This window comes from Ranitomeya variabilis, chromosome 2, assembly GCF_051348905.1.
Source record: "Ranitomeya variabilis isolate aRanVar5 chromosome 2, aRanVar5.hap1, whole genome shotgun sequence".
NCBI lineage: Eukaryota > Metazoa > Chordata > Amphibia > Anura > Dendrobatidae > Ranitomeya > Ranitomeya variabilis.
In genome coordinates this window covers 388760199-388828629 of record NC_135233.1, presented here as the reverse complement: position 1 = coordinate 388828629, position 68431 = coordinate 388760199, and the positions used below count along the sequence as shown (strand labels likewise).

Below are 68431 nucleotides of genomic sequence, written 5' to 3'. Positions count from 1 at the left end.
GGAATATCAGTATTGGGAGATGGAACCTCTTCATCCGGAACCAGTGTTTCCATGCCATAGTTCACCGGAAACAGCGACAGCCTCAGAGGAGGCCGTGCTGGATGAAAAGGCCAAGCCGGAACTTCGACATCGGGAGCCAGAGTTCACAGTTGCGTCCATGGAGGGATCCACCAATCATGGGACGGGTGTGACCAGGATGTCAGAGCAGGAGCTGGTGAGTGCACTTCGGCCCCTCACCCCAGAAGCCCTGCTGGTCCCTCAGTCTCCCATCCCGGGAGTGAGCCCCTGCGCAGTAGGCCTGTGCTTGGCAGCATTTCAACACTCAGTCAGTCTCGTCCCCATCTGCAGTCAGAGGGCCTCTACCCTTCCCCTGGGCAGGCCGCCTGCATTGAGGAGGATGGCCCTCACGGATATTGTGCTGTGGCCATAAGTCTGCGGTCAGAAAACGATTTAGAGCTGTGTGTGGGCCGAGAACAGGCGCAATCAGCCCCCTGATCCCCGGTCAATGAAAGTCCAAGTTATGCCCCTCTCCTGTCATTGTGGCGGCTGGAGGACACGACACCAGCGCCTGAAGGGTCATTGTAATAATTATAGGGGATAACTCAGGAGACTCTTTGCGTGGAACAAGACAACTACAGGACACAGTCTTATAAGTGGTAAAGTCTATATTATCACACGGTGATTCAAACAGGTGCAGAGAGAAACTCAAGTCCACAACACTTGGTGTAAATAATAAACGCAGCTTAACAGTCTATAGGGAACTTCAGAGGAAAATGCAATCACGCAGAAAGCCTATGAAGCACAATTATTCTTGAGGATACTTGACACGAATAAGTCCTTGTCTAGTCCAAACACAGATAGATATCCTTATAAGGCAGTTCAAGCAATGTCTTATCTCAACCAGGAAGGCCTGGGTAATAGTCTCAGGTTTTTGCAGAGCAGCAACAGCTTACATGTCCAGCAAATGCAGATGGAAGTAAACCCGAGCAGCAGATGAAGGAGGATTACTGGAAACCGGTGTATGCAGCAGGAACTCAGAGCAGGATCACCACACAGGTTCACAAGAGCAGGTATATAGCCAGGGAGGACACAGGTCAGGAGCTGGATGCAAGGCAGAATACTCTAGCACAGACTGAAGGCTGGGGTGGAGTTTTATAGCAGGAAGACACAGTGCACATGAGACCAAAGATGCCATCTTGGAAAAGGGCAGTAATGCACAAAAGGTAATAAAAATGTTCAGAGTCCTGACATTACTCCCTCCTTAGAAGCGGCCTCAGGATGATCCTTGACCTGGTTTCTCAGGGAATCTCTGATGAAAACAAGAAATCTTCTGTTGGGCATTGATGTTTTCCACAGGTTCCCAAGAGTCTTCCTCAGGGGGATATCCCTGCCATCTTATCAGATATTGGAGCCGATTCCTGCGAATCCTGGAATCAATAATTTCCTTCACCACAAATTGTTCTTGCCCATCAATCACCACAGGCTGCGGAGGTGGCACAACACGTCCCTGGAAGGTATTAAGAGATACAGGCTTTAGTAAAGATACATGAAAAACTGGGTGTACCTTCATAGCCCTAGGCAGCTTCAGCCGGCAGGCCACAGAGCTCACAATACCCTTGATCTTGAAAGGGCCAATGAATTTCTGTCCAAGTTTTTGTGAAGGAACATTTAACTTCAGATTCTTAGTTGCTAACCACACGGAATCACCTACCTTGAACATGGGTGCAGGTTTACGGAATCTATCAGCCGATCTCTTATAACGTTCTTGAGCTGTGGTCAGGGATTCCTCCAGATTTTGCCTCATCGCAGTCAGCCTTTCCTCCACTGCCGGAACCGGAGAATTAATTGATTAATTGGAGACCTAGGTAAGATACACGGATGATAACCCAGATTGGCAAAGAAAGGTGTAAATTGAGTGGAGGCGCTCTGAGAATTGTTATATGAAAATTCGGCTAACGGCAGCAACTCCAACCAATCATCCTGGAGATGGCTGACATAGCATCTTAGATATTGTTCCAGCGTCTGGTAGGTCCGCTCAGTCTGACCATTTGTCTGGGGATGGTAAGCAGAAGAGAGACAGACATTAATATTGAGTGCAGAGCAAAACCCCTTCCAGAATCTTGAAGTGAACTGTACTCCACGGTCAGAGATGATCTCATCCGGGACCCCATGCAAGCGAAAGACATTCTGTATAACCAAGTTCACTGTATCTTTAGCTGAAGGGAGGCCGGTGCATGGAACAAAATGAGCAGCTTTAGTCAGGCGATCAACTACCACCATGATTGTATTCATGCCCCCCGATGTAGGCAGCTCCACAATAATGTCCATTGATATAGACCCCCAAGGGCGGGAAGGAACAGGTAATGGCTGTAGAAGACCCGTAGGTGCCACATGAGGAGTCTTGTAACAAGCACATACCTCGCAAGAGAGAACATAGTCCTTGGTATCCTTCAGGCAAGTTGGCCACCAGAAGAATTGGCTCAGGAACTCTTGTGTCTTCTGTACCCCCCTGTGACCAGCCAACTTCGAGTTATGTACCAACTTGAGGATCTGCAGACGGACGACCTCAGGGACGTAGATACGTCGATCTCTGAACCACATGCCACCCTTAAAGACAAGATTAATATCCACAGGTGGGTTGGCCAGAAATACATCACCGTCATAAGCCTCCCTGCAATTCTTCCACAAGTCCTGATCGTTGATAACTTCGATGAAATTGGCATCAGATAGAATGGTCTTGGACGGGGCTCCAGGTACGGAATCCGCAGCATGGATTTGGGATAAAGCATCAGCCTTCCCATTACGAGAACCTGGATGGTACGAGATAACAAAGTTAAATTGATTTAAAAATAAGTTCCAACGAGCCTGATGAGGAGAAAGACATCTAGCAGATCTAAGGAACTCTAAATTGCGATGGTCAGTTAGCACTATGATCTGCTGTGCAGCTCCTTGCAGATGATGCCTCCATTCTTTGAAAGCCGCAATAATAGCCATCAATTCCTTGTCTCCCACGTTGTAATTCTTCTCTGCTGAGGTTAGTCTATGGGAAAAGAAAGCACAAGGATGTAGCAGACCCTTCTCTCCAGATCTTTGGGAGAGAATAGCCCCCAAAGCATTATCAGAAGCGTCCACCTCCACAATGAAAGAAAGTGTTGGATCTGGGTGTATCAACAGCGGTGCTGAGGTGAAAGCATTAAGCTACTCACCGGTAGCAGCGTTTTTCGGAGGCCCATGACGGCACCACGAGAGAGGGGATCCGCCCATTAGGAACAGGAAACCTACAGATACAAAAGGGCGGCACCTCTCACACGTATCAGTTGTTTTACGGAGCCTGAGAGGACTACCGCAGTTAATGACAAGCATACCAAAAATATTATATACAATCAAGTATCTCCCCTTAGTGACGGAGCCAAATTTTTGAAATCTGACCAGTGTCACTTTATGTGGTAATAACTCTGCAATGCTTCAACAAATCCCAGTGATTTTGAGATTGTTTTTTCGTGACACATTATACTTTATGATAATGGTAAATTTAGGTCAATATGTTTTGTGTTTATTTATCAAAAATATCAAAAATTTGAGAAAAATGTTAAAAATTAGCAATTTTCAAAATTTGAATGATTATCCCTTTAATCCAGATGGTAAAACCACAGCAAACCATTAATAAATAACATTTCCCACATGTCTGCTTTACATCAGCACCATTTGTAAAATGTTATTTTATTTTGTTAGCATTTTAGGAGGTTTGAAAATGTAGCAGCAATTTTTCATTTTTTCAAGGAAATTTACAAAATTTATTTTTTATGGACTTATCCATGTTTGAAGTTACTTTAGGGGTCTCATATATTGGGAAACCGCCAAGCGTGATACTATTTTAAAAACAGCACCCCCTGACATATCGAAAACTGCTGTCAGGTAGTTTATTAACCCTTCAGGTGCTTTACAGGAATTAATGCAAAGTGACATGACAGAAATGAAAATGTGTATTTTTACCACTTAAATGCCTCTAACTTCTGAACAGATAACTACAGCTGTCTGACTCTAAGGCCACTATTTGGTCATGAATTGCCACGGCAAACATCAGGACCACAAAATCAAGATCTGAGGGCACCAATTGGGATAAAGAGGAAGCCCCCACACTCTGTTAACCATATATAATGATGTAGTCACTATTTACAGCAGCATCTAAGGGGTTAAACAGATTTGGACGGTGCAAACACTGATCATGGCTGATGCAGAAAGTTGTCAGCTATAGTGCACAACCGACAGATGCTGGATTGTTACCCCTATGGGGAGGCTATTCTCTTATATGTCAGGTCAGTTAAAAGACGTATTGGCTGTCATTAAGGGGTTAAAAAGTAATAATCCCTATATCACCCGTGGAAAACCTTTTTTTTTTTTTTTTTTAAAGGACGTGCAACCCCCACGTGAAAAGGGAGGGAACTAAGGGTGCCATCATGGGGCTCTGAAAAACGCCGCTACCGGTGAGTAGCTTAATGCTTTATTCGGACTCCCATGACGGCACCACGAGAGATTTACAGAGACGTAATCAACCTTAGGGAGGGACTATAGACTGAAGCACCCTTAACCCAAAGGTGAGATCAGAAGAGAACCCCAAGCCCAACTGGTAATGCTTAAAAAAGGTGGAAGGGGATGACCATGTGGCCGCCTTACATATTTGTTCCACTGACACTCCAGATCTTTCTGCCCAAGATGACGCCATGGCCCGGGTGGAATGTGCCTTCAGATTCTGCGGAGCCGGCCCCCCACCTGCTGTGTAAGCCAGAGAGATAGCCTCCCTAATCCATTTAGCTAGTGTATATTTCGATACTCTACACCCTTTCCTCGGACCTTGGAAGGAAAGAAGCAGTGCATTATCTTTCTTCCAATTATTGGTGACTGAGATATACTGTAGAAGACATCTAAAGGTACCTTCACACGAAACGACGCTGCAGCGATAGCGACAACGATGCCGATCGCTGCAGCGTCGCTGTTTGATCGCTGGAGAGCTGTCACACAGACAGCTCTCCAGCGACCAACGATGCCGAGGTCCCCGGGTAACCAGGGTAAACATCGGGTTGCTAAGCGCAGGGCCGCGCTTAGTAACCCGATGTTTACCCTGGTTACCAGCGTAAAATGTAAAAAAAACAAACACTACATACTCACCTGCGCGTCCCCCGGCGTCCGCTTCCTGCACTGACTGACTGACTGAGCGCCGGCAGTAGCAGGGCACAGCGGTGACGTCACCGCTGTGCTGTGCTTTCACTTTCACTTTGCGGCGCTCAGTCAGTGTGGGAAGCAGACGGCGGGGGATGCGAATGTAAGTATGTACTGTTTGTTTTTTTTACATTTTACACTGGTAACCAGGGTAAACATCGGGTTACTAAGCGCGGCCCTGCGCTTAGTAACCCGATGTTTACCCTGGTTACCAGTGTAAAATATCGCTGGTATCGTTGCTTTTGCTGTCAAACACAACGATACACGGCGATCGGACGACCAAATAAAGTTCTGAACTTTATTCAGCGACCAGCGACATCACAGCAGGATCCTGATCGCTGCTGCGTGTCAAACTAAACGATATCGCTAGCCAGGACGCTGCAACGTCACGGATCGCTAGCGATATCGTTACAAAGTCGTTTCGTGTGAAGGTACCTTAACATCTAACGTATGAAGCTCTTGCTCTTTAGGATTAGAAGGATTAGGAATAAAGGATGGTAAGACTATCTCCTGTGATCTATGAAATCGTGTCGCTACCTTCGGTAGGTATGCTGGGTCTGGCCTAAGGACTACTCTGTCTGATAAGAATTCCATGTATGGGGGAAGTCTAGAAAGCGCCTGGATATCCCCTATCCTGCGAGCTGAGGTTATGGCAACCAGAAAGGCTGTCTTAAGGGTCAACATTTTGATTGAGGCATCCTGTAGAGGTTCAAAGGGGGGTTTTGTTAGAGATGACAGAACTAAATTTAGATCCCATGGAACCGTTCTGTCTTTATGTACTGGTCTAGTTCTACTAACTGCTTCAATAAATATCGCTACCCAATAGTTGTTAGCTATATTGCAGGAAAACAGGGCACCCAGGGCTGAGACCTGCACTCTTAGGGTACTAGTAGAGAGATTTAATTCAAACCCCTTCTGCAGAAACTCTAAAATCTGATGTATCGGTACCCCTTCTTGGATATTAAATTTTGAACAGGTCAAGAACTTCCTCCAGGTCCTAGAGTAGATTCTCGTAGTTATCTGCTTTCTACTCTTTAGGAGTGTTTCTACCAAGTTTGGAGAGAAGTCTCTATCTACTAACAATGACCGCTCAAACTCCAAGCCGTTAAATGGTGCGCTGCCACCTGTGGATGGCAGATCGGTCCCTGAGAAAGTAAGTTCGGGATCTCTGGTAGTACCCAGGGAACCGATACTGACATTGTCCTGAGCCATGCAAACCAGGTTCTTCTGGGCCAAAAGGGGGCGATAAGGATAACTTTTGCTCGATCTTCCCTGATTTTCCTCAGAACTAGAGGTAACAGGTTCAACGGTGGGAAAGCATAGGCCAGCGGAAAATCCCATTTTATTAGGAATGCGTCCACCTCCAGGGGATTCTCCCTGGGATTTAGAGAGCAAAAATTTTTAACTTTTTTGTTGCTTCTGGTGGCAAACAGATCCACCACTGGCTGACCCCATCTGTGGACGATATGATTGAAAACGTCCTTGTTGAGAGACAATTCTCCTTGCTTTAATATATTTCGGCTGAGGAAATCTATCACATTCTCTTTTCCTTTGATGTGAAGAGCCGTCAAAGATCGAAAATTTGACTCTGCCATCTGGAACAAGCGATCCGTGATCTGCATTGATGTCTCGGAACGTGTTCCCCCTTGACGGTTTATATAAGCGACTGCAACTCTGTTGTCCGATAGGATTCTGACGTGCTGGCCCTGCAGATATATGAGGAATTTTTTAACAGCCAATTCAACCACCAACAACTCCCTTTGATTGGATGAGGATGTTGTGAAGGGTTCCCATTGCCCCTGGACCACCATCACCATGTCTCCCATATAGGCTCCCCACCCCGAAGAGCTGGCATCTGTGGTTATCACCCGGGTAATATCTACTATCCAGGGAACCCCCGCTGATAAATTTCGTTTATCTAGCCACCACTTAAGGGATTCCAATGTTATTGACCCCAACGTTAATTTTTTATTTAAAGCGCCTCCTAAAGCTCTGTCATGGAACAAGACTTCTTTTTGTAGGGATCTGCATGAAACTGAGACCATTTAACCGCTGGAATGCATGATGTGAGGGAACCTAGTAGAGACATAGCTTGTCGAAACGTCATGGAGGGTGTATTAATTGCTTTCAACACTTGATTCTGAATCTGTTCTAATTTCTTTATAGGGAGAAGACACTGTTGCGTTTTTGAATTTAATATTAACCCCAGGAATTTTTGAATATTTAGGGGCAGTAACCTAGATTTTTCGTAGTTTATGACCCAACCTAGGTGTTCTAATTTAGTTTTAGTAATCTCCAATTGTGACAGGCAGTGATCTACCGAATTTCCCACAATGAGGAAATCATCTAAATAGGAGATTATAAGGATATTTTATTCTCTTAAATGTGCCATGACTTCAGCGATTATTTTTGTGAATACTCTAGGGGCAGAAGTTATCCCAAAGGGAAGTGCTCTGAACTGAAAATGTCGAATCGTTCCCCCTATTAACACCGCTACCTCAGGTATTGTTGGAAATCCACATGAATGGGTACATGATAGTAGGCGTCTTTTAAGTCTACTACCACCATAAAACAGTTGTTAAAAAGCATTTTTATTGTTGAATTGATGGATTCCATTTTGAAAGTATGTTTGACCAAAACTTTATTGAGACCTTTAAGATTTATAATAGTCCTATAAGTCTTGTCAGGTTTCTGAATCAGGAATAGGGGAGAGTAAAAACCTTTTCCTCTCTGAGAATGCGGAACTTCTATCAGGATGTTTTTAGAACAAAGAGTCGTCACTTCCTCTTCTAAAGCAGATTGTTCAGTGGGAGATGAACGTAAGAGGGTTAACTTAAATTTATCCCGTGGAGTATGAATAAACTCGAGTTTGAGTCCTTGGGATATAGTGTCTTGTATCCAAACACTATTTGTGATTCTCGACCATTCTGCAGAGAAATGTAACAATCTCCCCCCCACCGGGATTGCTAGTCATTGGTTCTGTTTTTTCCTTTCTCTCGAGGAACGGCGAAACATGAATCCTGTACCTCGTTTCCGCTTATCATCCCATCTGGATCGATCTCTAATGGGTGAAAAGGTGCGCTTCCTTCCCCGATTGAACCTCCTTTTGTTGAAGGGACGACGATATGAACCGAATAAATTGGGAAATTTCTTCTTGTCATCTCCCGCTTTCTCTAGGAGTTCGTCCAAGGTGGGTCCAAATAAATATTCTCCTTTACAAGGGATAGCACAGAACTTTGCTTTTGCTTGCATATCCCCCAGCCAGCATTTTAACCATAGGGCTCTTCTAGCAGCATTGGAGAGTCCTGCTGCTCTAGCTGCCAACTTAACGGAATCAATGGAAGCGTCTGACAAGAAGGCAGCCCCCTCCTGAATTACTGGTAATGCTGCGAGTATAGAGTCTCTAGAGGCCCCCTGTTTTAACTGAGTCTCTAATTGGTCCAGCCAAACCATCATTGACCTTGCCGTACAGGTTGACGCCACCGCAGATCTTAAGGAGCCGACCGCCATTTCCCAAGTACCTTTTAGGAAGGTGTCCACCTTTCTATCCAGGGGGTCTCTGAGAGTTCCCATATCCTCAAATGGGAGAGAGGATCGCTTTGCCACCTTGGCAATTGCCGCATCCAATTTAGGGGCTTTTTCCCAATTGTTGACTGCTGGGTCATCAAAAGGATACCTACGCTTCTGTGCTGGCGGTAAGGAACCTTTTTTCTCAGGTTTTTTTCCACTCCCTGTTAATAAGTTCCTGTATTTTTTCATTCAGAGGGAAAACTATGCCTCTTTTGCTCTAGTCCACTGAACATCATTTCTTCTTTAGATAGTTGAGGCTTGGGTTCTGTTATACCCATTGTGCCTCTGACCGCCTTTATTAATTTATCTATCCTCTCTAGGAGTAAGCAAAAACGAGCAACGTCTTCATCCGAAGAGGAGGATGAAGCCGCTGAATCGTCTGAGATTTCGCTCTTGTCCTTATCCGCAGACAAATCGGATGTCCACTGAGCCTTTTGCTTAGAGCCTCCTGCTTGTGAAAGGTTCCTAATGGACTGTTTAACTTCCATTCTAACCATTTCCTTCAGACTGGCCGCAATAGAAGAGGATTCTTCCTCTACCTGAGGGGGCAAGTAAGGCAGACTAGTCTATAAGATCTAATGCCATATCCCCTCCCCCTTTCCAAGACCTCTCCGTCTGCTGGATACAGGGGTCGCATAGTTTTTTAGGGCACGAGTCAGGCAAGGGAGCCCCGCAGATGGCACATTCCCTATGCTTCGCCTTATTGATGCTTTTCCTTCCCTATGACAAAACATACGAGGGGAGATCGGTCACTGAGTGAACTTTCTCGAAGATCACTTACCAGTGGTTGCCCACACCCAGAGAGATACCGAAGTACGAGGGGGATCTTTTCTGGCTGATGCTCCAGACCCCTGTCTGGAGGAGCTTTTGCGGCCAGATCCATCGCTCCTTTTCTCATGTTCTTTATCCTTGGGCTTCTGGGATACTTCGTCCAGCAGCAAGGGCTGCTGATCTTGATCAGACTCCATCCTTAGAAATTTGGAGGCCAGAAGCAAGGAACACGCACCTGGAGCTCTCTTATATAGCCCCTCCTTCGGTCAGCATATCTGCTCAGCGCTCATTCGGTTACCCCCCCCCCCCCGCAGCTGCAGGGGATCGCCCCAGGGCCTGAGGGTGAGCGGCATGCAATCTCCGGTGGGCGCCGCCATCTTGGAGCCCCAGCGCATGCGCAGAAACCCCGCGACCCAGAAGTCATCGCCGGCTCCGCCTTCTGACATCACCCTCGGCCCACAGCACTTCCTGTCAGCGCTGCGAACAACGTGGGACGCCGAGGCCAGCCAGCCACACTCCGGGTGGCACCACCTTGATGCCGCCGCCCCAACAGAGCCCGCACAGCACTCCAGAGATACTTACCATGCGCCGCCCCGGAGACAGGACACCACTGGCAACCGCTCCCTGCTGATCATGTCACCGCCGTGCAGCCCTGCCAGGACCACCATGACCACTTCAGGTGCTCCGCACTGGCCGAGGTAGGAGACCCCTCTGCTACCTGAATCGGCCGGCTGGCCTGGGATTCCTAAAAATCTTCTGTAGGATCCAGTCCCTTTAGGAACAGGAAACCAACTGATACGTGTGAGAGGTGCCGCCCTTTTGTATCTGTAGGTTTCCTGTTCCTAATGGGTGGATCCCCTCTCTCGTGGTGCCATCATGGGAGTCCAAATAAACAGATCTTAAGCCGATCAAAAGCTTCTTGAGCCTGTGATGACCACTTAAAGGGCTTTTCCTTCTTTGTCAAGGATAATGGGACGGACAATATCAGAAAAATTTCGAATGAAGCGTCTGTAGAAATTTGCAAAACCAATAAAACGTTGGACCTCCTTAACGTTCTTGGGTACCGGCCAGTCAAGGATAGCCTGAATCTTACCAGATTCCATGTTAAGCCCCTGGGGAGAGATGATATAACCTGTTGTGAATTCTGCTCTTGGGCTCCCTCCGGTGGTTGTAAGTGGTAGCGCTGCTGTCTCTGAATCACAGCATTTATCAGGTGTTTTCACTTTTTGCAATTTGGACAGGGCTATTTAGTCTTGCTTCACCCTTTACTCAGTGCCAGTTGTCCATTGTTCCTGGAGGATTCACATCCCTGCCTGGTCTCTTCTGCTTTGCAGTTCTTTTCAACAAAGATAAGTTCTGGCCTTGATTTTGCTGTTCACATGCTGTGGTCTTATTGTTCAGTTATTTTCCATGTTTTGTCTTGTCCAGCTTGGTCTGTATAAGGATTTGTTTAGCCAAGCTGGTATCTCTGGAGATGCAGATATACCCTCCATGTCTTTAGTTAGCTGTGGAGTTTTGGTATTTTCTGTGGTGGATATTTTCTAGTATTTTAATACTGACCACATAGTACTCTGTCCTGTCCTTTCTATTTAGCTAGAAGTGGCCTCCTTTGCTAAATTCTCATTTCAGTCTGTGTATGTTTTTTCCCTCTCCTCTCACAGTCAATATTTGTGGGGGGCTGCCTGTTCTTTGGGGATTTTCTCTGAGGCAAGATAGTTTTCCCTTTTCTATCTCTAGGGGTAATTAGTCCTCTGGCTGTGTCGAGATGTCTAGGGAGCGCTAGGTACATTCCACGGCTACTTCTAGTTGCGGTGTTAGGTTCAGGGTCTGCGGTCAGTACAGGTTCCACCTTCTCCAGAGTACGTCCCATGCTGCTCTTAAGCCACCAGATCATAACAATAACCTAAGAACTGTATTTCAGAACGATGGAACTCACATTTCTCCAGCTTAATATACAGATGGTTCTCTTTCAGACGTCTTAAAACAGTTTTGACATGTTCTTCATGTTCCTGTAGAGAGTCAGAAAAGATTAGTATATTGTCCAAATAGATCACCACAAACTGGTCCAACAAATCTCTGAAAATGTCATTAGCAAGGTGTTGAAATGTTGCAGGGGCGTTACAAAGCCCAAAGGGCATCACAAGATATTCAAAGTGTCCATACCGGCATCTGAATGCTGTCTTCCACTCATCCCCTGGATGAATACGCACCAAATTATAAGCCCCACGAAGATCCAGTTTAGAGAACACCTTAGCATGGCGGACTCTTTCCAGTAATTCGGGAATCAGAGGCAAAGGGTAACAGTTTCGTATGGTTACCTTATTGAGTTCCCGAAAGTCAACACAGGGTCTCAGGGTCCCATCCTTCTTTTTTACAAAAAATATAGGTACCCCTGCTGGTGAGGAAGAAGGACGTATGAAGCCTTTGGCCAGATTTTCATCAATATAGTCCTTTAAGGCTTGAAGCTCAGGTGCCGCCAAAGGGTATACGTTACCAAAAGGAATAGCTGCCCCAGGAAGCAGCTCAATAGGACAGTCATAATGCCTCTGTGGAGGAAGCTGATCTGCATTTTTCTTGTCACAGATGTCAGAGAACTCTTTATATGCAGAAGGTAAAGTAAATACCTGTACATGTGGTTCCGTAGCCATGGACTCAGGGACAGCTTCTGTTAACGCTGAGTTGCTCCTTGTTGGAAAGATAATCTCCTTGGTCTCCCAGTTGATAATTGGGTTCTGAGAACGCAACCAAGGAATGCCTAAAATCACAGGAAAATGAGGAGAAGAAATTAGAAGAAAGAAAGTTGCTCCTGATGATTAGGCTCCAACAAAATTTCAAGGGGTACGGTCTCCTGATCCACAGGCCCAGAGATTAAAGGTGACCCATCCACTGTTTCCATGGTAATTGGAGAGGCTCTTTGCTGAATTTCAATACCATGTTCCTTGGCAAATGCGATATCCATGAAATTGCCACCTGCACCAGAGTCAATCATAGCTGCACTGGAAATCCACTGTCCTGAAAACAGGATCTTAATAGGGAGAGAACAGTAAGAGTTCTTCTCCTTCAGCTCCTTGGGGGGTGAAGTCATAGAAAGTGAATGGAATACAGCGTTTAAAGGCAGGCTACATTCAGAGATGTCAGATTCATCATCACAATTGTCATATTCTCCTACCGCTGCTAGCACCTTGTTAGGCCACTTGGGACAGTTGATTAAAAAGTGGTCACACTGACCGCAGTAGAAACATAGACTTTCACGAAGGCAATGCTCCCGGTGCTCATTAATCTCGAGCCTCTGAACGGAATCAATTTGCATGGGCACCTCCTCCACCTCCCGAGAGGTTTTACCTGCAGGCTCTTTGGAAGGAAGGAAAAAGTTAGAAATACGGTTATATGCAGAAAACTTCTGCCTACGCTCAGTAAGGCGAATGTCTATGCGCACACAATGCTGTATAAATGTCTCTAGCTCTTGTGGTGACTCAGAGCGAGCTAGTTCATCTTTTATAATACTAGACAGACCCCTTTTAAAAATAGGCAATTGTGCATAACTGTCCCAATTGGTATCTACCGCTAATCTCCTGAATTCAGTAGCATACTCAATAACAGAACGTTTAGCCTGGCGTAAAGACAATAAAGCAGATTCAGCGGTTGCACGGCGATTAGGATCATCAAACATTAATGCCATAGCGGCCAAGAAATCATCCAAGTTATTTAACCGTGGGTCACGAGACTCAATCATCGGATTCGCCCAGGCGAGCGCTCGTGTGGTCAGCAGCATTATTACACACTATACTTTGGATCTATCAGTAGGAAAACGGTCAGCATGCACATCAAAATATGGCATACATTGATTCACAAAGCCACGAAATTTGTCACGATCACCATTAAATCTGAATGGGGGAAACTTAGGTGGGCTAGCTGGTGGCGGTTGCCCAGAGGGTAAAGTCACTTGTGCAGCTATTTGCGTGCTTATGTCCGGAAAAGCCCATCCATACTGGGACTCTATGCCAGCAAGTTTGTTTTCCTGGGCTGCCATGCGGGTGCTTAAGTCCTGCAAAGTCTGTCCAAACCCTTGTTGATTGAGTTCAAAGCTTCCAAACTTCTTTTGCAGACCTTCCACATCTTTCTGCAGTGATCTAATTATGGAAAACACCTGCTCTAATCTGCTTTCTGCAGTCATTGTTCCAGCAGTCTCCTCTTTTCTGGCTAGAGTATCCTTTAATAATTATAGGGGATAACTCAGGAGACTCTTTGCGTGGAACAAGACAACTACAGGACACAGTCTTATAAGTGGTAAAGTCTATATTGTCACACGGTGATTCAAACAGGTGCAGAGAGAAACTCAAGTCCACAACACTTGGTGTAAATAATAAACGCAGCTTAACAGTCTATAGGGAACTTCAGAGGAAAATGCAATCACGCAGAAAGTCTATGAAGCACAATTATTCTTGAGGATACTTGACACGAATAAGTCCTTGTCTTGTCCAAACACAGATATGCTTATAAGGCAGTTCAAGCAATGTCTTATCTCAACCAGGAAGGCCTGGGTAATAGTCTCAGGTTTTTGCAGAGCAGCAACAGCTTACATGTCCAGCAAATGCAGATGGAAGTAAACACGAGCAGCAGATGAAGGAGGATTACTGGAAACTGGTGTATGCAGCAGGAACTCAGAGCAGAGTAGCAGGATCACCACACAGGTTCACAGGAGCAGGTATATAGCCAGGGAGGACACAGGTCAGGAGCTGGATGCAAGGCAGAATACTCTAGCACAGACTGAAGGCTGGGGTCGAGTTATAGCAGGAAGACACAGTGCACAAGAGACCAAAGACGCCATCTTGGAAAAGGGCAGTAATGCACAAAAGGTAATAAAAATGTTCAGAGTCCTGACAGTCATCTACTGGAGCACGGGAATGGAGTCTGATGTGGGAAAAAAGAAAGTGACACGGGAGATGTGTCGCTAAACTGGAGTATATATTTGACAAAGTGAAGTAGTGATCGTTGCATAATCAGGAATAGGACTGTTCCACATCCCTGACAGAAATGAACGGGACTGTTCCACATCCCGGAGGCCAAAGGATCCCTGCAGCACCAGAACGGTGGTGCAATATGGATGGAGTGGCCCAAAGTTTGGACGGTGCTATAAGTGGGCCCTCATCTTGAGTCAGTGTGTTTTGTTGTGCTTGTTGCACCCTCTCTGTTGGATATCGGAACTTGACCTTTAAAAAAAATGGGTCCATGGACTAACAGACAGTCTATGGTTGTAGCAACAGACTGTGTTCCCGGACCAAGCAGCCCACACACACGTCCTGGAGCTGTACTTTCTGCAAAGGAAGGGGGAGAAAAACTTCTCCCTCAAATATATAGTAAAATGGACATAACCAGGAGGACTGTGAGCCAGGTATTTAATTTTAAAGAGCAGGACTCTTTTGTTATGCTGCAGCATAAAAGACTCGGCTCATCTTGAGTTAATGCGATACATGTTCTACCTCGTTTATCCGTTACCTCCCTGCGTGGAGTATTACATGTATATAATAAAAGTTTTATAGTGTAATATGGTCGGGGACAACCATAATTAAGGAAAGAGGGAATGTAGGGGATGTGGCGGTACTTATAATACTCCACTCCCTTCTCTTGTGATAAAGTTATAATAGCTGCTATGTGCCTAATGTATATAATCAGGCTTGGACTGGCCCACTGGAGAACTGGAGGATTCTCCGGTGGGCCCAGGCACTGACACCTGCTGGCATACTGGCCAGCAGCTGCCTAGGGCCCCACTGCTCCAGGGGCCCCCAGCCAGTGGCTATGGGGCCCCTGAGTCAAGGGAGCCCGCCTTGTGCCAGTAGCAGCAGCTGGAGACAGGATCCTGTCCCCGCTGCTAAAGTAAAATGAATATTCACGCTTCCCTACGCCCCTATGGGCGTGGAGAGGCGTGAATACCATTTCTCTTTAATAGCGAGCAGCTTTAGCCGCAGGCTGCAGCTAACAGTGCCCACATGTAAAGCCCCATCACACACACACACACACACACACATTTACAAAGCACCACACACACACAGTACCGCACTGCACACATACTCACACGCAGGCACACAGACTCACAGAGCAGCTCAGCTCACCGCCCGGCGTCTTGCTTCTTGTCTGAGACAGCCCAGCTGGATGATGTCATCATCCAGTGTGCTGTCTCAGTCAGAAAGCTTCCAGCGAGGAAGAGGCTGCTGGGATGAGCTGCTGCTGCGGGGAGGTGAGCTGTGCTGTGTGCCTGCGTGTGTGTGTGAGAGTGTGTCTGTGCCTGCGTGTGTGTGTGTCTGTGTGCCTGCGTGTGTGTGTCTGTGCCTGCGTGTGTGAGTGTGTGCCTGCGTGTGTGTGTGATGAGCTGCGGTGAGAGGTGTGTGTGGTGGTGAAGGACAATGATATTGGTGGGGGGAGACGATGGATTTGATGGGCAATGATGGTGGTGGGGGGAGACAATGATGGAGGTGATGGGCAATGATGGTGGTGGGGGAGACAATGATGGAGGTGATGGGCAATGATGGAGGTGATGGGCAATGATGGAGGTGGGGAGGCAATGATGGAGGTGATGGGCAATGATGGAGGTGACAGGCAATGGAGGTGATAGGCAATGATGGTGGGGAAGCAATGATGGAGGTCATGGGCAATGATGGAGTTGATAGACAATGGAGGTGATAGGAAATGATGGAGGTGATGGGCAATGCTGGTGGTGGGGGGAGGCAATGATGGAGGTGATGGGCAATGATGGAGGTGATAGGCAATGGAGGTGATAGGCAATGATGGTGGGGAGGCAATGATGGAGGTGATGGGCAGTGATGGTGGTAGGGGAGGCAATGATGGAGGTGATAGGTAATGGAGGTGATAGGCAATGATGGTGGGGAGGCAATTATGGAGGTGATGGGCAATGATGGTGGTAGGGGAGGCAATGATGGAGGTGATAGGCAATGATGGAGGTGATAGGCAATGGTGGTGATAGGCAATGATGGTGGGGAGGCAATGATGGAGGTGATGGGCAATGATGGTGGTGGGGGGAGGCAATGATGGAGGTGATGGGCAATGGTGGTGGGAGGCAGTGATGAAATGGACAATGATGTGGGGGAGGAGGCAATGATGCAGGTGGTGGAATGGGCAGTGATGAAGGTGGTGGGGGAGAATGATAGGGGTGGAGGGGAAGAAGGCAATGATGGAGGTGGTGATGAGGACAATGATGGGGGTGGAGAGGGGCTGCATTATACTTTATGAGAGGGCTACATTATATTCTGTGGGGGGACTGCATTCTTCTCAGGGGACTACACTACATTATATATGGGGCTACATCATATTATATGAGGGGGCTACAGTATACTCTATGGGGGGCTGCATTATATTCTGTGGTGGGGCTGCATTCTCTCAGGGGACTACATTATATTCTGTGGTGGGCTGCATTATATTCTATGGTGGGGACTGCGTTATACCTGAGGGGGTTGCATTATATTCTGTGAGGGGGCTACCCCAACCCTTGCTACATAATTAAGACGTGTACTACCTTATATTATACCCTGATATTAGCTCTTTTTACCACACAATTGATGGTCTTGTATCTATTTCTATGTAGCTACATAGTGGGCCCCAAGAATGATTTTCTCTGGTTGGCCCAAGGTGCTCCAGTCCGACGCTGTATATAATGTTATATTGCATGCACTTGTTAAATAGGGAAAGTGTAGTATTGAAGTTTGGACACTAGATGAGGGACAATAATGTGCATAGTCATAATAGGAGGGGTTAGCTGCAGCTAAGACATGGAGGACTTCCTGATTTGAGTTAGAAGAGCCAGGGCACCCAGACAGTCCACACGGGCTTAAGTGCCCAGTACAATAGCAGTGTCATGGTTTGGACAGGGTTAATGCAATGCCCTTTCAGGGTTAATTGTTGTGGCGTCCTTTTAGATCTGGAAGGGATATTTATACCCACCATGGACTAGGATTCTCTGTCAGCTATGCTTTCATTTTGTCTGTGTACCTGTTCCCCTGGTGTGCGTGTGCATACTGTGTTGTTTGTTTGCTCTCTGTGCTTGATCTGGTATGTTTGATCCTCTCAGCTTCTCTGCTTTGTGTTTTTATTCATTCGCTTACTCGGCTTTCTGACCTCTGGCTTCCACCTGACTATCCTTCTGTCTCACCCTCCAGTACCTTTCTTGTCCCCTGGTTATTTACCTCGGCACGTTTGACTACTCTCTGGTGCCGTTCACCCCCTTTGCACCTCGGCACCTGGCTCTGCCCCTGGCCACCCCCCCTCTGTCACATGGTTCAGGTTCTACTTGCTACCCGGTGAGTTCTCTGCCATTTTGCTCTAGGCTCCCTTACTGTGGCAAGTAGCCTCCCGGCAGTACTTTCACCCGGGAGCCTTGACAAGCAGCTTCGATGCAACTTTTTATTAAGAGAAAAAGCCCAGTCATCCACAGAATCGGTCCGGAACAGCAGAGGCCAGTTCAGCAGCGGGAAAAGAGAAACAAGACAGTACGGTGGCACAGGTAGCTCTAGGATGTGTCAGCTAATAGCTTGAGCTGATGCCCTCAGTACTGGGGCGAAGCGGTTTTTGGGGGAACTCCCAGATGAAGTGAGCTTGGAACAGGAGGACGCTGGGTCACCACAAAGCACAGTACTGAAGGGCAGGATGCTCGCCAAGTGGCAGCTAGCTTCAGAGATGGAAATTCTCTTGTCTGGTGCGAAGCAGACTAAGAAATGTCTAACCGTAGCAAAACTGAATTGTGAGGACAGTAAGGAACCATGTGGCACGGTCCAACCCTGGTGTGTGCTGAGTGACAGGAAGGAAGGTGCAGAGAAAGAAGAGGAGATTTGTAGTGCGAATCCTGCTGTAAATGCTGTGAAGAATCTGGATGTGTTGCATAAAGCTAACAGTAAATTTGTTTATTTGAAAGTTGAAAAGGACTGTGTCTCAATCTTTATTACACCAACTGATGGGAAATTACAGCGAAACAGAGGTGACCCTGACAGCGCAGAAAGTGGGGCCACAGGTACGCAAAGTGATGGACAATGTTTTCATGTATTAGGAGGCCAGGGCACAGATACACCAGAGTGTTCAGCCATGACTTCTGCCCTGGTCGTGCCCCTTACATTGTCAAGAACCCAATTCACATGGGAGATTTTTGTCAGCCTATGCGGATAACATCATAGCAAGCACTGTCAATACGCAGGTAAGCTTCCCCCACAACAACGAAAAGACATGGACACAAAACTGAAATAAAAATAATTGATTTTACTCTTATACAAGGAGAAGCATTATAGTGTATTCGTGTACATTGGGGCAGCATTATAGTAGATATATTCTTGTACATAGGAGCAGTATTATAGTAGTTATATTCCTGTACATAGGGGCAGTATTATAGTAGTTATATTCTTGTACATAGGAGCAGTATTATAGTAGTTATATTCCTGTACATAGGGGCAGTATTATAGTAGTTATATTCTTGTACGTAGGGGCAGTATTATAGTAGCTATATTCTTGTACGTAGGAGCAGTATTATAGTAGTTATATTCTTGTACGTAGGAGCAGTATTATAGTAGTTAGTTATATTCTTGTACATAAGGGCAGTATTACAGTAGTTATATTCTTTTACATAGGATCAGTATTATAGTAGTTATATTCTTGTACATAGGGGCAGTATTGTAGTAGTTATATTCTTATACATAGGGGCAGTATTATAGTAGTTATATTCTTGTACATAGGGGCAGTATTATAGTAGTTATATTCTAGTACATAGGGGCAGGATTATAGTAGTTATATTCTTGTACTTAGGAGCTGTTTTATAGTAGTTATATTCTTGTATATAGGGGGCAGTATTACAGTAGTTATATTCTTGTACATGGGGCAGTATTATAGTAGTTATATTCTTATACATAGGAGCAGTATTACAGCAGTTATATTCCTGTACATAGGATCAGTATTATAGTAGTTATATTCTTGTACATAGGAGCAGAATTATAGTAGTTATCTTCTTGCACATAGGGGCAGTATTATAGTAGTTATATTCTTGTACATAGGGGAAGTATTATAGTAGTTATATTCTTGTACATAGGAGCTGTTTGATAGTAGTTATATTCTTGTACATAGAAGCAGTATTGTAGTCGATATATTCTTGTACATAGGGGCAGTATTATAGCAGATATATTCTTGTACATAGGGGCAGTATTATAACAGATATATTCTTGTCCATAGGGGACAGTATTATAGTAGTTATATTCTTGTCCATAGGGGCAGTATTATAGTAGTTATATTCTTATACATAGGGGGCAGTATTACAGTAGTTATATTCCTGTACATAGGATTAGCATTATAGTAGTTATATTCCTGTAAATAGGGGCAGTATTATAGTAGTTATATTCTTGTACATAGGAGCAGTATTATAGTAGTTATATTCTTGCACTAAGGGTCAGTATTATAGTAGTTATATTCTTGTACATAGGAGCAGTATTACAGTAGTTATATTCTTGCACATAGGAGCAGTATTATAGTAGTTATATTCTTGTACATAGGAGCAGTATTATAGTAGTTATATTCTTGTACATAGGAGCAGCATTATAGTAGTTATATTCTTGCACATAGGGGCAGTATTATAGTAGTTATATTCTTGTACATAGGAGCAGTAGTATAGAAGTTATATTCTTGTACCTAGGAGCAGTATTATAGTAGTTATATTCTTCTACATAGGAGCAGTAGTATAGAAGTTATATTCTTGTACCTAGGAGCAGTATTATAGTAGTTATATTCTTGTACATAGGAGCAGTAGTGTAGAAGTTATATTCTTTTACATAGGGGCAACAAAATCTACACAACAAAATGACTAACGGGTCCAGCAGTATGTAGAAAATTACAATTTTATTAATTTTAAAAATAGCCACAATCAGGCCAAAAATCCAAAGTGCAAGAGAGAAATGTGTAGTAGATTTTACATACAATATGTAACGTTATAAAAGTAAGGACGCGCACAGGACATTGGAAACGAAAATGAGGTAGGTATAATAACCTCCTTGGTGGGCACAAAGATTATTTAACCATATAAAACCCACCTCAAAACAGAGGGGGTTAATTGCAATTAGAGCCCTAATGTGCCCTACCCTAGTGCCATAATGGTACATACAGCACCATACATAGTAGAGGATGTCCGCCACAGAATAAAATTTTTAAATCATAATTACCAAGTAATACAGACGATTAAGGGCACAAGTGTCACCAATGACCCAGCGCATCCGCCCGACTCGCGTTTCGGACCTTCCTTCTTCCAAGGGGGCCTGCATTACCGTACAATTTCCTACCTTTTATACCTTAGTTGCAACAATGCCAGCTGGCGGAGCGTCGCCGCGAAACCGGAAGCTGGAGCCGGAAGTGACGCTCATATTCCCCAGGCAACAGCGACCCCGGCCGGCGTCGGCGTCACGTGACGGCAGGTCCTGAGGACACCGCTCGCCACGAAAGCCGCCGAAAGCCGCCCAGGGGCGCAAAGACAAGGGGGACATGCGCATACAGGCACAGAGCCGCAGCTTCATACAGCAGCATAAAAAACACGCATGAAGAGAACTTCATAATATAGTACCCAAAAAAAAGAAAAGGGGACAGAAAACTAGACAAATGAAACCATACCCAGTAAAAGCAAACAACATATAGGCATCACAGAATTAACAATACAAACTATATCAAAAAATATCACAATAAATGCCGAGATCGTGAAACTCGATTGAGGTAAGGATGTAACAATTCTGTCTTCATCATTATTATATTATTAGAGTCTTCTCCATCACTTATTCTTTGTTTCAGCACATTGACACTCGATCACCAGTCAAATATTGATATTTTCATTGAGTCCAGATGGATGGACCGTACCCAATGTCCAAATCCATCTGGACTCCAACTGAGCCAGCCGTTTGGAGACCCCCCCACCGTGGATACCAACATCAATTCTGTCAATACCACGGAACCTAAGGAGGGCACCGTCACAGTTATGGTGATCCTTAAAATGGCAGGGAAGTGTTTTTAGCATGGATGTGTCCGATTCTGTTGCCGCAGCCATAATGCCACGTACGTGCTCCCTAACCCGTGTTTTAAACTGCCGTGTAGTCAAACCCATGTAGATTTTACCACACGGACACACGGCATAATATATCACATTCTTGTCAATACAAGTAATCCATTTCCTGATATTAAATTGTCGTGAACCATCAGAATTACTAAATGTATTGCAACGGTCAATGTTGGAACACGCAATACAGCGGCCGCAGGGGGCATAGCCATGCTTCCCCGCCATTTTGTCCAAAAAGGTAGTAGTTGTTTCACTTACATAATGACTGGACGAAATGGTCCCGCAAGTTTCTGGATCGCCTTGCTGTGACGGATGCCCTCTCCGGGAGGAATCTGGAAATTATTGGATCCGCCTTAAGGATATGCCAAGATCTCTCTAATGCCCTTCTCATTTGAGGGAAATGGGAATGAAATTTAGTTATAAAGCGAACCACTTCCTTCTTGTTTCTGTCAGTCTTAGCTTCATACAACAATGTATGGCGGGATGCAAATCTTGCCCGATTATAGGCTTTTTTTAACTTGCGATTACTGTAACCACGCTCAACTAACCGGCCCTTAAGATCTTCCGCCTGTCTAAAGAAGTCTTCATTGGTTGAACACAGCCTGCGTAGGCGCAAAATCTGACCAGTGGGAATGGATTGGACCATATGGCCAGGATGGGAGGAAGTGGCGTGCAGGAGCATATTGGTGGAGGTAGGTTTACGGAAGATATCTGTTTGTATCTTCCCATATCTATCCCTCTTAAGTGTGACATCCAGGAACTCCATGGTGTCACTATCATACTTATAAGTGACATAGATATTCAATGTATTATCATTGAGTGACCGCATTAAGTCCCGGAGGTCTTTTTCCGACCCCTGCCAGATCAGCAAGATGTCGTCAATGTACCGCGTCCAGGAAAGGATGCGGCACACTGGCGATGACCAATCCGGCAGGGAGAGGTCCCTCTCCCACAGCCCCAGGAACAGATTGGCGTAGGCCGGGGCAAAAGAAGCCCCCATAGCTGTTCCCTGAAGCTGCAGGAAGAAGGATCCCTTGAAAACAAAAAAATTATGCGTCAAAGTGAAGCCAAGTAACTCGATCACCAAATCAATAATCTCTTTCGGTAAGCTGGAGGTACCCAAATAGAACGTCACTGCCCTTAAACCATCCTCGTGCCTGATGCTGGTATATAGGGACTCAATGTCCCCTGTAACCAGCATCATATCCTCATCAAGACATATACCGTCCACCTGTCTTAACAGATCACCCGTATCCTTCAAAAACAATGGCAAGCCCTCAACTAAAGGTTGTAACTTGGAATCAATCCATTTATTGATGTTCTCCAGGAAGCCCCCCCTACCTGAAACTATAGGACGGCCAGGGGGCGTCTGCACGTCCTTATGAATTTTTGGTAACAAATAGAAGGTGGGGACAGTAGGCTCCGTAACCACCAATGCGGTAGCCAATTCCTTAGTGATTGTCCCCACCTCCCTAGCGTTGTTAATAATAGTCTGTAACTGTGCGGAGTAGGCGGTAGTATAGTAGTTATATTCCTGTACATAGGGGCAGTATTATAGTAGCTATATTCTTGTATATAGGGGCAGTATTCTAGTAGTTATATTCTTGTATGTAGGAGCAGTATTATAGTAATTATATTCTTGTACGTAGGAGCAGTATTATAGTAGTTATATAGTTATATTCTTGTACGTAGGAGCAGTATTATATTAGTTATATTCTTGTACGTAGGGGCAGTATTACAGTAGTTATATTCTTGTACATAGGATCAGTATTATAGTAGTTATATTCTTGTACATAGGGGCAGTATTGTAGTAGTTATATTCTTGCACATAGGGGCAGTATTATAGTAGTTATATTCTTCTACATAGGGGAAGTATTATAGTAGTTATATTCTTGTACATAGAAGCTGTTTGATAGTAGTTATATTCTTGTACATAGAAGCAGTATTGTTGTCGATATATTCTTGTACATAGGGGCAGTATTATAGCAGATATATTCTTGTACATAGGGGCAGTATTATAGCAGATATATTCTTGTACATAGGGGACAGTATTATAGTAGTTATATTCTTGTACATAGGAGCAGTATTGTAACAGATATATTCTTGTACATAGGGGACAGTTTTATAGTAGTTATATTCTTGTCCATAGGGGCAGTATTATAGTAGTTATATTCTTGTACATAGGGACAGTATTACAGTAGTTATATTCTTGTACATAGGATCAGTATTATAGTAGTTATATTCCTGTGAATAGGGGCAGTATTATAGTAGTTATATTCTTGTACATAGGGGCAGTATTATAGTAGTTATATTCCTGTACATAGAGGCAGTATTATAGCAGTTATATTCTTGTACATAGGAGCAGTATTATAGTAGTTATATTCCTGTACATAGGAGCAGTATTATAGTAGTTATGTTCTTGCACATAGGAGCAGTATTATAGTAGTTATATTCTTGCACATAGGGGCAGTATTGTTATAGGTTAGTATCGGGAATAAACTAGAAAAGTGGAGATATCTCTCATTGGGAAAAGATTATAAAATCCTATTAAACCCACTCAAAAGCGTGTTCATATTTGCACATTTTTATCATGTAGTTTAGTATTTTGTTTTTCCCTTTTATATCTGGACTTGCTGTGATGTTGGTGGACACAGCTGTAGTTGGCTCTAGATGCAGCCATTAATAGATAATCCTGGGGTTCTACCTACTTACACATTTATATTATTTACCAATCCTGGAATTTTGTTGAATAAAAAGAAAAATGTCAGGAATTTTTCTCTCTTTGATAGCAGGGTCTGGCCGGACTGTGATGTGACATGTGGAGTGTGATCTGTACTGACCAGAAGTGACAGATTCAGCTTCTCTGCTGTAGAGTAAGAATAAACAGCGCCAACATCTTCACCGTCCGGCTCAGTGCACAGACGACAGACGGACGGGGATTTACCAGGGCTCACGGTTCACTCCAGTGAGATCTTCATTAATATGTGTCTCTCACTTTCTCTAGGTATCTGTATCTTTGTGTTGCTCTTATTTTATTACACTTACTCCATATACTGAGGAATCTGCAGGACAAAATCCATAAATCACAAATTAAAAAGTAACAATCATTTTAATTTTTATTTCATGTATCAATAGTTCTAAGAAAAATTAGCAACTTTGTAACGTATTTTATCAGAGAAATGTGATTCTTTCCCCTCCTGGACTGATCATTCACTCCCAATTCATGGGTAAAATCTGTATTTGGGCAAAGTCAGACCTTCACGTTACTGAGATAGGAGAAGTCAGGTGATGTTTATAAGGGGAAACAGACACGGACATTCTGCTGCAAGTTCTCCTAAAACGACAGTGACAGTTCTCCATAGAATGTTATGGGCACCAACTGTCATCTACCAGTAATGGGACAATCTGTATTCACTGAAATAGATTTTACCTGTGAATTAAGAATTTTGGGAATGAGTGAAGACCCCAGCATCCTGGATACACACAGACCCCACATGCACCATGTAACACTGGGAGGAACAGTCACAGAAGAGAACATGGTGAAATAAGGAGATTGTTACAGACTGCAGAGCAAGGTGTTTGATTGTAAAATTGGAGATTTCAGACTGAAACTTAATGCAAATGTTGTACTTTAAGGTACCCACAGGTTTATGCAAAAATAATCTTTCTTTAGCAATGGTGTCCATAGTGCGCAGTGTCCATAGAACGAGGATGTGGTGCAGTTACTCCTTCGCCTGGAGCTTGAACAATCAGCGTTAGTTGATGTCCACACAGTGACTTATGGCACAGCTCCACTTCTCACACAAGTCACCGAAAACACGAAATGTGAAGATTGTAGAGATATAAGCAAAAATAAAACCGAGACACGGAAACGTCACATGAACGTCAGAGTGAAGTCTGGCTGGGCGAAGAAAGTGCGACTGTGAACCAAAGATCTAATGATGGTGGCATTCCACTGGTGGGGCGGTATGTTATCAGCATTATCAGGGCCGTGATCTGTGATATCTGTGAGCCCTCGCAGGCAGGGTCCTCCCTCCTTATGTGCCTGTATGCCTTGTTTTTTGCTCATGTTTATTGTACTTGTCTATGTTTGCCCATTTTCACATGTAAAGTGCCATGGAATAAATGTCGCTATAAAAATGTATAATAATAATATCTGGAGGAAGTTTTATATATCCGGAGCCTCCTCGATCATCTGCAGTTTCATCATTTCGGTTGACTCCGTAATCTTTACGATTTATTTCAACAGAAGCCAATCTTACAATCATCGTGACTGCAGCTCTGGAGGTGACTGAGGGGTAATACATGAGGTAAGAGCAGAATAGTGAGTGCAGCTCTGGAAGTAACTGGAGGATAAGACAAGACGTAAGAGCAGAATAGTGACTGCAGCTCTTGAGGTGACTGGAGGGTAAGACACGATGTAACAGCAGAATAGTGACTGCAGCTCTGGAGGTGACTGGAGGATAAGAGATGATGTAACAGCAGAATAGTGACTGCAGCTCTGGAGGTGACTGGAGGGTAATACATGAGGTAAGAGCAGAATAGTTAGTGCAGCTCTAGAAGTAACTGGAGGATAAGAAGACGTAAGAGCAGAATAGTGACTGCAGCTCTGGAGGTGACTGGAGGATGGATGATGTACCATGCTTTGCACTGCCGTTCATTCTTATGCCGTGCAGATCAGATATAGCTTGGCGCAGCGTCACTTTTTGCTGTGCAGCCGGCAATTCTTGATAAAGGCCGAGTTGGTGGGCAGCGCCGGCGGTTTGGTCTTGCTGTCTTGGCCGGAGATGTGGAGCACTGGAGTGATGAATTCGGAGCTGCCCCCGCTGGTGACGCAGCACGGACACTGCAGCGCGGCCCCCTTGCCCTTGGGGTGATCCAGGTTGTGCTCCTGCGATATCTGCAGGCTGATCTGGTGCATGTTGTGCAGGATGGCGGTCCACATGAGGGGGTGCGGGGAGGTGCCGGTGGTCACGGTCTCCTCGTAGCATTGCTTATAAAGCTCCTGCATCTTTTTCTCTATGAAACCGTTCAGAACAGAGTTAGAGAAGGGAGCGGAGGGCAGGATTTGGCTATCTACACTGGGTGGCCCCTCTCCTCCCAGGAGTCCCCCAGGATTCTCTTTCGGAGGACTGCTGCTGTCAATGTCGGCTGAGAGCAGCACCGGGCCGTCCTCACAGTCCGCGTCCAGGATGCACCCGGAGTCCACTTTATGGAGGATGTGATCGCCGGCGATGTGCAGGTCGGGATAGTTCTTGTAGATGCTGCCGTATGGACTGGACCACGACGTGTAGAGATCCAGGGAGACGTCACTCACCGCCTGGCGCCTGGGGATACACAGCGCTTGTGATGGCGCAACGGGGGGCTCAGCGGGATGTGGCGGATCCAGTCCATGATCCCTGCAGGACGAGGCCGTGCCCCCCGCACACTGCGCCAGTGACTTCCCCTCCCCTCCGTCCTCCTGCTCCTTAACGTCCAGCAGCTCTCTGTAGATCGCTGTGCAGAGGAACGACTCCGACAACATGGCGGCCACTGCGATAGCCTGCGGATAAACAAGATAGAGAGGACTGAGCACAAAGCAATACGTCACAGATATAATATATATTAGACGGCGCCCCACCCTGGAGACATCCACATAGTGCAGCCTCAGAGGGCGACGGCGTGCAGAAGAACATCACATTACCGCCATGTCTGGATGAGCGATATAGGCAGAGGAAGGGCTAACAGGCAGCCATCTAATATCAGACTGACCAGTATTACCTACATTACAGAACTGGCCGCCATCATCTCCAGGTCACCTACTGCCACAGATGCTATTCTGGGACTCTTAGTCCTTCCTGTGTCAATGAATGATTCATCTATGCTGCTCCCTCCTTGCATCATCTGACGTTTAGTTCTTTTTTTCTAAATGTTCCTCTTTCCAGTAATATCTTTATCCATTTATGAGAAATAGGAAGTGAAACATATCAGGAGCAGCTCAACCGCAGAGTTAATGTGGGGTCCGCGCTGCGCTACAGTTACCACGTACAAAGAAAGACCATGCAAAACGGATAAATGGTCTGCAGCAAGTTTGGGACCTCCAGGTAAAGTGCTGGTGTGAGATAAGCTCCCTGTTGGTTTATTAGATGTGGCATAAACCAAGTTTAAGCACAAAATAAACATGGCCCTCTGGGCAAAACAGCAAAACAAAATGGTTGCACTAGATACAGTCCTTGCATTAGTGGGGATCAACCCTCTCAGGGTTAGCAAGACCCACAGTTCAGGCATTAACAGTCACAAACCAGTTCTCTGGAGTGCTCCTCTCCAGCCACTGACACCCTCCTGCCTTTGGTGGCCAGCTACTTAAGCCACAGACCAGGTGACTCATCCGCCCATGTGACTGATCACATGATTGTGACATCACACAGGTCCTATCAGTACACGGCAGTGCCTGCTCTGCAGGTGGAGATAACGTAGCTAGGGGTTAAGCTCAGGGGGGGGGGGGAAACATGTGAGTGGGCCCCTAAAGGTACCGTCACACTAGGCGATATCGCCAGCGATCCGTGACGTTGCAGCGACCTGGATAGCGATATCGCTGTATTTGACACGCAGCAGCGATCTGGATCCCGCTGTGAAATTGCTGGTCGCTGCTAGAAGGTGTGCACTTTATTTGGTCGCTAGGTCGCCGTGTATCGCCGTGTTTGACAGCAAAAGCAAGGATACCAGCGATATTTTACACTGGTAACCAGGGTAAACATCGGGTTACTAAGCGCAGGGCCGCGCTTAGTAACCCGATGTTTACCCTGGTTACCAGCGTAAAAGTTAAAAAAACAAACAGCACATACTCACCAGCGCGTCCCCCAGCCTCTGCTTCCTGACACTGACTGAGCGCCGGCCCTAAACTGAAAGTGAAAGCACAGCGGTGACGTCACCGCTGTGCTGTTAGGGCCGGAGCTCAGTCAGTGTCAGGAAGCAGAGGCTGGGGGACGCGCTGGTGAGTATGTGCTGTTTGTTTTTTTAACTTTTACGCTGGTAACCAGGGTAAACATCGGGTTACTAAGCGCGGCCCTGCGCTTAGCAACCCGATGTTTACCCTGGTTACCCGGGGACTTCGGCATCGTTGGTCGCTGGAGAGCGGTCTGTGTGACAGCTCTCCAGCGACCAAACAGCGACGCTGCAGCGATCGGCATCGTTGTCGCTATCGCTGCAGCGTCGCTTAATGTGACGGTACCTTAAGGCTATGTGCACACGTCAGGATTTTGTCAGGCTTTTTCCTCAGGTTTTGTAGCCAAAACCAGGAGTGGAACAATTAGAGGAAAAGTATAATAGAAACATATGCACCACTTTTGCATTTATCACCCACTCCTGGTTTTGGCTACAAAACCTGAGGAAAAAACCTGACAAAATCCTGACGTGTGCACATAGCCTAACAGGCGGACATATCATTAGTGCAAACTATGCGGTAGCACATGGGCCCAAGAGTTAAGGGGGCCCATTTCTACCTCTAAATAAGGTGCAATTTTGTATTTTTAGAAGTTCTTGGGCTTCAAAGGGCCCATATATTGTTCTTGCACATGGGCCCTTTTCTGTCTGTGTCCCCCTGTGGCCCTTAACCAGGTAACTATGATTGTAACTACGGTGGGTATAGGGGAACCTCAGGAGATGACCGCACTGTTATTGAAAATAAATCTCTATACAATAACCAGCACTGATATTACCGCCATACGGTAATACCATATAGTGGTAGATACCAGTCCTGCATGACATAGAGAGATCACAGTACAGTTATAGGTGGTGACTTACAGAGGACGTTCTTTCCGGTGGAGCCATTCACTTTTCTCATCTTTTCCACCTGGCCCAGACTGACAAACTGTGTATACTATTACTTCAACATTTTTCAGTCACGGCTCTGTGTATAGAGAGTGGCGGCTGTAACTGATGCCCCGGGACAGACTGACAGCCGCTACAGCACTATCTGCCACCCAGTAGTTAGGCTTCAATGCTTCATAAGGGCCTACTTAATATTTTGCAGTCCCCCTATGTACAGTAATAACGGCCCCAGCATCGCTGATGAGAGCAGGAGGTCATGTGACGATTTTCTTCTATTGAGAAAAGTCAAACTTGTCTAGTCAACACGTGCAAATAGCAAACGTGGTCGCATGACCGCCTGATCACACCAGTGGTCTTGGGGTCTCATGACGGCAGGCGCACCCCATCATGATTTGGCAGTCTGTAGAGTGACTGCAGACAATTATCCCAAGCCTTTAGTAAAAGGGAACCTGTCACCCCCCCCCAGGGCCTATTAAGGTAAAAGAGCCACCTACTTCAGTACTACGGCTGCATTCTGTGAAGGTGGCTCTTATGTTTTTTATCCCTAATAACGCTGAAATATTCACTTTTATAAATTGTGTGCCATACCTGTATTGAGTCTGGGGGGTACGTTTTCTCCCCCTGACTCAGCCGCCTCACAGCCGTTCATCCCACCGAGCACCACCTCCTTTCTGTCTTGTGCCGTCACTCTGCAATTATTTCTCGGGCATGGGCAGTGTGCTCTGCCCTGGAACTTATATCAAGTGATGTAAGTAGATCGCACCTGCGCACAGCGCCAGATTCCCAGCCCCGCAGTGTGAATAAATCATAACACACTGCGGGGCGGGATCTCAGACCTCCGCTACACGCAGGCGCGATATCAGTACACCAGCTGATGTGAGTTCCAGGGCAGCGCACACGGCGCATGCCCGAAAAATGAGGCATCGGCGCCCGGTGGGATGATGGACGGCTGGGAGGCGGTTGTGTCCAGGGACAAAAGACGTACCCCCCAGACTCAATACAGGTATGGCACACAATTTATAAAAGTGAGTATTTCAGCGTTATTAGGGATCAAAAACATAAGAGCCACCTTCACAAAATGCAGCCTTAGCGCTGCTGAAGGTGGCTGGCTCTATTACCTTAATAGGCCCTGGGGGGTGACAGGTTCCCTTTAATAATTTAATTATAAGCAATTTATTCTTCTAACATAGAATGCAGCCCGTGGTTACTGTATTGTTATACTTGTTAGGGGGCAGACGGACTGACGTATTTCTCATGTGAGGATCGCATCGCAATCCTCGGACTGACCGTTGGCTCTCCTGACCTGAGGCTGACAGCTGCATAGTAATCTATCACGCTGTCAAGCTTATGTCAGGAGAGGTGTCGGGGCCAGTCCGAGGATTGTAATGCGATCGTCTCATGAGTTATACAGTGTCTGTCTGCGCCCTTATGCTAATACTTATCCTTGTTATAGTAATATTAACCTTCTTTGCTATGCTTGTTTTACTAATACTTATAAAAGACCCAGCTCGCAATAATAAAAAGCCCCCGGCCTCCCCATCTCCAGCCCCCAAGACAGCAACTATTAGGGTATGTTTCCACAGGGCGTATTGCTTGGGTTTTTGCTGGGGATTGGACGCGGTGTACATCCGCAGCTTCCAGATGTTACAGCATAGTGGAGGGGATTTCATGAAATCCCATCTCCACTATGCGTACATAGACGCAGGTGGCAGACCTGCGTAACCGGACATGTGGCGCGCCTTTCTAGACAGCAGCGTGTCTATTTATCTTGTGGAGATGCTCCATCTCCACAAGATAAATAAAACACAGTCTATGAATAGGATGTGGTGATTCCACCTGTGTTCAATGAATATATGCGGAATCACCACGCGTACAACAGGGGGCAGCGCTTTGGGCGGAGCGGGGTATCTGCTGCGTCCAATGCCAATACACCTCGAGGACACATACCCTCACATATGATGGAGTGAATATCTCATAACATTAAACAGTATAAGGCTATGTTCACACGCTGCGGTTTTTGAAGCGGATCCGCAGCGGATTTACAGCTGCGGATCCGCAGACGTTTTCCATGCAGGGTACAGTACAATGTTACCCTATGGAAAACCAAATCCGCTGTGCCCACTTTGCTTTTTTCCGCTAGCAAATCCGCGCTGATTTTCTGCGGAAAAAAAGAAGTAGCATGTCAATTCTTTCTGCGGATTCCGCAGCGGGTTTCCACCTGCACCAATAGGAAAGTGCAGCTGGAAACCCGCAGTGGAATCCGCAGTAGAAACCGCACAAAAAACCGCAGTGAAAACCACCGCGGTTTTGCACTGCGGTTTTTCCAAATCCGCAGCTGAAAAAAAGGATAGTGTGAACAAGCCCTAATAATAATCAGCCCCCCCCAGTGCCCCCTCACCCACGTCAGCCCTCACAATATCCTCAAACTCTCCCATTCACCCCCAGTACCCTGTCCCCTTCCCACAATACCACCATCCTCTCTCATTCACCCCCACAGTGCCCTGTCCCCCTGCACACCCACAATAACCCCCATCGTTTCACATTTACCCCACAGTGCCCTGTCCTCCTCTCCCACTTCAGCCCCTACACTACCACAATCCTCTCACATTCACCCCCACAGTGACCATGATAGGCCTAAATCGAATTACTCTAAGGCCGGCCTCACACTAGCGAGTTTTACGGACGTATGAGCGCATAAACTACGTCCGTAAAACTCGCATTACATACGGCACAATTATTCTCAATGGGGCTGCTCCTATTAGCCGTATATTACGGTTCAGTATTATACGGCTTTCTACGGCCGTACAAAATCGCAGCATGCTGCGTTTGTCACCGTATTGCGCAAAAAAAATCGCCAATGAAAGTCTATGGGGGCGAGAAAAATACGGATTCCACACGGACCAGCAGTGTGACTTGCGAGAAATACGCAGCGCTGTTAGTGAAAAGTCGGTAATTCAATTGCCGGCTTTGCATTTCTCCTTCACAAACCCGACAGGATATGAGACATGGTTTACATACAGTAAACCATCTCATATCCCCATTTTTTTTGCATATTCCACACTACTAATGTTAGTAGTGGGTATGTGCAAAATTTCAGCGCTGTAGCTGCTGAAATAAAGGGTTAAATGGCGGAAAAAATTGGCGTGGGCTCCCGCGCAATTTTCTCCGCCAGAGTGGTAAAGCCAGTGACTGAGGGCAGATATTAATAGCCAGGAGAGGGTCCATGGTTATTGGCCCCCCCCCCCCGTGGCTAAAAACATCTGCCCCCAGCCACCCCAGAAAAGGCACATCTGGAAGATGCGCCTATTCTGGCACTTGGCCACTCTCTTCCCACTCCCTGTAGCGGTGGGATATGGGGTAATGAAGGGTTAATGCCACCTTGCTATTGGAAGGTGACATTAAGCCAGATTAATAATGGAGAGGCGTCAATTATGACACCTATAAATTATTAATCCAATTGTTGGAAAGGGTTAAAAAAACACACACACACATGATTTAAAAGTATTTTAATGAAATAAACACAGCAGTTGTTGTAATAATTTATTGTTCTCTCAATCCATCAGTAACACCCTCGCTTGGAAAAATAATAAACGCACAAGATACATACCTTCTGGTGAACCGTCTCGTCCCACGAAGTAATCCATCTGAAGGGGTTAACTAATATTACAGGCAGAGCTGCGATAAACCACTCGCTCGTGCCTGTAATCCCCGGGTGCTGAAAGGAAAGCAGTGATCTATACTTACATTCAGTCGCGGTGATGCGCCCCTGCTGGATGTTCTCATGAACTGCAGCCTGGGAACTTTTTCCCACGCTCCAGGTCATATGAGGACATCCACCAGGGGGCGCATCACCGCGACTGAAGGAAATGTAGGTCAATGACCTACATTTCATTCATTCGCCGGGGATTACAGGCACGGAGCACAGCTGCATTTAGCAGGGCTCGTGCCTGTAATATTAGTTAACCCCTTCAGATGGATTACTTCGTGGGACGAGACGGTTCACCAGAAGGTATGTATCTTGTGCGTTTATTATTTTTTCCAAGCGAGGGTGTTCCTGATGGATTGAGAGAACAATAAATTATTACAACAACCGCTGTGTTTATTTCATTAAAATACTTTGAAATCATGTGTGTGTGTGTTTTAACCCTTTCCAACAATTGGATTAATAATGGATAGGTGACATAATTGACGCCTCTCCATTATTAATCTGGCTTAATGTCACCTTACAATAGCAAGGTGGCATTAACCCTTCATTACCCCATATCCCACCGCTACAGGGAGTGGGAAGAGAGTGGCCAAGTGCCAGAATAGGCGCATCTTCCAGATGTGCCTTTTCTGGGGTGGCTGGGGGCAGATGTTTTTAGCCACGGGGGGGCCAATAACCATGGACCCTCTCCTGGCTATTAATATCTGCCCTCAGTCACTGGCTTTACCATTCTGGCGGAGAAAATTGCGCGGGAGCCCACGCCAATTTTTTCCGCCATTTAACCCTTTATTTCAGCAGCTACAGCGCTGAAATTTTGCACATACACACTACTAACATTAGTAGTGTGGAATATGCAAAAAAAGGGGATATGAGATGGTTTACTGTATGTAATCATGTCTCATATCCTGTCGGGTTTGTGCAGGAGAAATGAGAAGCCGGCAATTGAATTACCGGCTTTTAACACATATCGCGCTGAATGAAATCTAAATACAGAATATATATATATATGTGTCTCAATGACATATATATATATATATACTGTATATATGTTTTCCCGAACATTTGAGCACATAAATCCATTAGATGTCGGTTTTGCAAGCCTGCGCGAAAATCTCGCAGTACGGATGCCATACGGATTACATACGGAGGATGCCATGCGCAAAATACGCTGACACACCCTGACTACGGATCAATATTTTGGGAACATTTCTCTGTATTACGGCCGTAGTACGGACGTATAATACGTGGCGTATTGTCTTACGCCCAGTGTGAGGCCGGCCTAATAAATTCCATCCCCACTTAGGCTAGTTTCACACTAGCGTTAACTGCATTACGTCGCAAATCCGTTTTTTACCGAAAAAACGGATGCGTCAAAAAAAGTGAAAAACGTATGCAACGCATACAGCATTTCGACGGATCCGTCGCAAATCCGTTAAACGTTTCCGTCTAAAATACTGGATGCGTTGCATACGTTGCATCCGTTTTTACCATCCGTTGCATCCGTTTTTACGACTGATCCGTTTTTAAAATGGGAGGCTCCCACATTTGATTGGCTACTGGAAAATATGGAAAACTATATAGTTACTGTTTTTACAGCCCATCTTTGAGGGTTTTAGTTTTGTGGCAGCGATGGAAGGTGTTCTTGTGAGCATTGCTAGTTTGGTTACCGACATTATCTTTGAGACGAATCGCCTGGATATCATAGTGCGGGAGAAGGAGGCGGCAGCGGAAAAACGGAGGATGCTTCTGCAGCAACGGAGACGGAGGCGACTCTGGATACATCCGATTAATGAACTATGGATGATGATAAAGGGATCCAAACCCTAACCCTACCCCTAACCTCACCCCTAACCGTTTAATGAACATTTTCTGACAGTCATAGTGCCACGTATTTCAGTGCCACGTATTTCAGTGCCACGTATTTCAGTGCCACGTATTTCAGTGCCACGTATTTCAGTGCCACGTATATAAGTGCCACGTATATAAGTGCCACGTATTTCAGTGCCACGTATTTCAGTGCCACGTATTTCAGTGCCACGTATTTCAGTGCCACGTATATAAGTGCCACGTATATAAGTGCCACGTATAACCACGTAGTTATAGTATTTATAGTACGTGGCACTTAAACACGTGGCACTTATATACGTGACACTTAAATACGTGGCACTGAAATACGTGGCACTGAAATACGTGGCACTTATATACGTGGCACTTATATACGTGGCACTTATATACGTGGCACTTAAATACGTGGCTGGCTGGGGTCTTGTGGCTGGCAGTCTTCTCTCTGGGTCTTGCTGGCATATGTGGGGTTGAAGGCCCAGGCCAGGTTTATATAGATTTGGGGGTGTCTGGCCAATTGGCAACAAAATCCAGCTTCTGAGCATGCTCAGTGTAAAAAAACGTATTGCAGCGCTGCATTGCGTCGTACGACGTGTCCCGACGCATCCGTCGCTCATAGGCTTCCATTGTAGCCAACGACGTATGCCGCAGGATGCGTCGCGACACGTTTTTTAGGCGGAGACAAAAAACGTTACAAGCAACGTTTTTTGCCGACGACGTGTGGCCAAATTTCGACGCATCCGTCGTAAAACGGACACGACGTATGTCAATCCGTCGCAATACGTCGCCAATACAAGTCTATGGGGAAAAAACGCATCCAGCAAAAACTTTTGCTGGATGCGTTTTTTCTGAAAAAAGACGTTTTGAGACGTAATGCAGTTAACGCTAGTGTGAAAGTAGCCTTACTGATGACGTTTTCAGACAGTGAGGAGAACCAGGAAGTGTCCAGATAGATGCAGGAGGGCACTAGGACCCAGCGTGCCTCAGCCAAACCCAGCGTGCACACACTGCACAGCCAGAAGGTAACTGCAGCTAGGAAGAGACTCCTCGGGTGAGACCACATTGCTCTCTGCACGGAGGGAGGCTCTGCAGCCGGCGTTGTGCTGCTCTCTCCCTGACACCTCAGACTCGGCAGTGGATCTCCCGGAGGGCCCCTTCAGGTGACTGGGCCCGGGGAAATGGCCCCCTCTGCCCCCCCAGTAGCTACGCTACTGCGTGGACACCTCCCACCCACTCTATGGATGTCCACATAAAAACCTTAGCTTAACCCCTTCACCCCCAAGGGTGGTTTGCACGTTAATGACCGGGCCAATTTTTACAATTCTGACCACTGTCCCTTTATGAGGTTATAACTCTGGAATGCTTCAACGGATCCCGGTGATTCTGACATTGTTTTCTCGTGACATATTGTACTTCATGATAGTGGTAAAATTTCTTTGATATTACCTGCGTTTATTTGTGAAAAAAACGGAAATTTGGCGAAAATTTTGAAAATTTTGCAATTTTTCAACTTTGAATTTTTATGCAATTAAATCACAGTGATATGTCACACAAAATACTTAATAAGTAACATTTCCCACATGTCTACTTTACATCAGCCCAATTTTGGAACCAAAATTTTTTTTTGTTAGGGAGTTAAGGGTTAAAATTTGACCAGCAATTTCTCATTTTCACAACACCATTTTTTGTTTAGGGACCACATCTCATTTGAAGTAATTTTGAGGGGTCTATACGATAGAAAATAACCAAGTGTGACACCATTCTAAAAACTGCACCCCTCAAGGTGCTCAAAACCACATTAAAGAAGTTTATTAACCCTTCAGGTGTTTCACAGGTATTTTTGGAATGTTTAAATAAAAATGAGCATTTAACTTTTTTTTCACACAAAATTTACTTCAGCTCCAATTTGTTTTATTTTACCAAGGGTAACAGGAGAAAATGGACGCCAAAAGATGTTGTACAATTTGTCCTGAGTACGCCAATACCCCATATGTGGGGGTAAACCACTGTTTGGGCGCATGACAGAGCTCGGAAGCGAAGGAGCGCCATTTGACTTTTCAATGCAAAATTGACTGGAATTGAGATGGGACACCATGTTGCGTTTGGAGAGCCCCTGATATGCCTAAACATTGAAACCCCCCACAAGTGACACCATTTTGGAAAGTAGACCCCCTAAGGAGCTTATCTAGAGGTGTGGTGAGCACTTTGACTCACCAAGTGCTTCACAGAAGTTTATAATGCAGAACCGTAAAAATAAAAAATCATATTTTTTCTCAAAAATTATCTTTTCACCCCCAATTTTTTATTTTCCCAAGGGTAAGAGAAGAAATTGGACCCCAAAAGTTGTTGTACAATTTGTCCTGAGTACGCTGATACCCCATATGTGGGGGTAAACCACTGTTTGGGCGCATGGGAGAGCTCGGAAGGGAAGGAGCGCCGTTTGACTTTTCAATGCAAAATTGACAGGAATTGAGGTGGGACGCCATGTTGCATTTGGAGAGCCACTAATGTGCCTAAACATTGAAACCCCCCACAAGTGACACCATTTTGGAAAGTAGACCCCCTAAGGAACTTATCTAGAGGTGTGGTGAGCACTTTGACCCACCAAGTGCTTCACAGAAGTTTATAATGCAGAACCGTAAAAATAAAAAATCATATTTTTTCACAAAAATTATCTTTTCACCCCCAATTTTTTATTTTCCCAAGAGTAAGAGAAGAAATTGGACCCCAAAAGATGTTTTACAATTTGTCCTGAGTACGCTGATACCCCATATGTGGGGGTAAACCACTGTTTGGGCGCATGGCAGAGCTCGGAAGGGAAGGAGCGCCATTTGACTTTTCACTGCAAAATTGACAGGAATTGAGATGGGACGCCATGTTGCGTTTGGAGAGCCACTGATGTGCCTAAACATTGAAACCCCCCACAAGTGACACCATTTTGGAAAGTAAACCCCCTAAGGAACTTATCTAGAGGTGTAGTGAGCACTTTGACCCACCAACTGCTTCACAGAAGTTTATAATGCAGAGCCGTAAAAATAAAACAAACATTTTTTTCCCACAAAAATTATTTTTTAGCCCCCAGTTTTGTATTTTCCTGAGGGTAACAGGAGAAATTGGACCCCAAAAGTGGTTGTCCAATTTGTCCTGAGTACGCTGATACCCCATATGTGGGGGGGAACCACTATTTGGGTGCATGGGAGGGCTCGGAAGGGATGGAGCGCCATTTTGAATGCAGACTTAGATGGAATGGTCTGCAGGCGTCACATTGCGTTTGCAGAGCCCTAATGTACCTAAACAGTAAAAAAAAAACACAAGTGACACCATTTTGGAAAGTAGACCCCCTAAGCAACTCATCTAGATGTGTTGTGAGAGTTTTGAACCCTCAAGTGTTTCACTACAGTTTATAACGCATAGCCGTGAAAAAAACAAACAAAACATTTTCACCCCAAAATTATTTTTTAGCCCCCAGTTTAGTATTTTCCCAAGGGTAACAGGAGAAATTGGACCCCAAAAGTTGTTGTCCAATTTGTCCTGAGTACGCTGATACCCCATATGTGGGGGGGAACCACTGTTTGGGCGCATGGGAGGGCTCGGAAGGGAAGGAGCGCCATTTGGAATGCAGACTTAGATGGAATGGTTTGCAGGCGTCAGATTGCATTTGCAGAGGCCCTAATGTACCTAAACAGTAGAAACCCACCACAAGTGACACCATTTTGGAAAGTAGACCCCCTAAGGAACTCATCTAGATGTGTTGTGAGAGCTTTGAACCCCCAATTGTTTCACTACAGTTTATAACGCAGAGCCATGCAAATAAAAAATATTTTTTTTCCACAAAAATTATTTTTTAGCCTCCAGTTTTGTATTTTCCCAAGGGTAACAGGAGAAATTGGACCCCAAAAGTTGTTCTCCAATGTGTTCCGAGTACGCTGATACCCCATATGTTGGGGTAAACCCCTGTTTGGGCGCACGGGAGAGCTCGGAAGGGAAGGAGCACTGTTTTACTTTTTCAACGCAGAATTGGCTGAAATTGAGATCGGACGCCATGTCGCGTTTGGAGAGCCCCTGATGTGCCTAAACAGTGGAAACCCCCCAATCATAACTGAAACCCTAATCCAAACACACCCCTAACCCTAATTCCAACGGTAACCCTAACCACACCTCTAACCCAGACACACCCCTAACCCTAATCCCAACCCTATTCCCAACCGTAGATGTAGTCCAAACCCTAACTTTAGCCCCAACCCTAACTGTAGCCTTAACCCTAGCCCCAACCCTAACCCTAGCCCCAACCCTAACCCTAGCCCCAACCCTAGCCCCAACCCTAACCCTAGCCCCAGCCCTAACCCTAGCCCCAGCCATAACCCTAGCCCCTGCCCTAACCCCAACCCTAGCCCTAATGGTAAAATGGAAATAAATAAATTTTTTTAATTTTTTTTATTTTTCCCTAACTAAGGGGGTGATGAAAGGGGGTTTGATTTACTTTTATAGCGGGTTTTTTAGCGGATTTTTATGATTGGCGGCTGTCACACACTGAAAGAAGCTTTTTATTGCAAAAAATATTTTTTGCGTTACCACATTTTGAGAGCTATAATTTTTCCATATTTGAGTCCACAGAGTCATGTGAGGTCTTGTTTTTTTGCGGAACGAGTTGACGTTTTTATTGATAACATGTTCAGGCACGGGAGATTTTTTGATCGCTTTTTATTCCGATTTTTGTGAGGCAGAATGATCAAAAACCAGCTATTCATGAATTTCTTTTGGGGGAGGCGTTTATACCGTTCCGCGTTTGGTAAAATTGATAAAGCAGTTTTATTCGTCGGGTCAGTACGATTACAGCGATATCTCATTTACATCATTTTTTTTATGTTTTGGTGCTTTTATACGATAAAAACTATTTTATAGAAAAAATAATTATTTTGGCATCGCTTTATTCTGAGGACTATAACTTTTTTATTTTTTTGCTGATGATGCTGTATGGCGGCTCGGTTTTTGCGGGACAAGATGACGTTTGCAGCGGTACCATGTTTATTTATATCCGTCTTTTTGATCGCGTGTTATTGCACTTTTTGTTTGGCGGTATGAGAATAAAGCGTTGTTTTTTGCCTCTTTTTTTTTTTTTTTTTTTTTTTACGGTGTTCACTGCAGGGGTTAACTAGTGATATAGTTTTATAGGTGGGGTCGTTACGGACGCGGCGATACTAAATATGTGTACTTTTATTGTTTGTTTTTTTTTATTTAGATAAAGGAATGTATTTATGGGAATAATATTTTTTTTTTTTTCTTTATTTAGGAATTTTTTTTTTTATTTTTTTTTTTACACATGTGGGAATTTTTTTTTTTACTTTTTTACTTTGTCCCAGGGGGGGGACATTACAGATCGCTGATCTCACAGTGTGCACAGCACTCTGTGAGATCTCCGATCTCACTTACAGCCGTGCAGGCTGCAGCTTTCATCTGCAGCCTGCTCGGCACCCGGAAGTGATCCCTGCAGGACCCGGATGCAGCCCCGCGGTCATTTTGGATCCGGGGCCTGCAGGGATAGGAGGTAGGAGACCCCCGGAGCAACGCGATCACATCGCGTTGCTCCGGGGGTCTCAGGGAAGCACGCAGGGAGCCCCCTCCCTGCGCGATGCTTCCCTGTACCGCCGGCACACCGCGATCATGTTTGATCGCGGTGTGCCGGGGGTTAATGTGCCGGGGGCGGTCCGTGACCGCTCCTGGCACATAGTGCCGGATGTCAGCTGCGATAGGCAGCTGACACCCGGCCGCGATCGGCCGCGCTCCCCCCGTGAGCGCGGCCGATCGTGCTGGACGTACTATTCCGTCCTTGGGAATTAGGGCCCACCCCACATGGACGGAATAGTACGTCCGATGACAGAAAGGGGTTAAAGTTCACAGCACATTGTGTGCTGGAGGAAAATTGCATCACTGACACCATTAAGTGTAGTGACACATATGGGGATTCTACCAGGTACGGACTGGGGCTGAAATTCAGCCTGGCATTTGAAACCACACAGGCCCATGTTGTCCCCGTCCCCATGAACCAGATGGGATATATTACTAATATTACCCTGGGTGGAGGAAATGAAGATTTACTACAAGACCAATATTTCTAATGATACCCGTGGCCTGCTGGGGAAAGTGACGGAGTCAGCGACCTTGTGCTTCATCACAACTGTTAACAGTATGGGTGTCCTGAGAACATTGATTCTGTTAACAATGTAGCAGACAAGGCGGAACACAACCAGACAGGCCCTGGATCCTACAGTACTTTACCAGTGACTTTGGCACAACAGAGATACATGATAAGATTATGTCTGCAGTCAACACTAAGGGTACTGTCACACATTGGCACTTTGGTCGCTACGACGGTACGATCTGTGACGTTCCAGCGATATCCATACGATATCGCTGTGTCTGACACGCAGCAGCGATCAGGGACCCTGCTGAGAATCGTACGTCGTAGCAGATCGTTTGGAACTTTCTTTCGTCGCTTGATCACCCGCTGACATCGCTGGATCGGTGTGTGAGACAGCGATCCAGCGATGCGTTCGCTTGTAACCAGGGTAAACATCGGGTTACTAAGCGCAGGGCCGCGCTTAGTAACCCGATGTTTACCGTGGTTACCAGCGTAAAAGTAAAAAAAAAAAAAAAACAGTACATACTCACATTCCGGTGTCTGTCCCCCGGCGTTCTGCTTCTCTGCACTGTGAGCGCCGGCCAGCCGGAAAGCGAGCACAGCGGTGACGTCACCGCTGTGCTTTCCGGCTGGCGCAGACACAGTGGAGAGAAGCAGAACGCCGGGGGACAGACACCGGAATGTAAGTATGTACTGTTTTTTTTTTTTTTTTACTTTTACGCTGGTAACCACGGTAAACATCGGGTTACTAAGCGCGGCCCTGCGCTTAGTAACCCGATGTTTACCCTGGTTACCCGGGGCCTTCGGCATCGTTGGTCGCTGGAGAGCTGTCTGTGTGACAGCTCCCCAGCGACCACACAACGACTTACCAACGATCACGGCCAGGTCGTATCGCTGGTCGTGATCGTTGGTAAATCGTATAGTGTGACAGTACCCTAAGGGGAGCTCCCTGTATACAGACATACATAAGATCCTGCCTGCAGCCACCACTAGGGGGAGCGCCCTGTATACAAAGATACATAAGATCCTGTCTGCAGTCACCACTAGGGGGAGCTCCCTGTATACAGAAATAAATAATAGGAACCTATCTGCAGCCACCACTAGAGTGAGCTCCCTATATATAGAGATGCATAGTAATATTCTGTCTGCAGGCACCACTAGCTCCCTCTAGTGGTTGCTGCAAACAGAATTGTATCATGTATCTCTGTATACAGGGAGCTCCCCCTAGTGGTGGCTGCAGACAGGATCTTATCATGTATCTCTGTATACAGGAAGCTCCCCCTAGTGGTGACTGCAAACAGAATCTTATCATGTATCTCTGTATACAGGGAGCTCCCCCTAGTGGTGACTGCAGACAGGATCTTATCATGTATCTCTGTATACAGGGAGCTCCCCCTAGTGGTGGCTGCTGACAGAATCTTATGTATCTCTGTATACAAGGAGCTCCCCCTAGTGGTGACTGGAGACAGGATCTAATCTTGTATCTCTGTATACAGGGAGCTCCCCCTAGTGATGGCTACAGACAGGATCTTATCATGTATCTCTATATACAAGGAGCTCCCACTAGTGACTGGAGACAGGATCTTATCATGTATCTCTATATACAGGGAGCTCCCCCTAGTGGTGGCTCCAGATAGAATCTTATCATGTATCTCTGTATGCAGGGAGCTCCCCCTAGTGGTGACTGCAGACAGGATCTTATCATGTAGCTCTGTATACATGGAGCTCCCCCTAGAGGTGACTACAGCCAGAATCTTACATTGGGGTTTTTATGCTAATTTTCCAGTTCAGTAATTGATGTTTTTTTATGTAACCTGCTGATTTGTTACCCGACTCCAAAGTATAACACAATCACATAAAGATTTGAAGAGATGTGACAGAAATGTCTGGTAGGTGCAGGTCCGTTTCATGACCCTGTGATCACACACCATGCAGAATGGAGGCAGATGAGTGCCAGTTCATCTCCGTGGAGCTGCTGTGATCGCCTCATGCTCTGGATACCTCACCTCTATAAGATGTATGTAATTATCTTACCGTCCGGCGCCGCGTTCCTCGTTCATCGGATTGTCTGCCAGCGTCCCCGCTCCATCCTATTTCTCTGAGATAATGGAGCTTGTGCCGTCATCCATCTCCTGACCCCAAATAACGAGCGCTCTGCACTTCTGCTTTCTATTTTCCAGTTAAAAAGGAGAAGTCTCGTACAACAGATGAAGTGCAGCGTACATACATCCAAGAGGTGGAGAATATACAAAGACTGTGGATCATGTGATGTTTTGTCATCTTTTATTAAAAAGACAAAAGCCTGTTAGATTTTCTATACAATGGGAACATAATACCGCCACACAATACACACATAATCAGGGCCGGTTTTAGGCAAAGTGGGGCCCTAGGCAAAAGATAAAAATGGGGCCCCAAATGCTAACATATTGCACATCACACAGAAGCATTTCTGTTGTGTTTACATGAACTGTGTTCAGGCCTCTAAACGAGTGTGATCGACAATACTGAAGTTGTTCAACACTTATTTCCCGGCCTCTTTACACCAACTGAGAAAGAATGATGGGAACAGAACAATCACTATTAGCCAATCTGTCCCCATACATATCATGTTATCAGCAGCACATCTACAATCCTCACCTCTGCTGTGCCTCGCGCTGCTCCCGACTCCAGTCTCAGCACCTGCAGTCTGCCCGGCCACACAGCAGGTACGTGATGATATGATGTTATCGCGCACCTGCAGTGTCAGACGGGAATGATGGGAGAGGGAGCGTCATCTGACGCTCTCTCCTCCCCAATTGCTTTGATGTGTCGGCGCTGGTGGGGGGGGTGAGTTGGCGCTGGTGGCAGGTGACTGGCTGAGGGCCCCTGGCAGAGCAGGGGCCCTAGGCAGCTGCCTAGTCTGCCTGCCGCTAATGCCGGCCCTGCATATAATACCACCAGACAATATACACAACAGCTTCTCAAATATGCTTATAATACATCCACACAATACACTCGTACCACCGTCACACAATATACTCATAATACAGCCTCACACTGCATAAATAATACCGCAACACAATACATAATACCAACGTCAAAGAGAAATGAAATAGACGGCACTAGAGACAAACGGACTCTTTAGGGCTTGGATACATTGAAACTGATCTGCAGTGGTCACGAATTTTCTGGGTGTATGGTGCTCTGCACTGTTTAAAGCATATAGCTAAAAGTTCATCCGAGAGAAGAAAAGAAATATGCGGCACTCACCCTTCTTTTGCTGTACATTCGTGCTCTTTATTGGATGTGGCTACTACAGGTTACACACGTCCATGTTTGGACTTCAGGTTCACAGGAGGGTGCGGTGGTGGAGCGTGGACGACGTCCGTTTCGCACGGTATGTGCTTCAACGGGTCCAGGTGATCACCTGGGCATGTGGGGCAGCATGGTGGCTCAGTGGTTAGCACTGTACTGTATATAGGGCAGCACGGTGGCTCAGTGGTTATCACTGTACATAGGGAAGCATGGTGGCTCAGTGGTTAGCACTATACTATATATAGGGCAGCACGGTGGCTCAGTGGTTAGCACTGTATATAGGGCAGGACGGTGACTCGGGTCAGCACTGTACTGTGTATAGGGCATCACGGTGGCTCAGTGTCAGCACTGTACATAGGGCAGCACGGTGGCTCAGTGGTCAGCACTGTACACAGGGCAGCACGGTGGCTCAGTGGTCAGCACTGTACACAGGGCAGCACGGTGGCTCAGTGGTCAGCACTGTACTGTATATCTGGCAGCACGGTTGCTCAGTGGTTAGCAGTGTACTGTATATAGGGAATCTAGATTGTGAGATCCAATCGCTCGTCTTGTGAAATCATCTACTTGTCAGTTATTTCATCATCTGGAATTGCAGAAAAAGTTACAGAAGACTCGAGATGCAGAAAAAAGTTTATTCGTTTCTTTTTTACTGAAAATTTTGCAAAATCAAGAACACTTTAAGACTTATTAAAAGAAAAATGGAAACCGCGATTACAGAGAAAAGTGCGAACCGCAGGAAGATGGCGGCCGGCTGCAGAGCATCTGTGGATCAGGAATGTCAATCATTCTGCCTGCGGCGGATGTCAGGGCATGCTGGGTGTTGCAGTACAAGTCAGCAGGAAAGCCGCAGGCTGCAGAATCTCGGGGATCACGATCGTTACGGATTATTAGACATTTATAATATTATTCTGCGCCAACTAAATCGACACTACGTAAGTAAGAGGTGCAGCAGTTAATCGGTGTCTGCCTTCCGGGCGTCCTGCGGAGTTCCCCTGAGCCATGAGGATAAGGATCATCTGTATGTGACAATTCTACTGGCAATCGGGGAAGAGGCATGAGGGCGACTGAGGCTTTACAATGTAAACTGATTTTACTGGCAGTACTGCATATTACCACCAGATGGTGCAGTATACAGACTCCCTGCATTACCAGATGGCGATGTTGTTACAAAGGGATGATTTTCTATAAAGTCACTAGATGGCGCTATTTTACAGAATGACCCTTCCTTCGTACTACCACTAGATGGCGATACTATATAGGATTTCCCCGTACTACCACCAGATGGCAATGCTATACATATTAATTGTTCCTCATATTACCATGATTTTACTATACATAATGATGGTTCCGCATACATTCACTAGTTGGTGCGGTTATTATAGATAATTGTGGGTCCCGATATTACCACCAGATGACACTTTTATAAAAAATAATGATGCTTAATACTACCAACTGACAGCGCTATCATACATGATTAATCATACAACCACTAGATGGCGCTATTATAAAGAATGATGATTCTTCACATGACCATAATGTCGCTATTGTGCAAAATTATGGCTCTCCATACTACCACCATTTGGTGCTGTTATTATACAAGATGATTTTCCATACTGTCACCAGATGGCGCTGTTATTATACATAATATCCCGTACTGCCACCAGATGGTGCTATAGGAAAATTTTCCATATTACCACCAGATGGCGCTATTATACATTATTTTCCATACTACCACCAGATGGCGCTGTCATTGCACAGGATAATTTTCCATACTAACACCAGATGGCGCTATTATTATTATACATTATTTTCTATACTCCCATCTATTATATGAAATGTTTGTTTTCCTTTTATGACTAATCTACAACCTGTAATAAAATAAGCTGAGGCTGCACGGCAACTTTTCCGCGACATTGGTTGTGCAGACATTGATCTGTGCAGCTGCCACATTATGTCCTCATGAACATGAATGGGTGGCAATGTTCTGCAACCACGAGAAGGCCCACAGAGATGGAACCGTTTGGATGTTTTGTAACTTTCTGGTGGGTTCACTTCCACATAGAGCGATCTCTGCAGCCGTGTCGCGGCCAAAGTCGCCGTGCAGCCCCAGTATAGAGGCCATTGGAGATGCAGCATTGCCTGTTCCCCTCCCCCAGCCGTCCCCGGCATTCGGTAGAGTGTCAGCTCTTTGTATCAGGGCACTTGACACATTTTGTCACTAATAATTGTGGTTGGGGTTCTTGGCACCATATAAATCTGTAACATCAATTCCCCGATCACGGTGAGCGGCCACCAGCGTTGCGGTCACATAGATGTAACTTTGGGCCCCGGACACCTGGGAAGTTTCTGCTGGAAAACAACTGTAATTGGAGGATTTGGTGCAATGGCGGCTTTATGATGAGAAGGGCTGGCCGATTGTCGCAGCTCCTTGTACGTGACCCGATGGTCTGCAGATTTAAAGGGACAGTCACCCATAAAGAAGTCGAAGCAGCCAATGCAGCCTGGAGAAAATAGGAGCGCACAAACTTTTTGTTGTCTTCCCAGGGAAGCGGCGTTCTTGTGCATTTCAAATATTGAAATAGGAGACCCCCGAGAGCTTACGGAGTCCCTGCTCTGGTCCCATCTCCCCAGTGGAAGCGTCTCTGACCTCATTGTGGGGTACTGTCTCTTTAATGAAACCTTGTGCTAAGACACTAGAGCTCATTCGGTGTGTCTTCTGACAAATTAAAGGCACCTATCTTAAAGGGTAAATAGGGGGTGGTCCCATGGAGGAGAGGGGCTTGTACCAAATAATTTTGGACCATTATGGCGCCTGCAGCACCGTCGCCCCGACTGATGGCGCTGAGGGAACTGTAAGATGAACGTCCAACATTAATTCTTCCTTCTTCCAGGTTTTCATCGGTCGTCGTTGGCATCTGAGAGTGTTGGCACTGGCGGTCGTGGGACACGGGTGGGGGTGGGGCGGTCAGCGTATCAGTGCTGCATGGAGGGGAGGTAAGAGTTTAGGAATGAAGCATCTGAGACCCCTGAAAAGCTCAGAAAGTTCTGGTCCGGTGCGAAGAAAAAGCAGCTTCACGCGTTCTGCTGGGCCAAAGCCTCGGCTTCCTGCAGACGGAGAGAAAACGGCATGAGATCAAGATGTCAGGGGGCACCCAGCATATAGGACCAAGGAGCTGACCACTGTAGGTGCGGGGGTCTCACACGTGACCGCTGAGGGTTCAGGGATCTCATGTAACCGCTGTGGGTGCGGGGGTCTCACACGTGACCGCTGAGGGTTCAGGGATCTCATGTAACCGCTGTGGGTGCGGGGGTCTCACACGTGACCGCTGAGGGTTTAGGGATCTCATGTGACCGCTGTGGGTTCAGGATTCTCACACGTAACCGCTGTGGGTTCAGGATTCTCATACGTGACCGCTGTGGGTGCGGGGGATCTCATGTGACCGCTGTGGGTGCGGGGGATCTCACACGTAACCGCTGTGAGTTCGGGGATCTCACACGTAACCGCTGTGAGTTCGGGGATCTCACACGTAACCGCTGTGGGTTCGGGGATCTCACACGTAACCGCTGTGGGTTCGGGGATCTCACACGTAACCGCTGTGGGTTCGGGGATCTCACACGTAACCGCTGTGGGTTCGGGGATCTCACACGTAACCGCTGTGGGTTCGGGGATCTCACACGTAACCGCTGTGGGTTCGGGGATCTCACACGTAACCGCTGTGGGTTCGGGGATCTCACACGTGATCCCTGTGGGTACGGGATCTCACACGTGACCGCTGTGGGTTCGGGGATCTCACACGTAACCGCTGTGGGTTCGGGGATCTCACACGTGATCCCTGTGGGTACGGATCTCATACGTGACCGCTGAGGGTGCGGGGTCTCATACGTGATCTCTGTGGGTGCGGGGTCTCATACGTGATCCCTGTGGGTGCGGGATCTCATACGTGACCGCTGAGGGTGCGGGGTCTCATACGTGATCTCTGTGGGTGCGGGGTCTCATACGTGATCTCTGTGGGTGCGGGGTCTCATACGTGATCTCTGTGGGTGCGGGGTCTCATACGTGATCTCTGTGGGTGCGGGGTCTCATACGTGATCTCTGTGGGTGCGGGGTCTCATACGTGATCTCTGTGGGTGCGGGGTCTCATACGTGATCTCTGTGGGTGCGGGGTCTCATACGTGATCTCTGTGGGTGCGGGGTCTCATACGTGATCTCTGTGGGTGCGGGGTCTCATACGTGATCTCTGTGGGTGCGGGGTCTCATACGTGATCTCTGTGGGTGCGGGGTCTCATACGTGATCTCTGTGGGTGCGGGGTCTCATACGTGATCTCTGTGGGTGCGGGGTCTCATACGTAATCTCTGTGGGTGCGGGGTCTCATACGTGATCTCTGTGGGTGCGGGGTCTCATACGTGATCTCTGTGGGTGCGGGGTCTCATACGTGATCTCTGTGGGTGCGGGGGTCTCATACGTGATCTCTGTGGGTGCGGGGGTCTCACACGTGATCTCTGTGGGTGCGGGGGTCTCATACGTGATCTCTGTGGGTGCGGGGGTCTCACACGTGATCTCTGTGGGTGCGGGGGTCTCACACGTGATCTCTGTGGGTGCGGGGGTCTCACACGTGATCTCTGTGGGTGCGGGGGTCTCACGTGATCTCTGTGGGTGCGGGGGTCTCATACTTAATTACCCCCCTCCCCTATGAGTGAGTGACTGGGGCGGCTCCGGATGTTATGGAGTTAAATTTCCTATAAGGAAGAGACTACAGAAATACTTGGCCTTGACCGTGGATCAGTGGGGGAGGGGGGGGGGGAATTCAGCAATCACCTGCCCTTCCCCTTCCACGTGATCGCCGCCGTTACCTTTGATCCCGGTGGGGGCGTCAGGCCCAGGAACGTGTACAGCTCATTATCCTCTCTGGCATTGAAAAAAGCTTCGTAATCCTGCGGGCGAGAAATGCGACAAGTGAACGGCGCCGACGGATCCAGAGACGTTCAGTAAATCTGCATCAAAAAGCTCTGAACTTTCTAATTGACTTTATGTTCTACTTTCTTATGATTTTTAAGATCTCTGTTTGCTGTCAGATAGCGGAGTCTTCTCGGTTTCGCCCACAGTCTGTACAGACCGAATACATTTACAGCTGAGGGTTTGAATCAATGTATCAGTGTAGAGAATCCAGGAGCCCAGGGCTGCAGATGGTGGAAGTGGGGACGAGGCCCCAGGGACGGCACCGCGACGCCTCCCGGACACAGAGCTTGGTCCAGGGCAACAACGGAGAGGAATCTTTGCCCGGGTGAAAATCCAGCAATAACGGCGTCAGCACAAATGTCTCCTTTTTCCTATCTGAAAACTTCAGAGCTGGTTGTTTGTTACATTGTATCAGTGTAAACAATCATCCGTGGCCTGAAAACTCCAGCAGCACAAATCTCTTCTGTTCTGGTACTTTGTTACAATGTATCAGGTAACGTTGGCGGTCAGTTTGCCTCACAGAAGATGCTGTCAACTAGATACAACTGTTACAAACACTCAGCTGTGAAAAGTATTAGATCTCTTGGCGTTTTGATTCTTTGACAACAAGCAGAGATTTAGAAAACATTCAGGTATTAAAACCGAAAGTCTTAGGCTACTTTCACACTAGCGTCGGGAACAACCCGTCGCTGTGCGTCGGGCCGACGTTCCCGACGCTAGCGTGGTCTCCGCCGCACAATGGGGGCAGCGGATGCATTTTTCCCACGCATCCGCTGCCCCATTGTGAGGTGCGGGGAAGTGCGGGGAGGTGGGGGCGGAGTTCCGGCCGCGCATGCGCGGTCGGAAAAAGCGGACCGTCGGGAGCAAAAAACATTACATGTAACGTTTTTTTCTCCCGACGGTCCGCTACCACACGCCCAAGCGTCGCAAAACGGACGCAACGTTTGGCAATGCGTCGCAAATGCGTCGCTAATGTTAGTCTATGACGAAAAAACGTATCCAGCAAGAACTTTTGCTGGATGCGTATTTTCGGCAAAACGACGCATTTGCGACGTATTGCAGTTAACGCTAGTGTGAAAGTAGCCTAAAAAGTTACAAAACTTTTCATTATATATAAAGATGAAGCTTCGGTTAAAGTTAAAAGCCCCCGGCAGTGACGGCTAGAGTGTGCCAGACTATTGGAAGTCAGGGTCCGAGATCTCCCCCATCGCTGTGGGCACGAGGTCTGGCGGTCAGTGTGTGGACTCGGGGCGTTGGCACGGTCCTGGCAGCGGCCGAACTGTCCCGGGCGCGGCGCTCTGGTGACAGGTATAAGAATGTAAGATTTATCTGATCGCAGGGGGAATAATAACATTACACAGAGCAGGGCAGTCGGGGTTAATCCGGGGATCCCACCGAACCAGCAGGAACGCGAGAACCATCAGACCCAGAGTGGAAACCTCTATACTGTGGATCCGATAGTCCGGCACACAGTATCTCGTCTTATTTTTCAAGATTTCTGCTTGCTGTCTGAATTAAAACAATCGTTTCCCAATCTAATTAGTCTTGCAGCTGAGGGTTTGCTACAATGTATCCAGTCTAAACTGATACATTGTAACAACCCATCAGCTGTATTCCACCTGCCTGTGCTGCTGATATAGATCTGCAGATTGGGGCACCATGTTCTGTGCTCGGAGGGTGCTGGCTCCAGGGAGGGGGATCACTACATGTGCGCAGAGGTCTTACCCCCAGGTACCGGTCCTCATTGAAGATCTGAGGGGGCAGGGGGATGCCGCTCTCGGGTTTGCAGTTCTCCGGGACGTTCGCCCTCATCCATTTCCGGTTTTCCTCGTTGGCTGCGATGTCCTTCTCCTCGTACTCAATCTTCATGGCGTCGAGGAGGCCGAGTACCGTCTGCTGCTGCTTCTTAATCTGAGAGCAAAAACCAGAGATAAAGAGGAATGAGGTGCAAAGAAGGGGACGACGTGGAACGGAGGCGTGAGGGGGGCCGGAATACAGAAGCACTACTAGTACTGGGCGAGCAACGGCCCCTCCATTGTTGTGCCGGCCAGACCCCTCCATTGTTGTGTCGGCTGGATGCCGGGCCCCTCTGTTGTGTCGGCTGGGCACCTCCGTTGTTGTGTTGGCCCCATTACACACATTATTAACCCAAAGCCCCCCAAGAATGTCCCAGCATACATTATATGTCACGGAGAGGGGGTGGTCACAGGATGGACCCGACCACTGCAAAATGTTCAGTTTGTCTGATTTTCCTCTTTATAGGTATATTTTTGAGTAAAATGTAAATTGTTCTTTTATTCTATAAACTACTGACATGTCTCCGACGTTCCAAGCATTATATTTTGTATTTATTTTCTGAAAATGAGAAATGGTCAAAATAACATAAAAAATGCATTGCTTGCAGACCTCAAATAATGCAAAATAAAACAAAACAAGTTCATAATCATTTAGAAACAACAATACTAATGTTTTAACTCAGGAAGAGTTCAGGAATCAATATTTTGTGGAATAACCATGATTTTTATTCACAGCTTTCCACCAGTCTTTCACACTGCTCCTGGGTGACCTTATGCCACTCCTGGTACAATAATGTCAGCAGTTCTTCTTTGTGTGATGGCTTGTGACTATCCATCTTCCTCTTGATTACATTCCAGAGGTTTTCTATGGGGTTCAGGTCTGGAGATTGGGCGGCCATGACAGGGATGTGATGTGATGGTCCTTCATCCACACCTTGATTGGCCTAGCTGTGTGGCATGGCGCATTGTCCTGCTGGAAAAAAACAGTCCTCAGAGTTGGGGAACATTGCCTGTTACGAACTGTTCTTGCCGTGCACTTCACCCCAGCTGCCATTCCTTTTGTAGGTCACTTGATGTCATCCAGCGGTTGCTGACTGACATTCAAATATCAGTGACTGCCATCCCGGTCAGTGGAGAGTCATTTTCGCCCTCTGCCGGTCTGTAGCTTTGTTGTCCCCAATGTCTGCTGCTTGACCTTGTTGTAATGGACTGAGGTCTTAGAAATGTTAAGGATGGAGGCAACATGACGCTCACTGTGTCCCTCTGCTAATAAAGCCAGAACTGCGCCCTTCTTTTCCTCACCCAAGACTTTTCTTTTCATCTCCTCTGGCTTAGTTCCAAGTTATTTTTTTCATTCCTATTACTTTTGGGCTATTCCTAGCACTTGTTTTATCATCCAGCTTGTCCTATTGCAGGAGGATTGTGAACACAAAAGCAGGGTTATTTATACTTTCCTTTGTTAAATAAGATTTGGTTCAGGTGATCACTAATCAGAAGCACATTACATAGAATGAGGTGTACTCTCGTTGGAATTTCACTGACACTGGAATGGAATGGCTGTCAGACATGGAGAGAAGCGGATTTTTATAAAACTGTGCAGTGGTCTCCTCATTTTTGCCAGAGCTGTAATTTGTGCAGTTATGCTGAAAAAAAAACCTCCCTGAGACGGCGAGTCCTTGTACCCGGCGCACGTCCCTTACACGGACAGGATTCCCCTCCTCCTCCTTCCTCACAATGACTGAGGCTCAAGGCGCACAACCTCCTAATAAGGAGACACAACAGAGAGGAGGAGGAGGACTGTGCAGTGTATCTACAGCAGGAGTGGTACTGTGCAGTGTATATATACAGGACAGGAGGAGTGGAACTGTGCAGTGTATATATACAGGACAGGAGGAGTGATACTGTGCAGTGTATATATACAGGAGGAGTGGTTCTGTGCAGTGTATATATACAGGACAGGAGGAGTGGTACTGTGCAGTGTATATATACAGGACAGGAGAAGTGGTACTGTGCAGTGTATATATACAGGACAGGAGTGGTACTGTGCAGTGTATATATACAGGACAGGAGAAGTGGTACTGTGCAGTGTATATATACAGGACAGGAGGAGTGGAACTGTGCAGTGTATATATACAGGACAGGAGGAGTGATACTGTGCAGTGTATATATACAGGAGAGGAGTGGTACTGTGTAGTGTATATATACAGGACAGGAGGAGTGGTACTGTGCAGTGTATATATACAGGACAGGAGGAGTGGTACTGTGCAGTGTATATATACAGGACAGGAGGAGTGGTTCTGTGCAGTGTATATATACACAGGACAGGAGGAGTGGTACTGTGCAGTGTATATATACACAGGACAGGAGGAGTGGTACTGTGCAGTGTATATATACACAGGACAGGAGGAGTGGTACTGTGCAGTGTATATATACAGGACAGGAGGAGTGGTACTGTGCAGTGTATCTACAGCAGGAGTGGTACTGTGCAGTGTATATATACAGGACAGGACGAGGAGGACTGTGCAGTGTATATATACAGGAGAGGAGGAGTGGTACTGTGCAGTGTATATTTACACAGGAGGAGGAGTGGCACTGTGCAGTGTATATATACAGGACAGGAGGAGTGGTACTGTACAGTGTATATATACAGGAGGAGTGGTTCTGTGCAGTGTATATATACAGGACAGGAGGAGTGGCACTGTGCAGTGTATATATACAGGACAGGAGGAGTGGTACTGTACAGTGTATATATACAGGAGGAGTGGTACTGTGCAGTGTGTATATATACAGGAGGAGTGGTACTGTGCAGTGTATATATACAGAACAGGAGGAGTGGTACTGTACAATGTGATATATATATTGCACAGAATAATGTAGATAACGTGCAGTGTATATATACAGAATAATACAGATACTGTGCCATGGATATAGACAGTACACTGAATAATACAGATACTGTCCAGGGTATATAGACAGTACACAGAATAATGTAGATACCATGCAGTATATATACATAATAATACAGATACTGTGCAGTGTATACATACAGCACAGTGAATAATACAGATACTGTGCAGTGTATACATAAAGCACACTGAATAATACAGGTACTGTGCAGTGTATACATACAGCACACTGAATAATACAGATACTGTGCCGTGTATACATACAGCACACTGAATAATACAGATACTGTGCCGTGTATACATACAGCACACTGAATAATACAGATACTGTGCCGTGTATACATACAGCACACTGAATAATACAGATACTGTGCAGTGTATACATACAGCACACTGAATAATACAGGTACTGTGCAGTGTATACATACAGCACACTGAATAATACAGATACTGTGCAGTGTATACATACAGCACACTGAATAATACAGATACTGTGCCGTGTATACATACAGCACACTGAATAATACAGATACTGTGCCGTGTATACATACAGCACACTGAATAATACAGATACTGTGCCGTGTATACATACAGCACACTGAATAATACAGATACTGTGCCGTGTATACATACAGCACACTGAATAATGTAGATACCATGCAGTATATATACAGAATAATACAAATACTGTCCAGTGTATACAGTACAGACCAAAAGTTTGGACACACCTTCTCATTTAAAGATTTTTCTGTATTTTCATGACTATGAAAATTGTACATTCACACTGAAGGCATCAAAACTATGAATAACACATGTGGAATTATATACTTAACAAAAAAAAGTGTGAAACAACTGAAACTATGTCTTATATTCTAGGTTCCTAAAAGTAGCCACCTTTTGCTTTGATGACTGCTTTGCACACTCTTGGCATTCTCTTGATGAGCTTCAAGAGGTAGTCACCGGAAATGGTCTTCCAACAATCTTGAAGGAGTTCCCAGAGATGCTTAGCACTTGTTAGCCCTTTTGCCTTCACTCTGCGGTCCAGCTCACCCCAAACCATCTCGATTGGGTTCAGGTCTGGTGACTGTGGAGGCCAGGTCATCTGGCGTAGCACCCCATCACACTCCTTCTTGGTCAAATAGCCCTTACACAGCCTGGAGGTGTGTTTGGGGTCATTGTCCTGTTGAAAAATAAATGATGGTCGAACTAAACGCAAACCGGATGGAATAGCATGCCGCTGTAAGATGCTGTGGTAGCCATGCTGGTTCAGTATGCCTTCAATTTTGAATAAATCCCCAACAGTGTCACCAGCAAAGCACCCCCACACCATCACACCTCCTCCTCCATGCTTCACGGTGGGAACCAGGCATGTAGAGTCCATCCGTTCACCTTATCTGCGTCTCACAAAGACACGGTGGTTGGAACCAAAGATCTCAAATTTAGACTCATCAGACCAAAGCACAGATATCCACTGGTCTAATGTCCATTCCTTGTGTTCTTTAGCCCAAACAAGTCTCTTCTGCTTGTTGCCTGTCCTTAGCAGTGGTTTCCTAGCAGCTATTTTACCATGAAGGTCTGCTGCACAAAGTCTTCTCTTAACAGTTGTTGTAGAGATGTGTCTGCTGCTAGAACTCTGTGTGGCATTGACCTGGTCTCTACTCTGAGCTGCTGTTAACCTGCGATATCTGAGGCTGGTGACTCGGATAAACTTATCCTCAGAAGCAGAGGTGACTCTTGGTCTTCCTTTCCTGGGGCGGTCCTCATGTGAGCCAGTTTCTTTGTAGCGCTTGATGGTTTTTGCAACTGCACTTGGGGACACTTTCAAAGTTTTCCCAATTTTTCGGACTGACTGACCTTCATTTCTTAAAGTAATGATGGCCACTCATTTTTCTTTACTTAGCTGCTTTTTTCTTGCCATAATACAAATTCTAAGTCTATTCAGTAGGACTATCCGCTGTGTATCCACCAGACTTCTGCTCAACACAACTGATGGTCCCAACCCCATTTATAAGGCAAGAAATCCCACTTATTAAACCTGACAGGGCACACCTGTGAAGTGAAAACCATTCCCAGTGACTACCTCTAGAAGCTCATCAAGAGAATGCCAAGAGTGTGCAAAGCAGTCAAAAAAGCAAAAGGTGGCTACTTTGAAGAACCTAGAATATAAGACTATTTCAGGTATTTCACACTTTTTTGTTAAGTATATAATTTCACGTGTTAATTCATAGTTTTGATGCCTTCAGTGTGACTTTCATAGTCATGCAAATACAGAAAAATCTTAAAATGAGAAGATGTGTCCAAACTTTTGGTCTGTACTGTACATACAGTACACAGAATAATGAAGATACCATGCAGTATATATACAGACTAATACAGATACGGCTCTGTGTATACATACAGTACAGTGAATAATACAGATACTGTGCCGTGCACCTTTATACAGGGAAGTTGTACTGCGCTGTGTCCACAATGCCGTAATGGTTTCCTTCTCTCTATGGAGATCTGCGCTCGTTAATTTGCATTATTAATAAGAGATGAGTTTTTGCTGGCAGACAGTGTCAGGCGCGTCATGAATCTGCAGGTTGGTGACTCAGCTGCCACAATCTGTGTGGAGCCGCCACGAACGCTGCGCAGACACTCCCTCATACGTGTAGACGGAGTCACGTGGGCCATGTACAGACTCATCCTGGGCGCACAGCACCAGGGTGTCACCCAGGAGCCTCTGTAGGATAAGGGTGGTGAAATTAGTCTTTTTCCTAGGTGAAAGTTTAGCTGCAACATTTGTGAATGTTAAGAACAATAGTGGTAAAATGGCAGAAAACAGGGAACAATAGCTGTAAATATACAGATATTACTCATTAGTAAAATAATAATTTCCTGAAATATAAAAGAAATTGACCGGAAGTTTGGACCCCGCTGCTGACACCTCGTTCTATCAACATAAACCTCAGATGACATCACAGGTCACAGCAGGTGACGTCATTCTTCATAATGATCACATGACCAGGTTTATCTACTACAATAATTAGGATGGGAGCTCCTCCGTCCTGTGAGAATCCCACATAAGGAGGGCGCCTGTGATTCAGACACCTGGAAAAGCTGGGTGACCACTGATGAAAAACTTCGACAAGCATCCAGGGTCACGGAGCGGCGCTGGAAGAAAACACGCCTGCCAGACGACTTCACTGCTTTCAAACAAGCTACATTTGACTTCAAATTAGCCCTCACCTCTGCTAAACAGACCTATTTCACTAACCTTGTATCTTCACTATCCTACAACCCAAAACAACTATTCAGCACATTTACCTCCCTCCTCCGCCCACCACTGCCACCTCCAACCCCCCTCATCTCTTCCAAGGACTTTGCCACCTACTTCAAAAACAAGATCGACCAAACAAGGCAAACCTTTACTTGTCCACCACCCCAAACATTCCATATACCAGACCTCTGCCATTCCCTAATAACCTCCCTCTCCAACATCACTGAAGGAGAGCTTACTCGCCTCTTTTCCAAATCACACCTCACCACCTGTGCAGTTGACCCCATCCCCTCCCACCTGCTCCCCAACCTCACTAACACGCTCATTCCAGCCCTAACCCATCTCTTCAACCTATCGCTCTCTTCTGGGACCTTCCCCTCTGCCTTCAAACATGCCACCATGACACCCATCCTCAAAAAACTAACCTTGACCCAACTGCTATGCCCAGCTATCGCCCCATATCACTGCTCCCGTTTGCTTCAAAACTCCTTGAGCAGCATGTCCATGGTCAACTTTCCTCCCACCTCTCATCTAACTCTCTCCTTGACAACCTCCAATCTGGCTTCCGCCCCCACCACTCCACCGAAACTGCCCTGACAAAAATTACCAATGACTTAGTCACAGCCAAAGCTAACAGACAGTTCTCCATCCTCCTCCTTCTTGACCTGTCCTCTGCTTTCCACACAGTCGATCACTGCCTACTGCTACAGATTCTTTCTTCCCTTGGCATCAAAGACCTCGCCCTGTCCTGGATTGCCTCATACCTTTCCGACCGCACATTTGGCGTTTCCCACTCCCACACTACCTCCTCATCCCACCCTCTCTGTTGGAGTCCCTCAAGGCTCTGTCCTAGGGCCCCTACTTTTTTCCATCTATACCCTTGGCCTAGGACAACTCAAAGTCCCATGGCTTCCAGTACCACCTGTATGCAGACGACACTCAGATCTACCTCTCTGGCCCAGATGTCACCTCCCTGCTGTCCAGAATCCCGAAGTGTCTGTCAGCCATATCCTCCTTCTTCACCTCTCGCTTCCTAAGGGCTCATTTCCACTTGCAAGAGAAAAAACGGTCCGTAATCTGGACCGAAAAAACGGATGTAGAGTATGCGATTGTCATGCGAGTGTTATGCGAGTGCAATGCGATTTTTAATCGCACCATCCGTTTTACATCCGTATGACATCCATATGTAATCCGTTTTTTTTCTCTGCAACTATTTTTATACAGTCATTTACAGGGCCATTTACAGTGTTCTAGGCCACAGAATGGTAATGTATCCGTAAAAAACGGACGGAATACGGATGGTCCGTATTCCATGCGGTTTTTTTCTCGCACCCATTGACTTGCATTGGCGAGTCTCGTCCGAGACTCGCAGCATGCTGCGATTTTTTTCTCAGTCCGAGTTCGGCTGAGGAAAAAAAAAAAAAAAAAAAAAAAAAAATCGCAAATGAAAAGACACCTATTGAATAACATTGGTCCGAGTGCAATCCGATTTTTTATCGGATTGCACTCGTCCGTTTTCCTCGCAAGTGGAAATGAGCCCTAAAACTCAATGTAGACAAAACCGAACTCATCATCTTTCCCCCATCTCACGTATCCCCCCTACCTGACCTATCTATTATGGTACACGGCATCACTCCCTCTCCCGCACCTGAAATCCGCTGCCTCGGGGTAACTCTCGACTCTGCCCTGTCCTTCAAACCTCACGTCCAAACTCTAGCCACCTCCTGTCGCCTCCAACTCAAAAATATTGCCAGAATCTGTCCCTTCCTCAGCCCACAATCTACCAAAACTCTTGTACATGCCCTCATCATCTCCCGCCTCGACTACTGCAACACCCTCCTCTGTGGCCTCCCAGCTAACTCTCTTGCACCACTCCAGTCTGTCCTCAACTCTGCTGCCCGGCTAATCCACCTCTCTCCTCGCTACTCCCCTGCTTCTCCCCTCTGCAAATCCCTCCACTGGCTCCCAATTCCCCAACGAATCCAGTTCAAACTACTAACACTGATCTACAAAGCCATCCACAACCTGTCCCCTCCCTATACTTCTGAACTAATCTCCCAATATCTTCCCTCACGTAATCTTCGATCCTCCCAAGACCTCCTACTCTCCTCCACACTTATTCGTTCCTCACACAACCGCCTCCAAGATTTCTCCCGAATATCCCCCATCCTCTGGAATTCCATGCCTCAACACGTCCGACTATCCACCACCCTCGGCTCCTTCAGATGGAACCTGAAAACCCATCTCTTCAAGAAAGCCTACAGCCTGCAATAACCATTCTGCCGCCTCGCCATCGCCAGAGCCGCCGCCGCCGCCTCTCCATCGCCTCACCACCGCCACCTCGCCCCTACCTTCTGTCTCTTCCCCACTATCCCATAGAATGTAAGTCCGCAAGGATAGGGTCCTCTCCCCTCTGTACCAGTCTGTCACTGTAAACGATATCTATAACTCTGTATGTAACCCCTTTCTCATGTACAGCACCATGGAATTAATGGTGCTATATAAATAATAATAATAATAATAATAATAATGTGAGAGCGGAAATTGCAGCCATAATATTTTCTTCCCAGGAGCAGATAGAAATAAGACATGGCTGAATCCAGTAACTAACACAACCTGACAGAAGACTGACTGGTGCAGGCTGACAACTGACAACCTGCGGCTCCACATGGAACAGTACAGCAGTGCCCCATCCCCTCCTACAGGACATCCTTACTCTCTGACCTCTTCCTTCCATCATTATTTTGTTACCCTCAGACATGAATGTAATATTTGGGATTTTTTTTTTCAGTCTATCCTGCTACACTGTAACAAATCCTCAGCTGTTAGAAGTTTCAGGTCAGGACAGATTTTCACAAGTATGCTGTAAAGAATGACTATTCCCTCATCGCTCACCCACTCCCTCCCTGTTATTTCCCCCGCTCCTGGGCACAGTTTGTCATACTCCTCAGTCTCATTCCTTCCATATATGTTCTGCTCCTCAGTCTGAAGCTGCAGGAATGTATCTCCAGAGAAGAAAGAAGCTGCAGCCACCAAGAAGCAAAGTTCTGTTCTTGTGAAGGCCAAACTGAGCAAAATCAGGGCTCAGACGACTGCACTTAAAGGGGTAAAACACAATGGTCCCATTCATCAAGAGCGGCATTAACGATGAGATGTGCTGCGTACACCTCGATGAATCCGGAGCACCGGACAAGTCATGTGCGCCTCCTCACAAATCCTACTCCAGTCCCTACTGGAGTAAGATTTGTGTTGTAACAAATGCCATCACTCCTCAAGAATTTGGCATAAAAGTTTTAATGAATCGGCCCCGATATGTGTATTGTAACGTTCCAATGTACAGGGGCGGTCACAGATAAAAAGACCTAAAAAGATTTCCCAAGTCTGTAATATTGATGAGACTCCGTCAGTGAGCTCGCTCTGACCGGGAGTTTGTAATTCTTATTTGTCTATTTCTAAGTAATAGCCAAACTGTGCAAAATTTGTAATGAAACCCAACTGCAAATGTGATAATTGCAAGGATTTAAGTATATATAAAAAAAAACAATAAATAAAAAAAATGTGGACAACCCTATTTAGCCGGCTATATACATAATAGATCTCTCCTGACTTCCCCATACACATGAACAATCAACTCAGAAGAGCAAAAAGGAGAAACTGCTTCCCAGGTAGTGAGGTCCATGGCTATTAGATGGTCATTAGTGGATACATTTTATTTACATTATCGCCTTTTATTAGTAAATAGAATATTAGTTCCTGAAAAGTAAATTGTAAATCAAGATTTCCTCCTGATCCAGTTTAGAAAACTGATGGTAACCAGGAGGGGAGGTCGTTGATGGGAGGCAGATTCATTTTATTTTTACTAGAGTTTCCCTTTAAGTGCGTCTTGTGACAGCAGCGCGTCCTCCGTCACATCCTCCCAGTAACCAGCTCCTCGGCCTCAGGCGACGAAGTTTGAGCAGATTGAAAGGTTGCACAACTTTTAAACCGACTTTGAGTTTCCAAGTCCAACCATTTTCAAGACCTCTGCTTTCCATCACAGAATGAAAACATTTGTTTACATCCAGAGGCTGAGAACCTGTTCTGACCTAATAAGGGCCCCTTCACACTGGTCGATTCTGCTACGATTACGACGCATTTGCGTCATATTCGACATCGCAGTACGAGCTCGTAGCCAGCGGTCACACTCTACGATGTTAACGCTTTTTCTGACGTAGTTGCGATGTGAACGTCACGCGTCGCAATCGTACGCTACCCTTCACACCGCCATAGTCCTACGACTCCGAGCGTGACGTATTACCAGCATGGGCGTGCTAAAACGTCACGCCCAATCAGGAGACAGGTATGCGGAAGCCCAACCCACGTAGTCGCATTACGAGCTCGTATGACCGCCGTCACATACTACGATTTCGACCGCCACAGCGAGACATTTACGACGAAAGAAAGTTCTGCTCTTTCTTTCACATCGTAAGTCTCAGAGCTGAGGGTTTGTAACAAATGTATCCAACCTAAACAAGAAGCGCATAGTTCTTTCTGCAATCATAGAATCTTACAATGTATCATTTTAAGTAAAGCTACAGTCTGTAGTTCTGGGTATTTACAGTGCCTTGCGAAAGTATTCGGTTTTTGAATTTCCACAAAAATTTAAAATAACCAATAAATTTCGTTCAACTTCACAATTGTGCTCAACTTGTTGTTGATTCTTTACCAAAAATTTACATTTGGTATCTTTATGTTTGAAGCATGATATGTGGGAAAAGGTTGAAACGTTCCAGGGAGCCGAATACTTTCGCCAGGCACTGTACCTCTCAGAGGATTCCTCAGACTGGATACAATTGTAACAAACTCTCAGCTGTGAGAACTATTACAACTGTACATATTTTCAGCCTCCAGATGTCAAGAGAGTTTCTTTTCACTCCCAGAAAACAGATGTTAAAATGGTAAGAAATCAGAACATCGAGTTTGTTACAAAGTTTCAGAACTTCAGCATCTCTGGTGCTTTGGTCCCTGGGACATGTGATTCTACAGCTCTTCTGACAACTCTGCGGTGTGGTTGTTCCATCTGCGCACGCGCGGAATCCCGCGGCCATTTTCCTGAAGCCCCTGGCAGCAGAGCGCTCCATCTGCGCAGGCGCGGCCACAGGAAAGATGGCCGCGCCCACCGGTAAACGGCTGAATAGCGAAGACCGCGCCGCTATTCATCTCCTGGGCAGTGGATTCATCTGCTGGACATGCGCACACCACTACGCCACCAACGTAATGATGAGCAGGATCCTGGGGGACAAACAGCGCTGTGACCACGCCCATCCGACCTGACCAGCTTGAGTGACAGGTCAAAACGGACACTTCACTAAGGTATTTCGGCAGCCTAACGGGGGTGTAAAGGCACCAAAGAGGCACTAATGTAAAGCCCAGCTCTGCCCCTATTTCACACTATTTTTATCTAATCTTTAAAAAACGGGGTGATAGGTTCCCTTTAACTCTGCTGCCCAGCTAATCTCTCTCTCCTCGCTACACTCCTGCTTCCCCTCTTTGCAAATCCCTTCAATGGCTCCCAATTTCCCAGCGTATCCAGTTTAAACTACTAAGGGTATGTGTCCACGTTCAGGATTGCATCAGGATTTGGTCAGGCTTTTTCATCAGTATTTGTAGCCAAAACCAGGAGTGGGTGATAAATGCAGAAGTGGAGCATATGTTTCTGTTATACTTTTCCTCTAATTGTTCCAGTCCTGGTTTTGGCTTACAAAAACTGATGGAAAATCCTGACCAAATCCTGATGCAATCCTGAACGTGGACACATACCCTTACACTGATCTACAAAGCCATTCATAACCTTTCTCCTCTGTATATTTCTGAACTAATCTCCCGATATTTTCCCTCACATAACCTCCGGTCCTCCCAAGACCTCCTTCTCTCCTCCACACTTATTCGCTCCTCACCCGATCGCCTCCAAGACTTCTCCCGAATATCCCCCATCCTCTGGAATTCTGTGCCCCAACACGTCCGGTTTTCCACCACATTTGGATCCTTCAAACGGAACCTGAAAACCCATCTCTTCAAAGAAGCCTACAGCCTGTAATGACCACACGGCCACCTCAACACCATCGGAGCTACTGCAACCCCCGACCTACTGTCTCCTTCCCCATAATCCTGTAGAATGTAAGCCCGCAAGGGCAGGGTCCTCTCCCCTCTGTATCAGTCTGTCATTGTTAGTCATGTTTACTGCAAGAGATATCTGTATTTTGATGTAACCCCTTCTCATGTACAACACCATGGAATCAATGGTGCTATAGAAATAAAATAATAATAATAATAATAATACTGTTCCCTGTTATCAGCCATTTTGGCAGACTGACTGTAGATTTCAGTAATGTGATGACTGACAGGAAGTGTAAAAACCTCCCTGACGTCTCCATTTAAACACACATTTGTAGAGACATTTACATCATTTGTTGCTGGCTGCAGCCCCTGCAATGTTATATTCTGGGGGTTGGATGGGGAGTGGTCCCTTTAAAGACACCCGTGGTCTACCGTCTGCGGTATAACAGGAGCTTCCCCTTCCAGGCCTCTGCGCTCCTCTCTGCCCCTCCACCTCCTTTCACACTTGGGTTTTGCACCCCTCAGACTCCATTCACCCTATTGTGCCCCCAGCGCCCCCCCCCCCCCCCCCTACATGTAGACTGTGAGCTCCCAGGTCCAGAGCTCCGGATAGTCCGGATGCAGCTTCTTGGCAGATGTGAAAACTGATACCCAGCGGCGCACAGAGGGCGACTGTCAGGGGTCTGTAATTCTTGGCAGATGTTAGGGGTCCGACTCAATACATTCTGTTTCTGGGAACGCTGGGTGACAACAAATATGGCCAGCATCATTTCTGGTACAGAGCAATGACCCAGCTTTCCCAGAAGCAGATACCATGCTCGGCGGAGAATACTGATAATTGTGGGCTCATTATAGCTCACCCCGGCTGCCAGTATAATCTGCACATTGGGGTGATAGGACAATGGCGGTCGGTCACGTCTCTGGAGTCATGGATGATTAGGGCTACGTTCACATTTGCGTTGTTGGGCGCAGCGTCGCCGATGCAACGCAAAACGCATACACAACGCAGCGTTTTTTGACGCATACGTTCAACGTTTACATGAATTTTGGCAGCAGAAAAACTGCATCATGTAGCGTCGGCTGCGCCCGGACTGTTGCGCCCAAATGAGGCATGCGTCAGACGCTAGACAACGCATACCGGCGCATGTTCATGCGCCCCCCATGTTAAAGATAGGGGCGCATGACGCATGCATCGGCGACGCTGCGCCCAACAACGCAAATGTGAACGTAGCCTAACAGGGCGAGGCGGGCGCAGATGACATCGCCCGAACTTTATAGGGCTCAGCGGCGCTTTACTGCTCCATAATAAAACTCATTAACACAGAATCAGGAGGTTTTATGACTTCCCAGATTATTCACTAAAGAAGGTCAGAGCTTACCCAAACCCGACACTGCGGACAGTACAGGGGCCACGCTGGTCACAGGGGCCCCTCACAAGACAAGTCTGTGGCCCCTAAGTATTCTTACAAGTGGGAGGTCAGAAGGGCACAGGCTCCTGTGGTCCATAGTCAGCACGTCCCACCCCTGTCAATATGCCTGGTGGTCCAATTTCCCGCCATTTCAAGATCTCTGCTTGTTGTCAGTGAATCCATGCTTGTATCCAGAGCCTGACAAACCTCGCACAGCTGAGGGATTGTCAGAGCGGTATCCAGTCTAGATCCTCTGAAATGTAAACATCCCCCAGACTGTTACAATGCATCCGTGCAGGAAAAAGGTCACAAACTGCCAGGCCAAGAAAGAATTATCCTGCTTACTAGACTAATACACTGCGACAAACCCTCAGCTCAGTGAGGAAGACCAGGACAGGACGGGTTCTCAACCCTTGAATGTCACCATTCACCGGAAACAACCAGAAGTGCAAACGTCAGAACGTTGCAAAACCCCAAAAACTATAAAATGTAAAAGAAAGAGTTAATGACTCACCATCCGCAGCTGGAAGCCTGAAATGTCTGCTCTATTCTACACAAAGCCTGGCTGACATTCTGCAACCGACCCACAGCAGCGAAAATCCCCTCCCCCGGCCGCAGCCACAGAGACCCCCTGTTATTCCAGACTGTACATATCTACAGAGTGGGGTCCCCCCTTATACCAGACTGTACACATCTACAGAGCGGGGTCCCCCCTTATACCAGACTGTACACATCTACAGAGCGGGGTCCCCCCTTATACCAGACTGTACACATCTACAGAGCGGGGTCCCCCCTTATACCAGACTGTACACATCTACAGAGCGGGGTCCCTCCTTATACCAGACTGTACACATCTACAGAGCAGGGTCCCCCCCTTATACCAGACTGTACATATCTACAGAGCAGGGTCCGCCCTTATACCAGACTGTACATATCTACAGAGCGGGGTCCCCCCCTTATACCAGACTGTACATATCTACAGAGCGGGGTCCCCCCTTATACCAGACTGTACATATCTACAGAGCAGGGTCCGCCCTTATACCAGACTGTACATATCTACAGAGCGGGGTCCCCCCCTTATACCAGACTGTACATATCTACAGAGCGGGGTCCCCCCTTATACCAGACTGTACATATCTACAGAGCGGGGTCCCCCCTTATACCAGACTGTACATATCTACAGAGCGAGGTCCCCCCTTATACCAGACTGTACATATCTACAGAGCGGGGTCCCCCCCTTATACCAGACTGTACATATCTACAGAGCGGGGTCCCCCCCTTATACCAGACTGTACATATCTACAGAGCAGGGTCCCCCCTTATACCAGACTGTACATATCTACAGAGCAGGGTCCCCCCTAATACCAGACTGTACATATCTACAGAGCACGGTCCCCCCTTATACAAGACTGTACATATCTACAGAGCACGGTCCCCCCTTATACAAGACTGTACATATCTACAGAGCAGGGCCCCCCTTACATCAGACTGTACATATCTACAGAGCGGAGCCCCCCTTACACCAGAATGTACACATCTACAGAGCGGAGCCCCCCTTACACCAGACGGTACATATCTACAGAGCAGGGTCCCCCCTTATACCAGACTGTACATATCTACAGAGCAGGGTCCCCCCTAATACCAGACTGTACATATCTACAGAGCACGGTCCCCCCTTATACAAGACTGTACATATCTACAGAGCAGGGCCCCCCTTATATCAGACTGTACATATCTACAGAGCGGAGCCCCCCTTACACCAGAATGTACATATCTACAGAGCGGAGCCCCCCTTACACCAGACGGTACATATCTACAGAGCGGAGCCCCCCTTACACCAGACTGTACATATCTACAGAGCAGGGTCCCCCCTTATACCAGACTGTACATATCTACAGAGCGGAGCCCCCCTTACACCAGACTGTACATATCTACAGAGCGGAGCCCCCCCTTACACCAGACTGTACATATCTACAGAGCAGGGTCCCCCCTTACACCAGACTGTACATATCTACAGAGCAAGGCCCCCCTTATATCAGACTGTACATATCTACAGAGCGGAGCCCCCCTTACACCAGAACGTACATATCTACAGAGCGGAGCCCCCCTTACACCAGACGGTACATATCTACAGAGCGGAGCCCCCCTTACACCAGACTGTACATATCTACAGAGCGGAGCCCCCCTTATACCAGACTGTACATATCTACAGAGCGGTGCCCCCCTTATACCAGAATGTACATATCTACAGAGCGGAGCCCCCCTTATACCAGACTGTACATATCTACAGAGCAGGGTCCCCCCTTATACCAGACTGTACATATCTACAGAGTGGAGCCCCCCTTACACAGACTGTACATATCTACGGAGCAGGGTCCCCCCTTATACCAGACTGTACATATCTACAGAGGAGGGTCCCCCCTAATACCAGACTGTACATATCTACAGAGCGGAGCCCCCCTTACACCAGACTGTACATATCTACAGAGCGGAGCCCCCCTTACACCAGACTGTACATATCTACAGAGCGGAGCCCCCCTTATACCAGACTGTACATATCCACAGAGCGGTGCAGTATTAGGACCCTCTGCCCCTTTATGTGTCTGTGACAGAAGGTGACTCGGAGAGGGATGTGGCCCCTTGTATCTTGGGCCCCTGAGTGACTGCACGGGTTGCACCAACAATCAGACCTACCCGACCCCCTAATATCAGACTGTACATATCCACAAAGCAGCCCCCAATAATGTGCAGAGCGGAGTCTCCTCCAGACCCTCAATTTCTTACCGACACAGATCCAGAAGAACTTGCGATGTAAACCTTGATGACCATCTTGGATGCTCTGCGGGCTCTGTGCGGTGTGATGCTCTGTGGCTCTGCTGCTCTGTGGCTCTGCTGCTCTGCTCTGTGGCTCTGCTGCTCTGCTCTGTGCTCTGCGGCTGTGCTGTGTGGCTCTGCTCTGCACACTGGGAGGTTCTGCACTTTTTTCTTCACTCAGCTTTATTCCTCTGCTTCTCTGCACACTCTGCTTCACTCTGGGAAATTTCCGGGAAGATTTTCTTTACTCGTCGCTAACCCCTGAGTGCCCGGGAGGTCGGGTGTGATGGCGTTAACCCCTTCAGGGCACACCTCCTCTGTGCTGGCCCCTCCCCGGACTCTCCCCCCTTCGTATCTGACAATACGGATGTAACGCGCCTCGTTTGTTCTGTATTGTGGGTTTTTCCTTTTTTCCTTGATGAAATACAATTGATAAAAATCCGCACATGAAACACACGGGGACGTCAGCCCCTGACCTCTGCCACATCTCTGCTCGCTGTCAGGGTACAGGATCACTTCTGATCACAGGAGACCTAACCCTGCTGACAGGTGACCGGTAACTCAGTCCCCCGGAGGTGCAGACCCCTCCTGTCCTACACATCCCACAGCTGAGGGTTTGTTACCAGCGTCGGACTGGAGTACCTTGGGCCCTCCAGAGAAAATCATTCTTGAAGCCCACTATGTACCTACATAGAAATAGATATAGGACCACACATTGTGTGGTAAAGCACGCTAATATCAGGGTCTAATAGAAGGTAGTTCACGTCTT

General features: G+C 46.6%; 2 protein-coding genes across 7 annotated transcripts; both read right to left on the bottom strand.

The window, feature by feature from the left end:
- Window positions 1–24046: 24046 nt before the first annotated feature.
- Window positions 24047–43233, bottom strand: LOC143806258 (TLR adapter interacting with SLC15A4 on the lysosome-like). 5 transcript variants are annotated; one of them, XM_077286452.1, is made up of 2 exons: window positions 43165–43233; window positions 24047–27176 (listed from the first exon to the last, which is right to left on the bottom strand). In XM_077286452.1, exon 2 carries the CDS (start codon window positions 27156–27158, stop codon window positions 26334–26336), a length of 825 nt encoding a protein of 274 aa, XP_077142567.1. In that variant the 5' UTR covers window positions 27159–27176; window positions 43165–43233; the 3' UTR covers window positions 24047–26333. The 5 variants fall into 5 exon arrangements, with proteins under 5 accessions (XP_077142567.1, XP_077142565.1, XP_077142566.1 ...); XM_077286450.1 differs by lacking the exon at window positions 43165–43233 and adding an exon at window positions 35898–36218; XM_077286451.1 differs by lacking the exon at window positions 43165–43233 and adding an exon at window positions 27395–27891.
- A 1809-nt stretch (window positions 43234–45042) lies between these two features.
- Window positions 45043–67986, bottom strand: SH3BGRL (SH3 domain binding glutamate rich protein like). 2 transcript variants are annotated; one of them, XM_077286454.1, is made up of 5 exons: window positions 67735–67899; window positions 67633–67701; window positions 51108–51293; window positions 49277–49357; window positions 45043–47529 (listed from the first exon to the last, which is right to left on the bottom strand). In XM_077286454.1, the coding sequence occupies exons 2-5, from the start codon at window positions 67675–67677 to the stop codon at window positions 47497–47499; spliced, it is 345 nt and encodes a 114-aa protein (XP_077142569.1). In that variant the 5' UTR covers window positions 67678–67701; window positions 67735–67899; the 3' UTR covers window positions 45043–47496. The 2 variants fall into 2 exon arrangements, with proteins under 2 accessions (XP_077142569.1, XP_077142568.1); XM_077286453.1 differs by having other exon boundaries at window positions 67633–67986.
- Window positions 67987–68431: the final 445 nt, after the last annotated feature.

Coding starts and splice junctions, on each gene's coding strand:
- SH3BGRL (XM_077286453.1), bottom strand. CDS start 67,677: ATGGTCATCAAGGTTTACATCGCAAGTTCTTCTGGATCTGTGTCG. Junction 51,294..67,632: donor GTTCTTCTGGATCTGTGTCG/GTAAGAAATTGA, acceptor TTTTGCTCTCAG/ATTAAGAAGCAGCAGCAGAC. Junction 49,358..51,107: donor ATGAGGACCGGTACCTGGGG/GTAAGACCTCTG, acceptor TCTCGCCCGCAG/GATTACGAAGCTTTTTTCAA.
- LOC143806258 (XM_077286452.1), bottom strand. CDS start 27,158: ATGTTGTCGGAGTCGTTCCTCTGCACAGCGATCTACAGAGAGCTGCTG.